At 40.6% G+C, this 72089-nt stretch overlaps 2 protein-coding genes and 1 pseudogene across 6 annotated transcripts; 1 reads left to right on the forward strand and 2 right to left on the reverse strand.

Annotated features, from left to right (window-relative positions):
* Nucleotides 1-35447: 35447 nt before the first annotated feature.
* LOC149202906 (alcohol dehydrogenase class-P-like) lies at nucleotides 35448-38274 on the reverse strand. The gene is made up of 7 exons (XM_089403292.1): nucleotides 38059-38274; nucleotides 37788-37863; nucleotides 37616-37677; nucleotides 37329-37424; nucleotides 37021-37182; nucleotides 36669-36831; nucleotides 35448-35656 (listed from the first exon to the last, which is right to left on the reverse strand). The coding sequence occupies exons 1-6, from the start codon at nucleotides 38257-38259 to the stop codon at nucleotides 36712-36714; spliced, it is 717 nt and encodes a 238-aa protein (XP_089259418.1). The 5' UTR covers nucleotides 38260-38274; the 3' UTR covers nucleotides 35448-35656; nucleotides 36669-36711.
* Nucleotides 38275-38660: 386 nt separating this feature from the next.
* LOC149202907 (thiol protease aleurain-like) lies at nucleotides 38661-40374 on the reverse strand. Of its 5 annotated transcripts, none has more exons than XR_016253584.1 (4): nucleotides 39998-40349; nucleotides 39644-39765; nucleotides 39304-39425; nucleotides 38751-38837 (listed from the first exon to the last, which is right to left on the reverse strand). XR_016253584.1 is itself a non-coding variant. In XM_089400071.1 (3 exons), the coding sequence occupies exons 1-3, from the start codon at nucleotides 40186-40188 to the stop codon at nucleotides 38833-38835; spliced, it is 318 nt and encodes a 105-aa protein (XP_089256197.1). In that variant the 5' UTR covers nucleotides 40189-40374; the 3' UTR covers nucleotides 38661-38832. The 5 variants fall into 5 exon arrangements, 3 of the variants coding, with proteins under 3 accessions (XP_089256197.1, XP_089256196.1, XP_089256195.1); XR_016253585.1 differs by lacking the exon at nucleotides 38751-38837 and adding an exon at nucleotides 38926-39195; XM_089400071.1 differs by lacking the exon at nucleotides 39644-39765 and having other exon boundaries at nucleotides 38661-38837; nucleotides 39998-40374.
* A 5101-nt stretch (nucleotides 40375-45475) lies between these two features.
* On the forward strand, nucleotides 45476-46969 carry LOC149202908 (acid phosphatase 1-like; annotated as a pseudogene).
* Nucleotides 46970-72089: the final 25120 nt, after the last annotated feature.

Raw genomic sequence — 72089 nt, forward strand, 5'->3', positions numbered from 1 at the left:
AAAAAGAGATAAAAGTATGCTCTGTGGTCAAAGTACAATTCACGATCATGCACGTCAAATTCTGTAAGTCAGTTGTAAATATGTCCAAAGCAACACTAAACGGATTAAACATACATGTTTCATTGGTAAAAATAGGTAAATACTAAAGTTTACTCATTTAATGCTCATAAAATAAACATAAAAGCAAGAATTTACCATGTTATTTTCACCATTTGATATTTACAATTCAATTTGGGCTCTGACTCTGTTTTTACCTCGATCTTCAGCAACTGATTGCGAGAGATTCTACGGATCATTTCTCGTTTCATCCAGACCAGGTAGGAGATCTACCCCTCCTCTTTCTTTTCATGTCATTCTTTTACTATTTCATGCAAGTTTTTAGGGTTTTTAGGGCCCCCGGGGTTTGAATATTTTACCCTGGGATTAGCGCAGGCTTCCATGTCAAAAACTGCACTAGGGAGCACCCAGATAGAAGGCTAGCTACACTACAGTGCACTGTCTCCTTGCCTAGGTTGCGTTGGGTGTGTTTCACCAATTTGGCCCAAAATTTCTCCAGTTTTTTTCATGAAAAGGATCCTAACTAAGGTGATGGTTTGATTTCAAGATTTCATCGAATCAGAATTTCTATTACTTGGTGAGAAAGAGAGCATGAAGAACAATACATGGTCTCCCTAAATAATCCGAGTACAGTTGAGGCCCTCAAAAACTGTGGGTTGCTCAAATACTTCAGGTTGTCCAGAATGAGGCAACAATCAAAACTATTGCAGTTCCTAGTTCATGCATGGGATCCAATAGATCAGGCTTTTCACATAAGGGACAAAGTGGTCCCTATTATGATCGATGATGTTTATTTTCTTACAGGGTTGTCGAGACATGGTGCCCCCATATCTCTTTCAGGTTCCTCCCGTGGAGGGGAATCAGTGAGGGACTATGTTCGACAATTTTGTCGGCTAGGTACACAGCCTAGAAAGGACGGAAAGATAATCATCAAATATATTCATGATTTTCCTTTGAGAACAATCCTTTTCACCATCGCAAAGTTGGTAGGCAGTGTGACACTCCATCTGGCAAACAGATCATACATGCAATATGCACTTGAGTGTCTTGAGCCAACTTTATTCAACTGGTGTGAGGTAGTACTTTCTTCACTGAAAGAGTAGTTGACAAAGGTAAAGAGCAGTAAGACCAAGAATTTTAGCTATGGATCACTCTTAATTGCTTTTACCTTAGATAGAATTCCATTGATGCAACCCCAACATGTAACACTAGGTGTAGCTAGTCCTAGAGATCCACAGATGCAGAGGTGGGTTGAATTAATGGATAGACATGTTGGTTAATCATCTTTTACATTTTCTACTGCATTCTTCAGTTGGCTCGATCGACAACACGTTGTCATCGAGGAGCATCCATACATAGGGATGGATTTTTGTGGAGATCCAGAGTTGAGTTTACTCGTAGGCGCTCAATGGGGAGCTATAAGCAAATTGTTTTTTGACCAAATGTTTTTTTATTTTTCAGTTTCTACATGTTTTTGTGTTTTTATGTTTCCAAGACTAAAATAAAAATTTTCTCATGCATTCAGATGTTGGTACTGTTCCACCTATGAGACTCCAACAAGAGGCAGGTGAACCAGCGCAGAGAAATGTTGGGAGAGCAGTTCTCCAAGATTTGGATTTGGCCGAGACACTGGCAGAGTTGTAGGATCATGTAGAGGGATTAAGCCTTGGTATTCTGGATGTCCATATCAAGAAGTTACCTATGAGGCTGCAACGCCATACTATTAGTGTTCATGGCCGTTGGATGCAGCTCTTGCGCATGATAGCTCAGGCTGTGACCTATTATCATGAGCATTACGAGGTCAACTTAGGATGATTTTTGCATGCATTTTGAGTTTTTAGGTCAGATGACCAAACATGTCTTGGACACAAATTTTGTAAAAACTTTTAAAACATCTATCTATTTTACTTTTATAGTTTTTATATATGGTTATATGCAATCCTATTCAGCTAATGATATGAATTGAAAATTTACTTTCACCTGTGTCGCAAATGCCTGTTTAACACATAGTTCACTAATGAATCAGTTAATGTGTTAAAGTTTATGGAAATATGTTTATATTGAATGTACTCAAAATTTCTTTCCAAAATACGAACTCTAAGGAACATACGAAGAATTGTTGGGTTTCAGATAGTATAAATGTTTTTTAGTTGTAGTACAACGAGTTGTGAGTCTAGCCTGATGATGATTCAGCGAATGCCAAGTGAAATGGCATCAGAGAGAAGTTCAATCAACGCGCTATACTCAACGATATTGTTCATCAAACAATCGATACAAATCCCTCGAAAACTCACTAACTCGCCACTTGGAGCGAAAATGGCCCATGCTGCAGAAGATAAGTTCTTAGTACTATGACTAGCACCATCGACCTAACCAACAAATGGTTCCAAAGATTCTGACATCTACAAAAAATGCAAATTAGATTACTTAACCACATAAAAACTCTAAAAGACACACTGACACACACACTCACGAAACTAAAGCATATATGCAGTGGTTTTACTACACTCAATTAAGCATAATAATATTTGAGGTACAACCCGTTTCGGGGCTGCAACAATGGAATTCCATCATAATCCACCAACTCGTAGGCACCTTTTGCCAAAACACGCTTGACAATATAAGGACCCATCCATAGTGGTTCAAATTTTCCTGCTCCAAGTTTATCAGCTTCTTGATCATAAAGCAAGACTAGGTCTCCTTCCGATAAAATGCGAGGCTTAACATTTCTGTCGTATTGTGCCTTGATTCGTTTCTTATGTGCTTTGTTAGCCAATGCAGCTTCACGATGGGTTTCATCTAGATGGATGAGTTCTAAGAAACGTACTTCTTCATCAAAAGTGTCAGGTAACAAGTCAATCGCGAGTTTGAGAGATGAAATTTCACATTGTATTGGCAAGATTGCCTCCAGACCATACACCAATTGAAAGGGTGTGAATCCAGTTAAATTCCTCACTGAGGTTTGATATACCCATAAAGCAGAGTATAGGATTAAATGTCAGTTTCATTTATGAACCCCTATCAATCTTTGAAGCATTCACTTCAGGACTTTGTTGATGGCCTCAACTTGTCCATTCGCTTGCAGATAATAAGGAGTAGAACTATCATGTGAAATTCCTAACTTGGCAGTTAACTCACTCATCATGTGATTGCAAAAATGCAACCCATGATCTGTAACTATATCTTGTGGTACACCAAATCGGGAAACCATGTGGTTGAAAAAGAAAAGTGTAGCCGTCTCGCCACCGTTGTTTAATGTTGGCATCACCTCGGCCCATTTTGTGAAATAGTCAATGACGACTATAATATACCCATGCCCCCCAGTCGAGGTGGGTTACATGTCATGAAGTCAATGCCCCATTTGGCGAATGGTCCAACAGCGACGACAAGATGCAATGGTGCAGGTGGTAATCTAGTTTTACGGTCATAAATCTGGCATGCATGACAGCTTCTGATGGAAATAATGCAATATTTGAATATGGAAGGCCAGAAGTAACCAGCACAGAGAATTCTCTGCGTGGTAGCATAACCAGATAAGTGTCCACCACAAGCACCTGAATGGAAATCATTCAAAACTTTCTTGGCTTCCTCATGAGTGAGGCACCTTCGTAAAATCGTATCAATACCACAATGATAAAGAGTGTCGCCAACGATCATATAATCTTTGGCTTGGTATCGGATACATCGTTGTTGCAAGCGAGAGGTATCAGGCCAGAAAGTTTGGGTCTGGAGATAAATCAGTATATCTCCATACCACGGGTCAGATGACAAAATCAAGAACAGACAGTCATCTAGAATTGATGGTTCTAATGTTGAATCAATGGTATGAGGGAAGGTCACAAAGAAGCTTGGTGAAAACAAGAGAGTTCTTTGATTTGGATTTAATGAATTCCAAATCAAATTCCTGCAAAATGATGATCCATTTTTAGTATTTTCCCCCCAGTAATTGACGTGACAAAATATATGTCATAGGGTTGCAATCTGAAATGGCAGTGGTCTTTCGAAGCAGGATATAGTGGTGAAATCTCTGTACAGCTTGAATTGTAGCTAGAGCTAGCTTTTCGACATAAGAGTACTTAACTTCTGTATCATTGAGACTATGGCTCAAATAATATATCGAATGTTCAATGCCATCTTCCTGTTGGACTAAAACCATTCTGATGGTTGTATCTGCAGTGCTAAGATACATGAAGTAGTCGTTTTGATAATTTGGGGAATACATTAATCAGGCTCTAATCAAGGTATCTTTAAGAGCATCAAAGGAAACTTGCACAACCTAATCCCAATGGAAGGGTATCCCCTTTTTCAATAAACAAGTAAATCCTTTAGCCATTTTAACATAATTGGGAATGAACCTCCTCAGAAAGTTAGCCTTCCCTTGGAGTCTTTGTAGCTAAAGTAGATTTGAAGGTGGAGGCAAGTCAAGAATTGCCTGAACCTTAAGTGGGTCAAGTCGAATTCCTTCCTTAGACACTATGAATCCAAGCAAATGACCAGAACTAACACAAAACACACATTTGTGTGGATTGAGTTGTATTTTGTAGTGTCAGCACTGTAAAAATATAGATATCAAATGCTGTGGGTGATCAATCCGCTTTCATGAATGAGCAGGTAAATCGTCAAGGTATGGTTGAACAATATGTTTGATGTCATGGAAGGCATAATTCATTGCCCTCTAAAATGTTTCCCCTGCATTCTTCAAACCAAAAGGGAGTTTCCTGTAAGTGAATGTGCCCCATGGACAAATAAAAGCAGTTTTAGATTGGTCCTCTGGGCAGATATTGATCTGATTATAGCCGAAAAAACCATCCATGAATGAGAATATTTCACATCCGGCACATTCATCAATAATCTAGTCGATAAAGGGAGTGGGATAATTGTCTTTTGGACAAGCCTGATTAACATCCTTATAATTGATGCACACTCGTATTGTCCCTTGTTTCTTCATGACAGGAACAATATTGGGAATCCAATCAGTAAGAGGAACAGGGTAAATGAAACCAGCATGCAAAAAATTTTCAACTTCTGTTTTAATGGCAGTAGCCTTCTTTGGATGAACTGGATGGAGACATTATCGCACTGGTTTGACATCAGGATACTTTTTGATTTCATGTTCAACTATACTAGAGTCAATAACTGGCATCTCCTCATATGACCATGCAAACATATCTCGGAATTCATGAAAGAGAGCACGATTAATATCAAGTTCTAATGGAGAACAAGATTTACCAACATGAATGTTTTCTACAATGTTAGGTTTGGTTGAAATATTGATAGAAATTGTTTCTTCGATATTTAGCAGGTTTCGCTCAGAATCTACTTTATCTATGAAAACAGAATTCGAAAGGAAATCAACAACTGAAGGGTGACTAAGTTCATTTGAAAAGTCTTTTATGTGATTTGGAAGATGGGAATGATGATGATAATCTTCCCATGGTTCTTCTCCCGTCATAATTGATTGGACCATTCCTTCATCCATAGAAAATATATGTGAAAAAGGAGTGGAGGAAGTACCATATTCTAATTAATGATCTAACCATACAATTGGTGAAGATGGATCTAGGTTCATCGCACAAGCCAAAAAGATTGATTGCTATGCAAGCTCAATAGGGCTTAACGACATTATTTCAATATTACTATCAACTTCAAAACTATTGGTAATCTCCCTTAAGTCAGATGAATTGGAAGATATCATGTTGCAAGTCTCAACTTTTGCCACTTCTGCCAAATTGGATGGTGACAGTAGTGAAAAAGTACCCATTAGGGAAGGATCCTTAAAGAGACCTACACCAATGTTTTGAAGAGATAGCGGGGGTCCGTGTACTAACGGAATGCTTCCAGTAGCCTGTGAACTAGAGGTGAAGAAGGCGAGTTGGTCAATAACTGTGATTCCACCCTTATGAGGGAATGAAATCGTATGAAAGTACGTAGAAACCACAGCAGCCATAACATAAACCCACGGTCTTCCTAGAAAGATGTTGTAGTCAAGGGGTCTATCAACAACCTCAACTTAAACAGTAATTCTTTTGCCTCCTAGTTAGATTTGTAGATTACCCAATATTCCACAAGGCGTATATGTGTGACCGTCAAAAGCTTTTAACGTTGTTGGTGAATGTGACAAAGGCGGTGAGCCAAGTGTTTTCCAACAATTCAAAGACATAATACAAGTAGATGCCCCCTTTTCAATAATGGTTCGATGAATAAGTTTATTCAAGGCATTCACTTGAATCAGGAATGCTAATTGCACTGGTAACTGTGGTGTATAACCTGCATGGTTAAAAACCACAAGATTGGAATAAGTTGGATCGATTCCGCTAATTGCCGACAACAAAGACTGCTTTTGGGAGGGACAATTTTGAAGCACCTCGAGTGTCAACATAGCAAAAGGTGACTAAGCCAAATCTTCTAATATGTTATAATTTTGTGTAGCTCGAGCTCGAGGATTAAATGTTGATTTATGTACAACTCCCTTAGGTGGTTTTATTGTTAACTCTAGTGCAATAGGTGGTGGAATAAGATTAGACGAAATCGAAGTCGAAGGGTTAGGTTGATCAGCCTAGTTATTCGATGATGACAGTTGATTTCCATAATATTTACTTTGTGTTGACACCAAAACTTCAATTTTAGGCTTAGAGGCGGATAGCATAAGCACTTGGGAAGTGGAAGCATGGTCTGTAGCAACTATATTTGTCTCTGGTTTTGGAAACGGATCAGTATATACCACGGATGTATTATAAGTCTTCAGAAGCTTTGAGACTTCAGAGTGGTGAGGAAAATCTCGCATAAAATGCTCATCCTTATAGATCAAACATGGATAACGAGGTTTCCTAGTCGAAGGAAAGGAATCAGATAATTTCTCTTGAGGGGAATTATTTTGTTTATTCTTGTTTTTCCCCTTCTTCTTGCTTTGTGGTTGCTTTCATCCTTACCTTTGCCAGATGACACGACATTGATTTCGGAAACAAGAGTGTTATCAGGTGCATTTGTAGTTTGATTGGAAATGGCAAGTGTTTGACCAAATGGTCTACCTGTTGTTTGAGTGCTCGAAGAACCAATCACACCGTCACCGACATGAGAGTCCTTGCTCGATGGTGGAGGAGGAACAGTGAAAGTTGGTCGGGGTGCATTTGGAATCTTTTCATAGAGTGTGCCAGACTGTGTATAAATCAAGTCCAAATATTGGGCATGAGAAATTACTGCTCTTCAATGACAACTCCACGTTTCGTCTCATCCTCAGTGATAGATAGCAGCAAGGATTTTATAAACCACTCAGCCAAAAGCTAATCAGGAACATAATTTTTAACCATTCGACAACGATGACGCCACTCATGAATATGATCAGAGATATGAGTAGCAGTAATCTGTTTAAAGTTGGTTAATAGTTCCGTTCTAGTCTCATATCATATGGGTAGCTAGAAGTGGGTTAAAAACATGGTAGCTAAGGTAGTGAAGTTATTAAAAGAAGCTCATGGTAACTCATTGTACCACTTCACAGCTGGACGAATAAGCATTCTCTATAAAAGTCATATTCTAACTGAATCATCATTCAAGGAGTTTGATGAACACCATAAATGAAAAATTCATGACATGGTTGAGCATGTCTTCTCCAGGGTTTCCATTGAATTTCGGAATATCGGCAGGTAATTTATGAGGAATCACTGGCCACCAAGGTGCATAAAGAATTGGGTCATTGGTGAGTCAGTTTAGATCTGGTAATTCAAGTGTCACAACGAAAGGCAACTGTCTATTGAGGTCAGGTTGAGCATATCTAGGGTAAGATGGGATTGCCTGGGCAATAGGCCTTTGCATACCAGCATAAGGCATCTGCTGCTGGTAACCTTGATAAGGGTAAGTTTGTTGAGAAAATCCAGCATAAGCTTGCTTACCAAGACCTAGATAAACTTGTTGCTGACCAAACCTAGTATGGAGTTGTTGAAAAAGTCCAAGTTGAGTTTGGTATGGTTGGAATTTCTACTGTTGATATTGGGGCTTCCAGGGCTGTTGAAGCAACTGTTGTTGTTGTTGATACAATGGTTGTTGATTTAATAGTTGTTTCCCACCAATGTAAGGTTTACTAGGTTGTGAATACACTAAACCAATGTAAGTCTGAGTCATTCCAGTAAAAGGTAAACTAGCCTAAAGTTGTTGGACTCCAGATGCAAGAGGTTGTTGTAAAACTGCCTGAGAAGATTGAATCTGTACACCTGAAACTTGGGGGTCTGAGGTTAAAGGACCAACTTGCACAGGTTGAGATACAATAATCTGAGCTTGTGATTGCGGTAAAGTTGTAACAACAGGTGTTGTAGGTATGGATGAGACAGATTACATAGGTTGTGATGGATACACAAGCCTAGGTTGAACGGGCATTGTTGGCTACCACTGACAGACAGTCATTCCAAGCTTACCTAAAGACGACAACATACTGACATATGGTTGCCCCCCAGAAAATGGAGGATAAGGAGAATATGCATATTGTTCTCCATATGGGGGTAGTCCAGTGTAAAGCGGATACATAGGATGTTAACAAGATGAACCAGCTTGATATGAACTTGATGGGTCCAGCTATTTGGTATCCGTTAATGGAGAACCAAATAAAAGTCCAGTAGAGGACATTGGTGAAGACCAAGGGATAGAAGCAACACCTGAGTGGGTTCCCGATAAAGATTGGTAACCCTATGGGACGAATGAAACACCATACAAGTGTGACTCAGGTGTCATAATAAACATCGAAGAGGTTGGGATAGAAGATTCTGCCGTAGCCGTAACAGATGGTACGGTGAGGGATGTTCACTCTGCCATAGCCAAATGTCAAAATAAATTTCCTAATGAATCAACGAGTGTCTGAAAGTAATAAAGATAAAAAGGAGTAGTAAAATGAGGAGTATAAGGATACAGATACAATCTAGTTCCAAAATGGAATGGAGTTCTAAGTGATTCTACCTCAGGTTCCTCTTCTATCAAAATCAAACCAGGTGGAATAATTTCACCATCAAGTCCGTAATAGATTTCTAGTATTTGTTCCTAAGATAAAGAGGAAGTCTCGACAGTTACAGATGTCTGAGGATGTACCGATCGATCTTCTTCTGATAAGGTAACAACTTCTAATTGTTCAACCTCAAGATCCAAATGTTCTGGTAAAAGAACAAGTTCAAGTTGGACTTCTTGAACAACTTCTGGTTCAAAAGTAACTTCTGATTGAACAGTGATAAGTTTAGGATTAACTTCTGGTTGAACAAATTTAGGTTCAGAAGTAATTTCTTGTTGAACAACTTCAGGTTGAGAATCAACTTGTTGTTGAACAACTTGGGTTACCATTTCACTAGATTCAGTTCTAGTTTCCTCAGGTAATTGTGGAGATTCCACTTCAGTAACAAATGTACCAGTAACTGTAGGAGTAACTAGGGTCACAGTACTTACCAGAATAGGTGTTTTTGGTAATTTAGATGAAGAACCAGATGTTTGTGAAGTACTGGATCCAGTCAAATGAGACCGCTTTGACCAGATGGGTGTAGCTTCGGGCGGTAAAGGCAGTTTACTCACTGCTCTCCGCAAACGATGGGGTAAGGGTTGATTTTCCTCCATGATTGCTGATTGATTTTATTACAAAAAATAAATAAACAAAAAGGGGTAAGCTAGGAAAAAAGGTTTACCAAGCAACTATGAACTGCAGAATACCTCCTGGCGAACCGAGAAGTACGGGCAGGCAATCTCCCCGAATGTTGTGTTCGGTGTATCACAGTGTACAAGGCGGCCGACTTGGTTACCTAAGGATGGATAGCAACCTAGCGTTGTCTTCCCATATATACCCGAAATTACATGGAAGCCCAATCTGTATTAGCGTTGTCTAATGTGAAACCTCACAGTGAGATAATTTCGTTATACTTTACGTACTGTAACACTGCCCTATATACCCGAAGGTACGTGGACGAGCTACGATATACTCACGTACGTGGAATGAGGTATCACACTCAAAATGTATCGCATACAAGTTAGCGACAACTGCTATGTTTTATGACGTTGGAACACATCTCTAGCCTAGAACCTCTAAATGTTTTGTGTTAGGTGACAATGCTCCATTAGGTTAATTGATGTTAATTTTAAGTTGATCTTGATTAAGAATTTGCCTTTCAAGGTTCACCACGTGATGTATTTTTCAATTCATAGAATGCAACTAATAAGATAAGCATTCTTTTCATTCAATTTTGACAATGAAAACCTTAGCTAGTAGGGATAGAGCAATCGGATTCTTGTAATCAAATAACAAACAACACATCTAATGCAATTTCCCTAAACTATTCCTATGAGCACACACAAACTCTTTTAATGCACAATGCAAGTTTTTCTTTTCAATTCCCTTAATGTTGTGATGAACAAAAGGAAACTAATGCACATACAATCAATCAATCTTTTTTCAAGAACGAAGACTTTACGACAGTTCCATTTCGAAAGAAATGAAGACTTTTACGACACTTTATTTTGAACAAAGATTAATTGGCTATAAACTAACTTTGACAATGACTTGATAGTGATAAATAAATCATTTAAGAAACACTAAACAATCAAGGCCAAAGTAGGGCTGGCAAAGGAAACACAAATTGATTTCAGAGAGAAAAACATCATTGATCATTCAACAAGCAGAAACGGAAGGAAATTTGGGAAAAATCAGGTCAAAGGTGGGATTTTTGTCCTGAGGAGGATTAGTGTAGCCTTGAGTGGGAAACAGTGCGCTTCAAAGCACTATCCTCAAGCCAGGGGTGCTCTGCAGTGCTCAGTCTGTTGACTAGACCTGCACTGGTGCTAGAGAAGCCATCCTAGGGGCTTGAAAGCATAATTTTTACCAAAAAACACTTCAAAAAAGGCTGAAACAAGATCAATGGAAGCAAGTAAAGTCTACTAGGGTGTACTAGGATGAAGGTAAACTACCTAGAATGATGATCGTTCCCCAATGGAGTTGCAATTATCTATGTGGAATTTTGCATCTACGGATAAATACAATTTCCCTAGGTGGGTAGCTACACCTAGAACAACAAATTTAAAGTGTTTAACCTTTTTCTATAGAAGATAAATAAGACAAGGGACCTACTTGTTATCTTTCACTTCCCTTTGTCTCCTTTGTTTGGCTCTCGTCGCCTCTTCTCGAACTTAATCCGCTCGACAAGTACCTGCAATCACAAACAGAGGACAAAAACCAATCAAATAAAGAGATCTATCTACTATAAGCAAATGGAATTGAAAGCATTTACACATATAATCATCATACATAAGGACAAGAATATGGGAACATGTGTAAACAACTTTATTAAGTAGAAGGAAGAATTACAACCATGAAGTCCGATCCATTGTCACTCTTCCAACTTGGGTTCCAACCAACATCACATCAAAAACACAACACTTTGGAAGCATAACAATAATTCCTTACAATCTCAAACCTCACACCAAAAGTATCTCCTTACAATTTCTCAAATTCCAGGCCCTGATCACTTATATGAGTGCTCAATTTATACGAAAATGATGGTGTTTTGGTCAAAAATGAGGGTATTGAATGGCCTTCCAAACTTAGAGTTAGTTTCCATGGAGGAAGGGATGAGAGGATAGGAGGTTACTTAACTCATTCCTATCCAATTTCGAGCTCATAGGAGATGATAAGTGTGGGAATCTTCTAGATGGATCCAGAAGATAAGAATATTCCCATAACCATATGATGATTTCGCTCAATCTCGCCCAGTGCAGGTCAAAGTGAGCGTAAATGCTTTGGAAAGCACCCTGACATGGGCCTACCTGCACTGAAGTGCACTTACTGTTATACAGCAAATTGACCTCCTCATCAACTCAGAAGGGAAAGGCATGATAGCTGAAACAAAGACCAAGATCACATGCCTTGTTTCCACGCTAAAGCTTCTCTGCAAGCCTAAGGGTGCATTAGTGACCCAACTAACTCAAGTTACTAGTTCGGGAACAGCGTTAGTGGATCCTAGTGAATTTCTAAGGGTCAAAGAAACGAATTGACTCATAAATATCTAGATATTTGTTCCTAGATTTACTCAAAGAAAAGCAGGGAAACATCCAAATTTGACCTATTTGGAGTATTTCTAATCCTAATGAAGGAGGCAAATGGGAAAGAGCTGAAAAACATGGAAAGTTCATTGCTTTTTCCCTAGGTAACTCAAGGAGGAACTTGGCAACCCTAACTCAATTGCTACATATGCAAAGCTAGGGCTATGGTGATAGAGGTCAGAGCATTTGAAAGGATAGCATACTTGACTGTTGAGCATTGTCTCAAATCATAAGAAGTTGGCAAGAAGGGGGAGAAAGAGAGAAGCTAGAGAGGTAAGGGAAGGCTGATACAACAGATGGTTGTAATCACTCTTCCAACATTAATATAGAACTACAGTTGTACTGTCTACTCCGTGGTATTGGTACTATCATTCATTCAGTTGTTTGTCCAATACCTTTTAGCATGAGTAGATTAGTTATGTGTAACTAGATGTTATTTTATGTATTCATGTATTAGTTATCAGAGTTGTATGTTGTGATTATGCTTGTCTCTTCTATGTGTAGGACTTGATTTGGAGCCGACTCAGGGGATTTCCACCTAGTTGCATTACGCTCTCCAGCAAATCTACACAGAGGCTTGAGGTAATCTACTTCTCCTACTTTGATAGTTATTTAATGTTTATGAACATGCATGTAACTTTTTGATGGTTGCAGATAATCTTACAGTCAATCCTGGGAAGACCTTTGAGGGTATCTTCATTCTCCATACATTGTGCATTTTATCCTATATCAGAATTGGCGACTCCGCTCGGGACTATACATCTAGTTCCCAGTTTACCCAGACAAATCTCAGTTTTCTCCTCCTTCTAAGAGCTCCCTATACTTCTGCATTCCCTTTCTGACCCACCAAAAATCTTGTTGCATCTTTCCTACATGTATTCATCTCTAAATTTGATCTAGAAAGCCCTATTTTTGACTGATTTCCCACACTAACGCAGGTTAGCAGACTACACAGAGCTTTATAAAGCACTGTGTCTACTTATAGGGAGCGTTAGTGGACCTATTAACTCTCTGTGGCCACTGTCACAGAGCATTAGTCTCCCAATAACTTGATTTCCAGCAGTGTCTGTAAGCCAAAAGGGATAGGAAGCCTTCTTATGGATTGAAAGAAGATCTGTTACTGCATTTTGCTAGCAAAATAGGTGTCCTAAAAGTTTTTTTTAGGAAAAAAGTTTTGTTTTTCTTTCTTAAAAGAATTTTTCTGAAAGAAAGATCCACATTTTTTTATTCATTCTTTTGTTTAGCTGGTTAAAAGCTGCTCTATTTTGGTTTCAAGTAGTTGTTAAGAAACATTGGAAAGAATTCCTTTGGTTATGCATGTGTTAAATGACTAGGATGCATAGAAAGAATATGAATATGTGAAAGACTCTCACCTGTAGAATACAACTTGTTTTCATTGAATTGAAAAAAATTTAAAGCATTGTCTCGTGCATGATTTATTGAGTCAGAGTCTCGCCACATTTCATACATCAACTCCCCTACCAAAGACAATAAAAAAGTACACATAAAATTTACCTAAAATCAATTAGTAACTTTTTATTGAGCAAACGAACATTAGTTTAGGCTAGGATCTTGGGATAGGCAATGTGAGTAAACTGCCCAAGATCAAAAACCAAACTAGTGTCATTAAAAGAGATAAAATTCCTTCTGCACTCATACTACCAGGACCACTCCAGTAAAAGCAGAGCTAAATACGAGACAACATCGGACTATAAGTGAAGGTAGCCTGCCTTCTCTTACAACTCCTTTGGGTATTCTATGTATTGGGGATCCCTTCAGGGATTTCGGAGCTAAGTCGGGGACTCAAGTATCCTGCCCACACAGTGTGTTGTCTACGACTATGTCCCCCTTGGTGGTGTCTATGATCTGAGGTATCCTTAGTGGCCAAGATTTTAGGGACTTACACAAGGTGACTAGGGCGGGCTGCCCTGGTACCTAACACAGACGGACCTACTCTGTCTTCAGTTTTTGGGAGGGTGCTCATCTTCACGAGAGTACTTGGCCCCTCAATCTAAGGTTCGGGCAAAGCTCAAGAGTAACCGTAACTGTACATTTGGCCAGCCCTCTCTGATATTTGTTGTGATACTAGGTTTCATCTCCGGTGATCGGTGCTTATTAGACAGGGTCATTTCCCTCTATTTGCTGATTGATCAACTTAGAGTATTTTTTATATTTTTTAGGTACCTGAGTGCTATCATTTGAGACTTTAATGAATATCACAATAAAATTTATTGATAAAAATTAATGGTCACCGTGGCTACATCCGGCCCTTGTTGTCACTCTAGACGATTGCTAGGACTTCCTCCACTCATTGTGGAAGATCCACCGAGCTCCAGTGAACTAGATTCCCCATCTTCAAGGGATCAGTCTCCCAGATCTCACACGAGATCTGTTTGGACAACTGACGATTCAAGTTTGCGAAGGATTTCTTTACCAAAGGATTCCTTCCTCCCTTTAACCCTCCGCTCACGAATCCGTTGGAACCAGTCTTGGCTCCCATGGTACCTGTACTTCCTGCTTCGATAGTTGGAACATTTCCATCTATCCCGTCGACGACTAACGGGTCGTGGGACTTTAGGGACACTTTTGGTCCTCCACCACTTCCCCAGTCGACAGTCACCACAACACCATTAATGGCAAACCCCGCTATCCCATTTTTCCTAGGTACAACCACTCACATGACACCCTCTACAAGTGGAACCCAGCTGATGTCGGGTTCCACCCCTTTAGTGTCAAACTACATACCTTCGACAAGTGCTACATACAACACTCCCTATAACTCTCAATATGGCACTACGGGTGCAGTTCCCATCCACCAACAATATGGTCGGCCACCATTGTACAATTCAATCCCCCAGATTCAAATATCTGGGGGCATTCCCAATATGCACATGCTGGTAGGGAACATAACAGTTCCCCCTCCATTCTCAGGCATGCATGGTCAGTCACTAATTGACATGAGCATTCCTTATGTCAATCAAGGACAAATGGTTAGTTCTATGATGGGCGGGAATCCTCAAGGAGGTCCCAACCAATCCATGGGGGCACCCTACTCACAAATTCAAATGATTCAAGGGGGCACCGCTTATCCTGGGGGCAATTCTATACCCCATTATCAAAATCCCCATGGAAATCCACACTACAACGCCATACCTCAAGGCAACTACTATACCACGCAACCCATGTATAATATTGGGACTCAAACGATGGGAGGAGCACAAGGCTCCTCAAGTCATATGTCATCGCCATGGTCCGAGTCGGGGGCACCAAACTCTCTGCCTTTTTTGGCAACGTTGGATATACCCGACTTGTACAAACGACCCCATCTATCATAACTTAAAATGGCCGCCGATCCCGCATAAGATACCAATATGTAGAAATTTTGAATAATTTAACACATATTCACAGAGATTATCCTGATTATACACTTATAAGCGGAACATGCATAATACATAACCTCCTCTATGTTGATCATCAATTTACAGAAGCAGAAACATTCACAGGCACACATAGAAGCATCAATCAAACTCATTAACACAGTATGTATCCCGGGGAAAGCATCTCGCTAAAAACCCCAACTATCTGTATATTAATGATTGAGTCATGTAACAATACACAGCATAATACTTCTCACAAGTATCTCCACCTGTTACACACAATACAGCTCAGATCTGATCTCCAAATCTATTCCATTGCTTGCCTGCCTCCACTGCTCAATACCTGCTCAAGAACTGATGAGAATGGCTTCCCAAACTCGTATTTCACCTGCAAAATAGTCACTCACACTTTGTTGGACGTGAGCACAAGCTATAATGTGGGCAAATACGTGAGCAAACTCATTGGCATACTCAATCCCTTTATTGTGCAAGATCTGGTGCACAACTATAGTCACAACTGATAGCAATCTGATTCTCTAACACCTGTCCCTGCTGAACTGAACATGCACTGACATGCAACTGAGTTAACTGATGTATTCATTAGTTGTATTATGAGTTAATAACTTGTGAATTAATTAATAACTAATTCACCCAACTCATCTCTAGTCTATTTGCCAGTTAGACTAAATACAACCAGTTTAACAAAGCTAAACTAAACACAACTCCATCAACTCCACCAAACTCAACTGATTGAGTTCTAACTGAAGTCATGCATGCAAATATTAGTCATCCCATAGGTAACCATGTATTTCCCTCTGGGATTGGCATGTACCACATCCGTAGCTCATCCTGAAGTGCTCCAAGAGAATAAGATTAAGTTTATAGTCCAAATATTATTGTGAGATAATAATATTTGACTTTTCTATTTTTTACTTTGATCACTCACACTGTGATCACTCACACTTTCATCAAAAATAGAAGTCCATCTATTTTTTTCCCAACTTGATCAATCATCCATAAACAGCAACCTGCAATCCATAGACATGATCCATATGTCTAAAAATAGACATAGTCTAAAAATAGACTTGCGCCAAAAATAGCCTGCGGGCCCACTTAGTGAAGGTGACTCTTTTCACTAAGCTCCATCATCTTGTTGCACTCTCAACAAGCATTTCTTGTTGCACACTTTTCAACACTCCCTCTCAACAAGAAAGGCTTCCTCTCAAACCCGATCCTGTAACTCTGGAATGTTCTCCATGCAACACATCTGGCCAGTCCACTTGCTCTGTCATCAAAGTCTCTGACTGCTATTGCCTCTGTCGACTGAAACTCTGCATCTCTGTGCTCTTCAGTATCTGACTGCTCTAGCCTCTATCACTTTGATCTCTGACTGCATCCGTGCTGCTGCTGGTTCTATCTCCCAGCATTGCATCCGCACTGCACCTCCCAACTGACCTCCCTGTTGGGATAGAAACACCCTCTGATGCTGAAGCTCTACCTGCTGCTGACAAGTGCTCCCTCTCTGACATCTGCGCTACTGCAACATCTCCATGCATCTCGCACCATTGCACACCTCTCTGTGCCACCTAGCACTATGCAAAACACTTGTGCCTCTCGCATTGTTACAGCCTGCTAGCTATGTGCTGTCTTGGGATTCCCTGCACTGTCGCTCTCTCTGCCGCTCCATCCGCATCTGTCTCTACCCAATCAGTCAGTTCCTGCTACTACACATCTGGGGCTCCCGTAGCAAGGTCTCATCCAAGAGGTTGGGTACCTCAAGGATCCTGCCCCTCCTCCTTGGGACGATCAATCCACATCACCCCACCTCCTACCTAGAGGTATGGCTGCATGCGATCCCTCAGCCCACCTGGCTTGAAGTTTCCCCCTACTGGAGGTCTCTGGATGAGTAGATGTCTCTACTCGATCTCCTCTTAGCTTCCCCTGTTGTGGCTCCTCCACAATCTCCTGAAGCTGCTGCACCAATCGTGGCTCCTCCACAATCGTCTGAGACTTCTTCTGGCTCTGCATGTTGAGAGGTAATATACGCTCCCTCTCAACCACCAAGTCTCCATCAGTTGCCTCGCTGCTCAAGGCTTTGCATGCATCTTGAACCTCAAGAGCATACAGGTTCTTGACCCGTGAACCAATCTGCTTCACCTGTCTAGTGATGATGTGTCTAAGGAAAACCTTTCCCTTACTAAAGACCACATCATAGCCTCTGTCTTCCAACATCGCGATCGACACCAAGTTTCTCTTCAGTCCTGGTACATACTTGACATCGGTCAAGGTAAGGTGAGCTCCATGCTCCCTCTGAAAAATAACCGTGCCTACACCTGAGACACTATACTTCTCATCATTACCCATCCCTATGAGTATCTAGAGATCTTTCTCCTCCAAAGTACTGAACAAACTTTTGTCACCGGTCATGTGGAAAGAAGCTCCACTGTCAAGAAACCAACCGCTTCCCACCATGGATGAAACCATGCATGTGAAGAGTGTGAAGTCCAACTCAAACTGTGAAGCAAGTGAGGCTGCCTCACCTTCAGATCCTTCCCCGGATCCCTTCTTGGACTTCTTCTTTGGGCAATTAGTAGCATAATGACCCAACTCATGACAACGAAAGCATCTCACCTTTGCCTTGTCAACCTTCTTCCCATCATTGGAAGAACTGGATTCAGAAAGAGAAACCTTCCCCTTCCCCTTCTTCGCCTTACTCGCTAAGGCACAGTTCTCCTCATCCTGCATGGATGAAGAACCGTCTCTGGTGCTCCGTCTAATCTCCTCCTGCACAAGATCCGACCAAATTCTCTCCCATCCTGGCAGTTTCTCCTTTCCATTCACCGAGTCCTGGTAGCTATGCCAACTCTTAGGAAGGTCAAGGAGTGCTAGACTCACCATCCTCATCCAACAGTCACCCCCACACTTCCCAGCTCATCCCGGCATTGGGTGAACTTCGTGAGATACTGGGGCATACTGTCTCCATTCTCACACTGAATGTTTCTGAGTTTTTATCTCTTGCTTTGGAATTAAATTCAAATTCCACCAGCTCAAAAACTCAACCACTTCTGCTCTAGAATTCGTGAGAACAAAGCATTTCTTGTACAGAGATTGACTGTCTGGGCATTCACCGGATATCTCACCTTCCAAAAGAAGGATGAATCCAGAGGCTACCTGGCCCGATTACAGACTCTGCCTGAAGAAATAAAATGTAAACACTTTCTGAATAATAGATCCGATGATCAATCCTCGCTTGATATCCTGTAAAAATCTCTTCTACAAATCAAGAAGCTTCGATACCATGTAGAAATTTTGAATAATTTAACACATATTCACAGAGATTATCCTGATTATACACTTATAAGCGGAACATGCATAATACATAACGTCCTCTACGTTGATCATCAATTTACAGAAGCAGAAACATTCACAGGCACACATAGAAGCATCAATCAAACTCATTAACACAGTATGTATCCCGGGGAAAGCATCTCGCTAAAAACCCCAACTATCTGTATATTAATGATTGAGTCATGTAACAATACACAGCATAATACTTCTCACAAGTATCTCCACCTGTTACACACAATACAGCTCAGATCTGATCTCCAAATCTATTCCACTGCTTGCCTGCCTCCACTGCTCAAGAACTGATGAGAATGGCTTCCCAAACTCGTATTTCACCTGCAAAATAGTCACTCACACTTTGTTGGACGTGAGCACAAGCTATAATGTGGGCAAATACGTGAGCAAACTCATTGGCATACTCAATCCCTTTATTGTGCAAGATCTGGTGCACAACTATAGTCACAACTGATAGCAATCTGATTCTCTAACACCTGTCCCTGCTGAACTGAACATGCACTGACATGCAACTGAGTTAACTGATGTATTCATTAGTTGTATTATGAGTTAATAACTTGTGAATTAATTAATAACTAATTCACCCAACTCATCTCTAGTCTATTTGCCAGTTAGACTAAATACAACCAGTTTAACAAAGCTAAATTGAACACAACTCCATCAACTCCACCAAACTCAACTGATTGAGTTCTAACTGAAGTCATGCATGCAAATATTAGTCATCCCATAGGTAACCACGTATTTCCCTCTGGGATCTGCATGTACCACATCCGTAGCTCATCCTGAAGTGCTCCAAGAGAATAAGATTAAGTTTATAGTCCAAATATTATTGTGAGATAATAATATTTGACTTTTCTATTTTTTACTTTGATCACTCACACTGTGATCACTCACACTTTCATCAAAAATAGAAGTCCATCTATTTTTTTCCCAACTTGATCAATCATCCATAAACAGCAACCTGCAATCCATAGACATGATCCATATGTCTAAAAATAGACATAGTCTAAAAATAGACTTGCGCCAAAAATAGCCTGCGGGCCCACTTAGTGAAGGCGACTCTTTTCACTAAGCTCCATCATCTTGTTGCACTCTCAACAAGCATTTCTTGTTGCACACTTTTCAATACAATAGACATCCCCAAGTTCGAACGAAAGCAAGGGAAGGATCCAGGCACCCATATCACCACCTACCATCTTTGGTGTGCTTCAAACTCCATGGTGGATGATAGTGTCCGGTTACATCTTTTTCCCCGCACCCTCACTGGCAACGTAGCTAAATGGTACATTGAGTTACCACGCGCGTCAATAAACACCTTTGACGCTTTAGCGTTAGAATTCCTAAAGCACTTCCAGCTACCCATCTGCTATGAGACTGGGACAGAGCTCGTCACTTCATTACGTCAGGATACCGCCACCCACATCCCCTATCATATACATGAATGGAGACGTAGGCGAAGGTTAGTCAAAGCTCCCCTCCCAAACTATCTCTTAGTAGATTGGTTTTGCAAGTCCTTACTCCTGCAAATCACTAAAGATGTTACTTAAGGTGGTGCGGCCACAGAAGACCAATCCATATGTCGTGCCCAGCACTTAGATCTAATATATTCACAGTCTGGCACTCTTTACGACATAATCCTCAATGCCCCTCGTAACACCAATGTTTCCGCTACTCGGCACCCCTGAGTGCACGCCGACAAGATTGTCGGCACAATCTCTGGGGCTGCTGTAAAACAACTCAATGGTCACATTGCCCAGATGACAGTGGACCCCTCTACCAAATCGACTGCTCTTCCTACTACCGCGATAAACTCTGTGCAGTATACACAAAAACCTGGTGGTAAGAACAAGAAGAATAAGAAAAAGATCACTCCTTCTGAGGAGCAGTCAACAAAACAGCCAAACCAAAACAAAAGGCCATTGTGCCTCCTGACAATGAAAAGAATAAACCCGCTAGATTTCCCTGCAAAATCTAAGCTAAAGACCACATGACCTATTGCTATTTGCATCTTCAAGAATGCACAGAATACATTGCCAAAAAGGATACTGGTAAGACCCCCGCTGTCCTTAAAAATCCTTTTCCCGCTCAGCAGCAGCAAAACCTTATTGCAAACCAACCCCAACCCCCACAAGGGGGCAACGATGGTTCACAACATCCTTCAGCTAGTGAAGGATCTTCTACCATTTACACCTTTGAAACGGTAGATCTACAAACAAGAGCCAAATCTTATGGAGCTCCTGTCACTCATGCAGAGGAACCTTCCTCAAGTCAAAACCCACCACTGCCCAATGATTTGCATATCGAAAGGCCAGTTTCTGACCTTGTAATTCACCCCCCCAAAGGGGCACTTCGACGCACAACGCATAATACATCTGCACGTGCCGCCCAAAACTACAGCATTGTAGAAGACTTGGCACAAGCGCCGTTGGCTATGTCAGCACTCGAAGTATTACAAACATGCCCAACACAAAAGAAAGCTTTTCTTTCGGCTATTGGTGGTATCGACCCACAGGATTCCATGCTTGCTATTTTCGACATGGAAAAGTGTAAACCTCCCCTTTCTCACCAGCTTGCATTTCAAGTGCAAATCTTCTCGAAAGGTAAAAGTATGCATCGAACTGTCATTGATGAGGTGCTTCTACCTACGTCATGGTGGCTTCATGTTGGCTCACCTTGGGTTCTCTAACCCTATCCCCGCCGTCGAATTCCCTTAAACCTTTCGATGGCCACACTTTCATCCCAAAAGGTTGCCTAGCTAGCTACCCCATCACTTTGTATGGGAATATGGTAACAGTGGACATCGAAGTCGTAGATAAAAATCTCGACTATAATCTCTTGCTAGGTCGCAGTTGGACATATGCCATGACGGCCATCGTATCTACTGTCTTTCGCATCATCCTATTTCCATTGAATGGAAAGGTAGTTACAGTAGATTAGCTATCTTTCTGCACCCCTGATTATTCCCCATTACCAAGCAGCTCCATACCCCTAGTAGGTGGTGTACCTGACTCTTACGTCAGTCTTGGTACCAGTCTATTAAAGGCTTCTTCCCTCATGGGTTTTTTCCTCTTCAGCCGCCCAAGGATTCACAGATGATCAACATGCTTTCATCTATTCCTCATGAACAGACCGATCCATGGATCTTACCAGCTCCTTCAGACCTTGACACATATAGAGAACAAATGTCACTGTCACTAGCTAAATTGGCCTACCAAGCCATTCAATCTGCACCCACATCTCCGGTCACGTTGGTTCCGACCAACGGTACGACTGCCCCTTCCATAAACACTCATTCTTTCGATCTTCTCAATCAAGTCCTACCTACAAACAAAGCTATTTGAGAAATCATGAGTTTAGAAGAGCGATCTTGGGAAGATTAGCGTCATCATGTTTCGATATCTGATTTGGACACAATGCCTCTTCAAATCCTGTCCCTTGACATACCAGAAATCGTTTCCTCACCCTATACAACCATCCAAACTTTGGAGGCAGAAGGAAACATGGGCAATATTTCAAAGACATTTCTCATCAATATTTCTGTCAAGACAGGCATCGTGGAAAACATCCATATTGGAGCCGATTGCAATCCTGAGGAAATTGGAAGATTCACTGCCTACTTAAGGAATTTCGTAATGTATTCGCATGGTCTTATGAGGAAATGGCTGGCATAGATCTATCTATTGTCGAACATGAGATCAAGATTTACAACAATGCAAAACATGTCCGTCAAAGACTTCGACTGGTCCATCCCCACAAAACAATAGCCATAAAAAACAATGTAGAAAAATTGTTACATTCTAGTTTTGTCTATCATGTTCCTTTAACGGAATGGGTTTCCAATCTGGTTCCTGTCGATAAAAAACAAGGAACCATCCGTGTGTGTGTCGACTATTGAGACTTGAACGCTGTGTGTCCTAAGGATAATTATCTAACACTGTTCATCGACCAATTTGTCGACGACTGCGCCGGTTATGAATCATTTTCATTCCTGGATGGATTCTCAGGTTACAACCAGACTGCTATAAAACCCAAAAACCAGCATAAAACCACCTTCGTCTGCCCATGGGACATCTTTACCTATCGACAAATCCCATTCAGTTTAAAGAATGTTGGAGCAACTTTTCAAAGAGCCATGGACCACGCATTTCATGATATCAGGCATATCTTTCAAGCTTACTTGGATGACCTTCCAACCCATTCCAAGCATCGAACGCAACACCTAAACCATTTAAGAGCAATCTTTCTAAGGTGCTAGTTTCATAACATATACTTGAATCTGCATAAATGTGGTTTCTTCATCGAGTCTGGATGCTTACTTGGATTCATTGTCTCCAAGTACAGGATTAAGGTTGATCCTGATAAGGTAAAGGAAAGTACTCATTCGCCCAAACCACAATCAGGATTGGGAAGGAGTTCACTCGTGGAGCCGAGCAATGGGCTCTATATGAAAAAGTATTATGCCTAGTATTGCACTAGGCGTGTGCTTTGTAATTTTGTGTACTCATAAGTTTTGCTTCCCTTTTTGGTGTGATTGGAATTTTTTGATATTTATTGGAGTACTTGTCTCATACATTCTTCTCGCAATGCAGATGTCTTCATTACCCTTAGCATACATAGGATATGCGGATGGTGCTAGTCGTCACACACGGCACATTGCATCAGCTGCTTGGGTCATCTACACACCCGAGTCAGAATTATTTTGTTCCATAGGAATTGTTGGGCCTCACAATGGTCCCTATTTTCACTCCATTATTCACCAATATCTTCACATTTTACCTTCATGTCACCTCCATTCCACCTCCATATCATTCCATTTACCTCATTATTGGGTTATAACTATGCTTTTCCAAAGTTTATTAATTCTTAACATTTTTAAGTGAATTTATGGCTAAACTTTAGAAAATAATATGCTTATACTTATACCTAACAATTAGAATGAGTTTGTTGACATGTGTAGGTACAAAGGAAGCTTCCAGGGCATATTTATGTGGCCTTGAATGATCAAATTCGAATTTGATAAGATAAGCCTCATGGAAAAGATCATGGAGAAAATCATGGACCTCATGGAGGAGATCATGGAAGATAGGGTTATGTGTCTAGATGGTTGAGAAATGTATGGAACTAAAAGAGAGATTAGTGGATCATCATTATGAGTTTGTTATCTCATCCTATTGTATAAATAGGAGTACCTCCTCCATTCCAAAGGGAGGACTCTTAGAGCATGTATCCAAACTGATGATGGAATAGAATAAAGCTTCATTTTACATATACTTTCATTATGTAGTTTTAGATATGAGTTTTACATATATTTCCATTATGTAGTTTTAGATTTAATTTTCCTTAATGTAGTATATGGAATAATTTGTCTTGTTCTTAAGAGAATTGAGCTCACTCTAAAAGGATGAGAGAAACATTTTATTTCATATTAGATCTTATTTCATTTAATTGCTTAGATGTTTGATGTTTGAGGATTTGTTTGAGATTGATGAATGAGTTTTAAATTAGAATCTTATCAGCATATGGGAGGATAACCAAGGGTCTAAGTTAGGCTCTCTCTCCATTTGATTTGCATGATAATTGAAATTCATTCTCTTGCTTTTATGTTTCAAGTATCATATGAGGAGATACCAAGAGTCTAAGTTAGACTCTCTCTCCATTGATTTATATGGTAATTGAAATTCATTCTTTTATGCTTTTATGCTTCAAGTCATTTCATTTCTTCTGCTTATGAATGAATCTTAGTTTAGTTTGGATTAGTACATGAGAGGACAATCAAGAGACTAAGTTAGTCTCTCTCTCTACTTGAATCTGAACAATAATTAAGTTCATTCTCTTGTCTTCATTTCAAGTTTTTTTAGTTTTATGTAATCAATGATTTCTCTATGATACTGTAGGGAAGGACAACCAGGACCTCCTTAGTTAGGAGCCTCTTCCCTTGCATATTATATTGAATCATAAATAATTTAGCTAGACATAGAGTTAGTTGCCTACTCTTGCATATATTTTGCTGGCACCATCACAAGCTTACGAGTTTCCCTGGTTGATAATTTAATGTAGCAATTTAAGCCCAATAAATTGCCCAACAGGAATCTTTCTTGGTACCGCCACCAACAATATTGCCGAGTACATGTCCATAATTTCACTTCTCACAGAAGCGTCATCAAGGGACATCTCCAATCTAGTGGTCAGGTTAGACTCCCAGCTAGTCGTTATGCAATTGACAAATCATTATCACGTTCGTAATCCAACCTTGTTACGTCATTATCTAAGGGTACGACTCCTGGAACGTCAATTTGAAATAATCACATATGAACACATTCCTCGAAAATTTAATGCGGTTGCTGATTCATTAGCTAACTATGTATTAGATTGGCATCTCTCTCATTCTTTATAGAAGCATGCATGAAAAGTAAAAGTTTATTAAGTTAAAAAAAATTATAAAAACATTTAAAACACATTTACGCCATCAGAATACCAAAATATCTGTATATATATATATATATATAGAGAGAGAGAGAGAGAGAGATCAAAATCCAGTCTTTTACATCGAAATATTCCAAATTTGAATGTTTTAAGTACAAAATGGCTAAAAAGCCCAGCTAAAAACACTCATTGGCTACGCCAAAACACCTGCTACAAAGAACCTATTGCTCCTAAAATGCTAAAACTGCTCTAGTTATCCTCCGAAGAGGAACCAGAAACCGCTCAGGTACACTGACTGTGTGCCGCTGCATATGAGCGGGAATCTCCCTCATAGGAAGGGGGGGACACCCATGGTCAAGCCCTCTAGGTTTCTCAGAACCTCGCGAAGACTATCGACATCACCCCCTCCAGCAGGTAGTTGGCCTCCTCGTCGCATATGGCGGGGTTTGCCTGCAGGTCATAATGGCACCACATCTGTGTTAAGCATAAAAACTTCATGTCAGTACTTATTTCGCCTATAAAAACATTACATAAACATTCAAAAGCCAAAAAATACTTAAAGTACTGTCAAAATTCATTCTCACCTTGAGGACCCCAGTTGGTCCCGGGCGGTAGCATCAAGTCTGGGTCGCCAGTAAAGTCCATACCCTCATACGCATAGTCATTTATCATCACAATTTGGCCATGAAGCCATTGGAAGAAATCTTCCTCGAAGAAATGTCGAATTGGTCCTCCTCCTGTGCGAGGATCGAGTGATGACCAAGCAACCCTGCCTCGGCTCCCTCGGATCAAGGGGACCTAAGCTCATCCTTAGGCGCATAACAGACACCCTCTCAAGAAAGAATGAAACTATGACAGTGCCATACCCAAAACTATGTTGGGTACGAGTCTTGTATGCCGTTAACTTTGCCTTCAATAGGCGAACATCTGTGGCTAGACACAGTCAACTGCAAGAAACAGTTGGGCCTTTTTCATAACGCGGGGACTCTTTGACCCCGCCAACCACACAATCAACCATAAAATTGCCCTCATAGACCTGGACCTTATCCTCTCTATGGGGACTCTGTTGCTGACTAGTCCGCTCTCTGGGATGCAGTAGGATTGCACTTGCTCTAGGGTAGACCATGGATCTGGCCTACCACCGGTGAGGTTTTCCTGTTCCCCATGACATGACAAACTAGTTAAAAAGTATATTTCATCACGGTCAATAACCAACCCCTGATCTCCAATCCTGAACACTTGCTCGTGTTCATCCCAGCGCTGTCTAATCCATCTCAATAAATCCTCCTGCCCTTTCATTAGCTCCAACTTTGGATACTTTAGTAAACTGCAGTGGCGCAATGCAAGTATGCATGCTGGATCGTTTCGCATCAGCAATTCCTAGCTATCATGGGACCTTTTTGTCCATAGGCTAGTCATTGTGCCCTGAAATCTGCACAAAATAACCCTAAAAACAGTCAAAATGGGGCAAAATAGCTTCAGGAATCCTTGCATGAGGTTTTTAACTGTGCCCTTTAACTCTAACGCTACCCCCAGTGATACACAGGGAGGATTAACGCCCTCCAGTAGCTCGTACAGAGCGTTTAACGCTCCCTACAGGCCATTTGGAGGGCATTTGTGCGCAAACAGGGCTTTAGGGCACCTCAGATCTGAAAAATTCCACCACTGAAACTATCAAGAAAGGCTAAGAAATGCATAGAGCAAGGTTTTAGCCACTATATAGGACTGATGGCACGTCGAATGGTCGCCCGGATCTCCTGCAATGGTCTGTGGAAAATCTACTCCTCTTTAGCTCCAAAATGCCTTCACAAGCTCAAATAGTAAAAAAGGTGAATGTGAAAGCTCAAAACGTTTCCTTATATTTATTTTTGGAGACATGATTTTTTTTTAAATCATTAAAGATGAAGTAGTCCATTCTCCATGATTTTTTATCATGCATGAACCCATATGATAGGAATTGCTGCCTTTTATACTTTTTCCGCCTTTTTGATGAAAGTACCTTTAGGAATGAAAAGCAGTAAAAGATGCATGCAATTCTCAAAAGAGCGTCGTTCTTTATGGGATATTTTCTTGCTCTAAAAAATCGAAAAATCCCCGAGTTTGTCATCGTTGGGCTCGTAAAACATATACGACGATGGTCTGAGCAACTCTTTTTCGCTCTTTTTCTAGCTCATTAAACTGAAAAAGACCATTAGAGCATTCTTTTTAGGCACTTTTTTCTCACTCATTAAACTAAAAAAATTTCGAGTTTGTCATTGTTGGGCTCGTAAAACATATACGACGATGGTCTGAGCAAGTCTTTTTCGCTCTTTTTCTAGCTCATTAAACTGAAAAAGACCATTAGAGCATTCTTTTTAGGCACTTTTTTCTCACTTATTACACTGAAAAATTCCCGAATTTTGTCTTTAGGCTCATTAAATACTTATAACAATGACCCAAGCTTTCTTTTAGGTACTTTTCTCGCTCGTTAAACTGAAAAATTCCAAGTTTTTGTCACTGGGCTCGTTAAAAGTCTACGACAACAACAAGAGCACTTTTATTTTTGGGACCATTTCTTGCTCTTAAATAGAAAAATCCTCGAGTTTTTCCCCTCCTTCAGGCTCGTTAAATCTACGAAGGAGGAATGATCAGTTCTTTTAACTCTTTTTCCTATCTCACTAAACTGAAAAAGGTACCTTGAGTTTTCTTCATTTGACTCGTTAAAATTTGATGAAGGTATTGAGTTTGTCGTCGGGTGACTCATTAAAAATTCACGAAGAAAAATGAGTTTAGTCCGTCTCCTCGTACTCGTAACAAAATGAGGTCGACATCCATTGAACATAGGTTTCTCTTTATCCGAATTCAATGGATTAACTTATGGAAAAGTAATCGATCCGGGTATACTATTAACCTTTTGTCGCACCCGGTTAACAACTATGACAAAGGGACCACCATGGAGTTGCTCTTTATGATCTTTTCAGACACTCTAAATATGAAAAGACCACCGATTTGTCAAGTCTGGACTCATTAAACTACACAGACAAGATATAGATTTGCTCTTTTTATGATCCTTTTCAGACTCTCAAAACATGAAAAGATCGACAAGTTTGCCTGTCTAGACTCATTAAACTAATTAGATAGGGCAAAGAGTCGTTCTTTTTGCTGTCCTTTTTAGACTCTTAAAATATGAAAAGATCGACGAGTTTACCCGTCTGGACTCACTAAAATAATCAGATGGAAAGTAGACAATACCACTGCATTCAGTATTAGAAAGCATGGTTTGGCAGCAGTCGTATCCTTGAACATGGCACTCCCTTAGATAAACCTTCCTTGTGACAGCCTCTCAATATGAATCCTACCATCCTATGAGTCTTAGCCTATATACCCCGATGTTCTTGCATCTTTGTATCCTAACACTCTTTGGTGTTCATGAGTCTAGTGCTACATGGTTAAAACTGTTGTCATGCCTTCTATTGTTCAAGGGTTAACCTTTTGTTTCCTCCATCAACCCATCAAACATATCCTTTCATCATGCCCTCTGTTGTTTAGACCCAATGCTCAAAGATTCCTCAAAAAACAAATCATTCTTGTCTCGTTTCGTGTCGATTGATGTAGGACACATTATTGCCTACCTTTCGACAAGTATCTTCCTATCGACTTCAACACTCTATCTAGGAAGACAACCCAGAAACACATTCAGTGCCTTGGTACTTGCAGACATTAGTGGCAAGTTGCCTTGTGTTTGATCAGGGGTTCTCCTTATTGGCTCCTAGTTAAGCGATTCTACGGGTGTTCGACGAAAAAAAACATCTTTCACACTCGTTAGATTGTATTGTGCATCTTGGAGACCATCACCATTATTGGTGGCCTTCCTCGCATCTGTTAACGGTCTCCATTATTGACTGGTAATCAGATGATTTGTTTGACATCAATGCATATATTCACATGTATCGATCTATGTTGTTCAGTGAAGCGAAAATCAAGACCATGGGAAGAGGCTTGCATCACTCAGCCTTGTTTCCTCTCCCAAGTTGCGTATATTGTTTTGTGGAGACACCTTATCAAGATGATTCTATTATGACATCAGATCCGCATTGTGCTTATCGGCGCCTAGCATCATTATATCTCTTTGGAGAAGATCACTCTGAAATAGCTACTGAGCATGGGAATGCCTGACTCAGGACATGATTTTAGAAGTTTTATATATATGTGTTGTATCAGGTTTCCTGTACCACCCGAAGCTCTGATCCTCTCTCTCTCTCTTTTTGAAGGAAAATTATAGTTAAGTAAAGTATTTCGGCCATCATTGTAGCCTCTGATCTCATACTTTAGGGGGCATCTGTTATATAGCAAATTGACCTCCTCATCAACTCAGAGGGGAAAGACATGATAGCTGAAGCAAAGACCAAGATCACATGCCTTGTTTCCACACTAACGCTGGCTATGCACTGACAACCTGCTTTATAAAGCTTCTCTGCAAGCCTAAGGGTGTGTTAGTGACCCAACTAACTCAAGTTACTAGTTCGGGAACAACGTTAGTGGATCCTAGTGAAGTTCTAAGGGTCAAAGGAACGAATTGACTCATAAATATCTAGATATTTGTTCCTAGATTTACTCAAGAAAAGCAGGGAAACATCTAGATTCGACCTATTTGGAGGATTTCTAATCCTAATGAAGGAGGAAAATGGGAAAGAGCTGAAAAGCATGGCAAGTTCATTGCTTTTTCCCTAGGGAACTCAAGGAGGAACTTGGCAACCCTAACTCAATTGCTACATATGCAAAGCTAGGGCTATGGTGATAGAGGTCGGAGCATTTGAAAGGATAGCATACTTGACTATTGAGCATTGTCTCAAATCATAAGAAGTTGGAAATAAGGGAGAGAGAGAGAGAAGCTGGAGGGGTAAGGGAAGGCTGATACAACAGATAGTTGTAATCACTCTTCCAACATTAATATATAACTGCAGTTGTACCATCTACTCTGTGGTGTTGATACTATCATTCAGTTGTTTGTCCAATACCTTTTAGCATGAGTAGCTTAGTTATGTGTAACTAGATGTTCATTTATGTATTCATGTATTAGTTATTAGAGTTGTATGTTGTGATTATGCTTGTCTCTTTTATGTGCAGGACTTGATCTGGATCCGGCTCAGGGGATTTCCACCTAACTGCACTGCGCTCTCCAGCAAATCTACACAGAGGCTTGAGGTAATCTACTTCTCCTACTTTGATAGTTAGTTAATGTTTATTAACATGCATATAACTTTTTGATGGTTGCAAATAATCTTACAATTTGCCGAAGGTCCAGGGAAGACCTTTAAGGGTATCTTCATTCTCCATACACCGTGCATTTTATCTTATAGCACTTACCCCTGACCAAGGCAGCGATGGTCCCTCAAGGAGGCATTTATGGAGGGCTTCAAGCCAAGAAAGTCTCAGGGAAGGAGGCATTCAAAGTGATGACTTGTCTAGGGCATGTAGCAACTGGATTAGGTTTTGATGAGCCCCAGTAGCACTGATCTGAATGATGGGAGTGATGTGCCCAAATGGATCTGTAATAGGTATTGGTGAGCTCTCCTCATGAATATTGCATCACATGTGTACATGTATGGACTCCCAAACACGACTTCACATACATCAAGGGGAACCACATCCAGATCTACTTCATCAATAAAATCAGCACTTGTAGAAAATCTAATTTTGCATTGTTTTGTTACCTTCAGCTTTGAATCCTTATCTACCTATCCCAGTGGATATGGGTTTGGATTATCACAAACTTCTAGCCCCAACATCTTGACCAAATCTGCTGCAATGAGATTCACCTATGATCCTGAGTCAAACATAGCGTCAATCTTTGTCTTCTTAACCTGTATCTTTGTATGGAAGAGTTTGGTCATTTATTTCTCTTCCTATTGTTGAAGGCTACTTAGATTCACCTCCTTCTGCACTGATGTACAAACGATCTTCTCATCCACGTCTAAGTTTCTTTCAACTTGGTTGCTCAAATCAGTGGCCGTGAGATTCTTCTTCTTATTATCTTTCTTCTTGTTCTTTGAGTTTAGCTTTGGATGCAACTTCCAACACTTCTCCTCTGTATGGCCATCAATGTTGCAGTGGTTGCTAGGATCTTTGCACTGGTGTGTTGTGGTTGTCATATTTTTATCTTTTCCCACTTTTTGCTTCTTCTTCCCCTCCTTAGAAGCTTCATGTTTCTCCTTTTGCTTCGATCCACTTGATTGTGCTCTTTCCAAGTAGTGTGCCTATACACAAGCCTCATCCACCAATTTGGGCTTGAACAACATCACTTGCTCACACAAATGGTGGTGCAGACCCACCAAATACTTGAGCAGTACATTTGGGTTCTTTGGAGAGATACCTAGCATTATAGCCATCTTTCTTAATTTTGTGGTGTACTCCTAAATGCTTTGGCCCGACCATTGCCTTAAGTAATGCCACTAGATCCATTGGTCCTCCATGTACCCAATGGGATAAAAATGTGACTTAGTGAGGGTTTTGAAATCCTCCCACTTAGTCACTGGAAGTTCTCCCTCCAACCTTAGGTTTTATGCGTGGCTCTCCCACCAAGTCAGTGCATGGACCTCTATTTCAATCGTGCGAATGAGATCTTTTTCCCTTCCTCGATCTGATGAACGTTGAAATAAACTTCCAGTTGCTACAACTAGTGGTTCAACTTCAGAGTGTCGATCTCGCCATGGTATGACTTGATATCAACTTTTGATTCCATTTTGAACAGGGATTGATTTAGGGCACTCGAAATGGGTTGATCTTTTCCGATTTCTTTGGTTCTTTGTGTCCCCCCAATCTATTGATCCTTGTTCTGATTTTTCTCTGCATTTGAACCCCCATCTTCTCCAAATAACACCAGATTATTGCTTAGGGCTGCCATGAGGAGGTTTACATTATGATTTATATCCGCGACTTGTTGTTCAAGCCACAAAAACCTCACCTTTGTAGGATCACGAGGTTCTTTTACAGATTCGTCACCCATGATTAGGGTTTTACGATTTTCGACCCTGTTGATCTATATCCCTACAATATCCACAAAATAACCAGACAAAATCACTCTGATACCAAATGATCTATAAACTTCCATGGATATTCCACTGGATAGTTCGTTACAACATATCTGATAATATTATATTAAAAGTCTGAGATTCTACATTATTACAGTTTTATTTAATTTCTAAATCTGTAGATTTTACTATAATTAGTGCATGCATGCAAATGGAAATTATGCAGAAAAATAGAGAATGATAAAATAATGTCACACACATATAAGACACAAGATATTCTCTCTAGGAAACCCTTTCGGGAGAAAACCCAGTTGGAAGATGAGGTCGCTTCACTGTCTTTCTCTATTTAGAAATATGGCTACACGTACAAAGAAGTAATGCTTGTGGCCTGTGGGCTGCTACAGTACACATATCCTCTATGTGATCACTACCTCCTATCTCTCCTTGATTCAGGGCCGGGTGTGAAGAAGGACCCTTCCAAGACCTTTTACTTTCGTGATGTGTTAAAATTGATTTTTTAAAAGAACATTATCAAATACAGCTACAGACTGTAAGGAAGAGGAACATAAAAATCATCAGCACATGAAAACAAAAGTTGTTGATAACGGAGTTCATCCAGGAGGGACTACGTCTCTGGGCCTCGGTGTCAAGATGGTGTAGGCCGCTGCATTATGTGTTGTCAATAAGGTGATATACACAGAGATGGTGTCTCGATCATACAAGGAAGAATGCTCTCACTCAGGAGTGGCTCTAAGAGATGTTCCACAACTAGAACTCTCAATCAAAAAGACTCCTATCAGTATGACACAAAAACAAGCATGGTGCGCATCCCACCAACATGGCACAAAAGGGATGTCAAAGCAAAACTCATGCAGAATGACAACAAGAGTATCCCAACAACATACAACAAGGGATATCAAAGCATAACATAAAGAGTTATGATAGAAAGTACATCCAATAGAAAGATTCTGCATCAAATCAAGCAAGGAATCATGACAACATGTAATAAACAAGATCCTGCATCAACATCAATCATGGATCTGTACAACATAATGCAGAAAGAAGAAGTACATGAACACATCATATACCTCACCACTAAGGGCCATCTGAAGCAAAGGCTGTCAAAGTGTTGAAGCTTGTTGAAACATTGATCTCACAGCATCGATCGCAAGAAGAAGACTGTTTGCACATGAAGATGGACATCTGCACTAGCACTTAGAAAAGTGACTGAAAGAATAAATGAGAGAAAGACAAATCTGAATACACCATCAGATTTGTGGCATCGAGTAGTGCTGAAACGACTATCCAAAATCTAAATTCTGAGAATTTGAAAATTCAGAGCTCAAGGAATCTTTTAGATTCCCTCGGGATTCCTCAAAGATTTTGTTTTAGGGATGAGCTGAAAATCCACTGCTCAGATGTCAAATCTGATTTCACCATTAGGATCCCTGTGGAAAACCATGAAAAACAAGTATAAACTTGACCATATTCTGACAAAGTGAAATTTTACCTCGGGAAAATTTCATGGCTCATGGTTCTCCGGCCTGTGTTCGCTGAAATCATGGTTTTGCGTGCATTCTGGAATTGACTGGAAGATGCAGAACTTAGATTGAAAAACGGATAGCACCATCGTGTTTGTGGCAATGAGAGGTGTAAAATCCATATAAAATTTGTCAATTTCTGAGAAGTTGAAAATTTTACCCTTCTGCAAAATTCATGGTTCCTACATTAAAAAATTATTAAACTACCTCGATTTGCGTCCCCGCTCCTGTCTCGAAATTCGTGTTGTCCTTCTCCTCCCAGCACTGTGAGACACTGAATTCTTAAATAACTTGATTGGTAGAATTACCAAAAAATTGGTTTGACATAGTTGGTAAATGGTTAATTTTTTGTGGAAGAAGTTAGACTATCAAATCTTGCCCCTCCCCAAATATCAAAATTCTACATTATAAACCTCCCGATATTTTTTTTTAACCAAAAATTTTTAACCTGCATATATATATAGCTTTTGGTTATTATAAACCAACTTTAACCTTTGCATTAAACGGTTGCCGCGTATTCATTTATGGTTTGTATTTGTTTTGGTTTGGTCGCACGTGGTTTAAGCGTACACCGCATTAAATGGGAGTTGTGCGTATTTGGGGCCGGCCACGTGGGCCAGCGGTTCGACCCCGGAAACTCCTATTTCATAGACCATAGAAAAGTAAATGCTGCCTGACATGCCAGGCATTTAGCTCTCGCCCTCTCTCTCCAGGCTGCTATCTCGATTCGTGTGCTGTCACTCAGAGGGCGAAAGCTAAATACCTGACATGTCAGACAACATTTACTTTTCTATGGTCTATGAAATAAGAGTTTCTTGGTTCGACCCCTGCCGGTCCCTTAATCCTGTGCTGCTATCAGCGCTGTCGGCGTACTTTTTAATGGAGGTGGCGGTCATCGCATTTAACGATGCGTTTAAGGTATGGTGGTTGGAGGCCTATTAATAGCAAACCATTTATAACCATTTTCATGTTAAAAATCCACGACCATATCAATCCGTTGACTTCAATAACCATTTTTTTGATATATATTAACTTTTTATTTTTTTTGTTAATATATAAACTAGCAATTGTCCCAAAAGGTACAAAGAGAGGCCGATAGGATTATTAATTTGGAATTGTAAAATTTAGTAGCAAATATTGCAGAGGGAAATCCCATGATATTACAGAATGAAATCCCATCCTATTACAAGTAAAACTGAGAAATTTCATATACCACAATACAAGTAAAACTGAAACCAATCTTGTAGAGTGAAATCCCATCATATTACAAAATGAAATCTCATTATATAGGATTTATTAGGGTCATTACAGAGAAAATTAACATAAGTGGAGAGCTTATTCAGAAGGTATGACATGGACTCTGTAGAGTGAATCCCCTAATCTTGTAGAGTGAATCCCATCATATTACAGAATGAAATAGAAGTCTAAAGGATTTATCAGAGACATTACAAAGAACGTTATCACAGTGGAGAGCTGCTTCACAAGGCAGGACATGGATTCTGCTTATTCACCACAGAAACTCTTGTTGTTGAAGATGAGAAGCAGCACAAAAGTAAGTCATTCCACAACTACTACAAACTTACAACAATATTAACATTCTGCAAATATTCTCATCTATGAGGAGCTTTGGGGGCCTATAGATTACAAGAGAATAGCAGAAATTCTTCACTAAACATGTTAGTAGCGTACTGATCATCTTGGCGGTTGGAGACAGAACTGGTGTTGAAGCTCTCTTTCCTCACAAACCCAGCAGGGGCTTTCTTGTCATAATTCTGAGTACAAAATTTGACTGTCATTTTCTGCATCTTTCTATTTATATACATTGTTTGAACTCCTGTACAAAATTTCCCACAGAAGAGAAACAAAAGATATTACAATCATATTGTAAGAGAAACAAAAGATATTACAATCATATTGTAAGAGAAATGATCTGGCTACTAACAAATGAAAACCAACATGAAATGATGATTCAAGCACTACAAAGCTAAATCCTAGTTTTCAAAATACATTCTGTATTAACTACATGTGGGCATCAGACTGTCCTTGTACAGTGACTTAAGCTATTTGGCTAGCAAGAAATGAAAAGAATTCAAAACAAAGATGTTATTACTAATCAAGTTTGACACAAGAATAGATATGCATATTAAGGGACACAGCCACCTTTAAAGGAAAAGAAACAAATAATACTAAGATCCCCAGATATATATATAACAATAGTGTGGAGTTATTTCAACGAGGCTTGTCAAGGTAATCCCAGCTATTGTGGATCATGAGGCATTACTTTAAGAGACAATTACGAGATCAGTTTCAAAGCAGAGCTGTAGGAGATGGATCAAACAACAGAGCAAAACTTTATGCTTTTTGGTAGATTCTGAAAATAGCAATAGAGAAAGGTTTAAATTGTCTACAGGTGATAAGAGATTCCAAACACATTGCAGAGAGGTCAAATGGAAATTTCAATCAGGAAAATTTGCAGCTGGCCCATCATTGGACGGAATCAGAGAAGCAAGGAAAAATTCCATGTCATTATCTTTTCAGCATGTCTGTAAGGGATAAATATGAAGGCTGATATATTGTTCAAGTAAGCACTGAGGATGCAGAACAGATGGATGGAGATGATTGAATACCCCATCTGGACCTTCTCATTCAATCTATTTCTAATCAAGCTATTATAGTAATGACCTTTTGGATGGTTGTTTTGGAAGCAATGTCAAAACTTAAACATCATACTTACCCTAAAATTATTATAATTGTTTACATGCTTTCCGGGACTTTAATTGCATACCATAGTTACACATAAAAGCCACAACATTAATCACATAACAGTTTGAAATAGTTCAGCATGCCTTCATAACATTGGAGATATTCCAACTGTGTTCATATTTGTCACTAATCCTGGATGACTTTAATTACAGTTCTCAGACCCTCTCCTTTAAGCATGTGATCAAATGCCTTGTTGATGTCAGCAAAAGAAACCTTGTCTGTAACAAATTTATCCAATTCAAGCTCCTGCAAATTTAACAATCAAGGAAGGAAAGATTAAAACCGTAATTATAACTCTAATTAGATATGATAAGCATAGATTGCTCCCGTCATGGTACGGACAAAAAAAAAAAAAAAACTGGGAAATATGACCACACAGTATTATCTACAATTATGGTTTGAATAAGCTGTTACAACTATGTTATGAAGTCTTACCCCATTCAAATACATCTCTACAAGGCCTGGCAAATCAGTACGAGGCTTATAATTTCCAAAGAAGGTTCCTTTCAACGTTTTCTCGCTCAGAAAGTTTACAAGATTCGTTTTAAAGATTGTGTCTGAACGATGGACCCCTGTTAAAACGGCTACACCCCAACCCTGCAAAAACAGAACTCTGATATCAAACATATGCATTGCCTGCATTTTCTTAATTAAATCGAAGCAATCAGTTTAAACTTTAAAGCTACAACTTAGAATTGAAATGATTGATGTATCTTAAACCAAAGGAAACCAAGAGCTAGTACATCATGGCAGCATTCCAAAGCTTGAACCATGGCCTCAATACTCCCTGTGCATTCGACGCTGCAGTCCACCCCTCCATCAGTTTTTTCCGCAATTACCTGTAAACATTTTTTATAAGTGTTTGGAAATTAAGAGTCTACACTGCTTTGAATGGATGGTGAATGAGTGCACTCCATGCGAAAACTTAAAATCTCCCCCACCTAAGTACTAAAGTACCACACTAGTCAAAAGCAACCAATACTCTGATCTGGGAGAGAGTTTGATGATCATTTTGGGCAGCTCAACGTACCTGCTGAATAGGTTTTTCGTACTCTTTAGGGTTTATAAATTCCGTTACTCCAAATTGTTTTGCTGAGAAAGGAAAGATTACAAGAAAGGGTTAAAAAGGCAATTCTACAAGTCAACATATCAACATATGTACACAGATTTTCCAATAATGGAAGTGGGAAATATACAATTACCTCGTTCATATCTCTCATTATTGAAATCGATTCCAATTATTCGAGCAGCTCCTGCAATTCTTGCACCTTCACAAGCCTGCGTAGTTAAACTCGGGTCAGAAGGCTAACATATAATTAAACTCTACCCTCATCATATTGGTCCCAATGAAAATGCAGGTAGGGGAAGTGAACAGAATAGTCCCTAGAAAAAGGTTTGAGGACTTTAAAACTGCAACATATACTAATATGCATACAGTGGAACATAAAGAGGGCACTTGTTATTAGTACTTACAGCAAGCCCAACAGCCCCCAGGCCAAATACTGCTACTATCGAACCCTTCTTGGGTTTGCCTGCGTTCAAAGTAGCACCCATCCCTGATTCCACAACAGAGAAGAATTTTACACAACAATTCCAGTCAAAGAAACCATTATGAATGATTTTATAATTATTAACAGTACAGCGAGCAAAAGTCCTCGCAATTGACATGCCCATTTTGTAAAACACTATACATTGTCAACGAGTTCAATTATTTCATTTCTTCAGTCAAACTTAATATATTATCATCTCAAAATTACTTATAAAATCTTCTACAATTCAGGAAAGTAGTTTTTGCATAAATGGCAGGCTGCATCCAGACTTGGAGTCGCTCTGCATTGAGTAAATTATGTTTTGATAGGAGATCCAAGGGCAATATAGGCCTTGCGGGGCAGGGGGTGTTTAGAGATGAGCATGGTAACATTCCAGGGAGGTTAGACAAGTTTTGGAATAGAATACCTAACAGGTAATTGTTTATATCTTTAAAACTGTACAGGTGAGATGCTTCAGACTATAATTTTGTCTGATTTGAGATAACTGATGCGTTATTTGAAAATGTTAATCTTACATAAGAATCATCAGCACAAGGTTAAAGGATATCTTACTGGAACCATTTCTCTTTGCAGATTATGATTGTTGCCTTCATTGGAGCCACTGTATTCTTGAGGACTGAAATGCACCATAAAACCTCAAGTGATGCTAATCTGTACCTTGGAGCGCTCTTTTTCAGCCTACCCATTTTCGAGAGCACTAACCTGCAATTTAAACAGAACAGAGGAATTCTGAGAACCTGGGAACCTGGGAAACAGAGAGCTGTACCTGCATGAAAAAGGAAGGGCTGAGCTGAGTTTTAGGAAAGCAGGAATTAACCATTCATTTAGATACAACCAAAATTAGTTATCCAAGTGTCAGCTGGTCCATATAGGCAGCTGTGAGAATATACAGGCCCTTCTTCCCTGTCCAGTGGAACTGAGAAATGCCCCAAAAATATTCTTTTCTACTGCTCCTGACGCTTCAATTGATTAAGCGCCACGTAAAGCCCCTACTCTCCTAACGACCGGGGCTTTAAAAACCCCCATAGTCATTCCGCGTTTTTCTATGAATAATATCCTACTGCGACGGGATTCAGCAACGCCTATGTGATTAATTGTCGCCAATTTTAAGACTATTATCCAGATTTTCAGTACAGATGCAAACAACTGTAAAAGAGGGCGAAATTACCATTTATTGCCAAAGTATAAGGAAGCTTCATTCTGTTTCTTGACTCGATCAGCTCCACGTTCTTCACAAAAACATTGAATCTATGCACAAGCTGATGGACAGAATCGTACCTCTTGCCATATCTGCACAAGATTGAAAGAAAAGTATTACAAACTTTCACTGAATGCAATTTTTAACCGACCTCTTCAAAACCCCCATAGTCATTCCGCGTTTTTCTATGAATAATATCCTACTGCGACGGGATTCAGCAACGCCTATGTGATTAATTGTCGCCAATTTTAAGACTATTATCCAGATTTTCAGTACAGATGCAAACAACTGTAAAAGAGGGCGAAATTACCATTTATTGCCAAAGTATAAGGAAGCTTCATTCTGTTTCTTGACTCGATCAGCTCCACGTTCTTCACAAAAACATTGAATCTATGCACAAGCTGATGGACAGAATCGTACCTCTTGCCATATCTGCACAAGATTGAAAGAAAAGTATTACAAACTTTCACTGAATGCAATTTTTAACCGACCTCTTCAATACCCCCATACATAACTATCTATTCCCATTCATATTGCAACAGTACATGCTACAAGGCGGCCATGAATGCGATTCTAACACAAAGCTAGAAAACCCAATCAGACACAGATAAGATAAGAAGAGATCTCAGCTATCAGAACCATTTGAATAAATCACATCACAGACCTGACAGCGAACTCCGCAAACTGTAGAGACTTGGGATTGGTTCCCAAGATTTTAACGAAATTGGACTCCAGGTTCTGGATCTTGTCAGTGACCATATCAATATACCCCGTTTCTTCAAACGACCTGGCAGCAGATACAGATACGGCCAGCAAAAACAAAATGCTCAGAACAATGGCGAGGACGCGAGCCATGGCGGGCGAGACTGTTGAAACCTCTGAACAGAGCAAAGGCGAGATCAGTGGTGAAGAAAGAATGAGGTGGGGGTTGGTTGGAGAGCTGGTAGATCCCTCGTATCTGTTAATATAGCGAAGGGTTCATAGGGAATCTGGTCAAAGGCGGTGTAGAGATGTGAGGTCGGAGTCAGAGAAAGCAGGAAGTTCTCGGCGCGAATAAACAGAAATCACGACAGATGCTACCAAACGGACGGAAACCCTGAAGTTCTCGGCACTGAGAATAAACAGAAGCCCGCCGAATATGGATGCCAGGTGTCAACCTGAGATTGAAAAAGACGACGAAAGTCTGTTTCAATAGGAAGGCCTATCGGCCTAATGACTTTTGTTATTTTAGTTTTGTTTTTATATGAATTTGTTAAATTATTTTTATATATAGGTGTTTTAATAACTATATTAAAAATAATTTTTGTTGTATGATTTTTAATAATGATTTTTTTTGTTTCTTGTGCAGGTTTAGGAGGCCAATGATGGACTGCCATGTGTCAATGACTGATGGGCTACCATGTGGGTCCCACTCGCTCACTGGGATGCCATGTGGCACACTGTGGGCCCCACTTTCCACTGTCGTGTCAAACTTTGAAGAGCTCTATTTTTCACATACGAGCTCAGTTTGACAAACCGTTCACACCTCCACGATCAGGATGACAAGATCTATGATCTGGTCATGAGTTGAAGTCATTCTGATGACTTTGATTTTTGAGCATTCATAAGCCCTCTTTGTCCTGTGTGTCTCTCTGGAGCCACCTGGATGAATCCTCCCCACTAGGGAGCTTTTGGTCCTCCAAAAGCATGAACAATAATTTGTCACTTCTCTGTACCCTGTCTGCATCACAAGCGTCCTAAAAAGGTCTCGCTTCTATCTCTTTCACCTTTGTTCTTCGGAGCGACGAGCTGACACCTGCTACTTTTGCAACCTGTAGTACATTTTTTGCAAATGACATGATTTGAATGACATGACCAAACTAAAGACCCAAACGTCCCGACACTTGCCACGAGTTTATAACACATACTCGGTGGTCAAGTTTACAACAAGATGGACGTAATACCCCAGCTATGACAACAAGGCCAACCTATCATGGTTGCTTCAAAAAGTGATGGAAAACACATCATCACTGCAACACATGATTTACATTCATAAGGCCAAACATTATTGTTTTGACAAGTGATGGAAACATAACATCACTTTCAGAGTTTTAACATGCAACTCAAAATACGACTCAAAACATGATCAGACATCATTGTTGCTGACTAAGTGATGGAAAACACATCATCACTTTTACAATTTAAAATGCAACAAATGATTTACAAAAGCATGACCATGAAATGACAACATGTCTAGAAACCATTTTTCACTGATCAATGTGAATGGGTCACCTCCTTGAGGTGGTTTTGCTTGTTGAACAACTGCTCTTCCTGCTTCACGCACCGATGCTTTGTCTTTAAGGCGCTGCTCTGGATGGAGCTTCCAGCAAGTGGCTCTTTGATGGCCATTTCTATCACAATGACTGCAGTAGGATTTCTTCCTCCATATCTGCTTAACCTGTTTCTTTTCATGCTGTTGAGAGGGTCTTTCACGCCTCATGAGTGCTGCCATTCTTTTCCAACACTTAGAAAAGGTATGGTTAGGTAAACCACAAAAGGTGCATGTTTTCGGATGCCTTAATCTTTGTTTATCATTAACAACATGATCATAACCAAAATGAACATTCGAAGATCGAAAATGGTTATACCTTCCTTTGTTGTTTATGATGTCAGCATGGCAATGAGAGCTTGCCTCGACTCTCTCCCTGTGATGGAAACTGCCATGGGATGATGGGGATGTTTTCCTATCATTCTCTTTCCTCGATGATGTCTCGGACGACTCTGACACCTTTGAGCACTCTCCTTTAGTGTATCTCGATCCTGCAAATCGATGCTCATGCACAACCTCCAAAGGTTGAGTGATGCCTTGGTTATTAACACCAAGTTCTTTCTCCTTGTGCCTTGTCTTTGTAAGGAGCCTCATATTTGTCCCTATAACTGGGATCTCCACATCTCCAACAGACATCATGCTATGATAAGATGAAATCGAAATGAAATCAACATATTTTACCTTCTCTTTCGACTTGGAAAGAACTAATGAGGACTGCTCATCATTCGTCGTTGTTGGTACGCTAACTATCTTAGCGCATTCCCTAACTTCTTTCCTGACATACCCAAGTCCTGCTTGACGGGGTAATTCCTCTACTTTGATGGGGTTAACAATGCCTTGGCCATTAACGCCCAAGCCTTTTCCTTCATACCCCATTCTCTTCAATAGTTTGGAGCCAATTCCTGTGGTGTGATTTTCAAACACAACGAAATCATCATCAAGAAACATACATGAAGATGGAGAACTACTTTTTACCTCACATGAGTCACGTTGCAACTTTTCCAAGGCCTCGTCCTTTGCTTGCAGCTGTCGTAGAAAACTTTGTTTTTCCTCTTTCTCTTCATGTAGGCGCATCTTCAATTCATCATTCTCTGTTTGAAGATTATGTTTGTTTTGCTTCAATTCTTCCATGGCCTTCTCTGTGGCTTGCAACTAAAGCTGCAATCGCTCCTTTTCCTCTGTCTCTTTCTGTAGAGTTTCATACACGATTTCCACTCTCTTGGAAATGTTTACCATGGTCTTATACACTGCTCTTTCATTCTTTGTCGTTGCAGGTTCCATTGTTCACACTGCAATTCACATACACATAAAGACCGCTCTGATACCACTTGATCCATGTCCAGGTGTGAAGAAGGACCCTTCCAAGACCTTTTACTTTCGTGATGTGTTAAAATTGTTTTTTAAAAGAACATTATCAAATACAGTTGTACACTGTAAGGAAGAGGAACATAAAAATCATCAGCACAAGAAAACAAAAGCCATTGATAACGGAGTTCGTCCAGGAGGGACTACGTCTTTGGGCCCTGGTGTTAAGATGGTGTAGGCCGTTGCATTATGTGTTGTTAATAAGGTGATGTACACAAAGATGGTGTTTCGATCATATAAGGAAGAATGCCCTCACGCAGGAGTGGCTCTAAGAGATGTTCCACAACTAGAACTCTCAATCAAAAGACTCCTATCAGTATGACACAAAAACAAGCATGGTGCGCATCCCGCCAACATGGCACAAAAGGGATGTCAAAGCAAAACACATGCATGACGACAACAAGAGTATCCCAACAACATACAACAAGGGATCTCAAAGCATAACATAAAGAGTTATGACAGAAAGTACATCACATAGAAAGATTCTGCATCAAATCAAGCAAGGAATCATGACAACATGTAATAAACAAGATCCTGCATCAACATCAATCATGGATCTGTACAACATAATGCAGAAAGAAGAAGTACATGAACACATCATATACCTCACCACCAAGGGCCATCTGAAGCAAAGGCTATCAAAGTGTTGAAGCTTGCTGAAACATCGATCTCACAGCATCAATCGCAAGAAGAAGACTGTTCACACATGAAGATGGACATATGCACTAGCACTTAGAAAAGTGACTAAAAGAAGAAATTGGAGAAATACAAATCTGAATACACCATCAGATTTGTGGCATCAAGTAGTGCTGAAACGAACTGTCCAAAATCTGAATTCTGATAATTTGAAAATTCGGAGCTCAAGGAATCTTTTAGATTCCCTCAGAGTTCCTCAAAGATTTTGTTTCAGGGATGAGCTGAAAATCCACTGCTCAGATGTAAAATCTGATTTCACCATTAGGATCCCTGCAAAAAACCATGAAAAACAAGTATAAACTTGACCATATTCTGACAAAGTGAAATTTTACCTCCTTGGGAAAATTTCATGGCTCATGGTTCTGCGGCCTGTGTTCGTTAAAATCATGGTTCTGCGTGCATTCTGGAATTGACTGGAAGATGCAAAACTCATATTGAAAAAACAGATAGCGCCATCATGTTCGTGGCGACAAGAGCTGTAAAATCCATATAAAATTTGTTAATTTCTGAGAAGTTGAAAATTTTGCCCTCCTGCAAAATTCACAGTGCCTGCGTTAAAAAAATATTAAATTGCTTCGATTTGCATGTCCGTTCTTGTCTCGAAATTCGTGCAGTCCTTTTCCTCCCAGCGCTACAAACACTGAGTTCTTAAATAAATTGGTTGGTGGAGTTACCCAAGAATAGATTTGGCATAGTTTGTAAATGGTTAATTTATTGTGGAGGAGGTTAGGAGTTCAAATCTTGCCCCTACACAAATATCAAAACTTCTGTTTTACAAACCTCCTGATATTTTTTTTTAACCAAACATTTTTAGATCTATATATATATATATATATATATATATATATATATGCTTTTGGTTATTATAAACCAACTTTAACCTTTGCATTAAACGGTTGGCACGTATTCATTTATGGTTTGTAATTATTTTGGTTTGGTCGCATGTGGTTTAAGTGGGCAAGAGCTATTTCCAACTCTATTGCTCCATTAATGCCCTCTTAAGAGACTCTAAGGACAGTCTTGGGAGACGGGTTCTGACATCGGCTCCGTTCTCCAGCTAACAGATTCTGATTCCATAGTGATGGAGATATGCATGATGCCATCATCCATCTCGTTGTTTGTATTGATGCCCATTGAAACCAGCGGCATGTGTATCATGGCATGTCGTGTATCATATGCTATCTACCATCTGATATTAATTTCCACCAAATTTTGAATTGTATAAAGGGTGCTCCAGATTGGAATTTTGAATCTCAGAACCCGTGCTACCATATTTTGTTGAAATTGAAAGAAGCTTTGGTCAGTTATAGTTTCTTTGCTTAGCATGAGCTTCCAGACGAGTTCGGTGCTGATCGTGATTGCGGTGGTTCTGGCTATCGTTGCCTCTGCTGGTGAGAAAACTCATTTTAGCGTTGTCATTGGGATATTGGGATTATGGGTTTCCATTTTAGCATTGCCAGGATCTAATCCTCATCTTCCATGGCTTCTCTTCCGCTCATCCACCACCACACCCATGTGAATCTCATGTGCGCTCTGCAACCCAACACCACTGGCACCCTGGTCTTCAATGACTCACCCTCGCTCTTGGGCAACTGATATCCTAGTAATATCCACTCCCCCACAACCAAGAGTTATAGCGAGGTAATATCAGAGAAATCCACGGGACATGAGGAGACGTGGGAGGTGAAGCAAGAGACCCTGCAACAGGACTTCGAAGCCTGGAGGTTCAGTGTAGAAACAAACACTCTGCGCTCCTAGACCGTGATACCTGCTCAATACGTGGAATACATGAAAAAATATATGGTCGGAAGTGGCGTGGAATACGTGAAAAAATATATGGTCGGAAGTGGAAGCCAATATTTGAAAGACTCGCACATGGTAGCCCACGAATCCATAGCCTACGCTAACACTCTGAAACTCTCACGCGATGGGAAGGACGCCTGGGTTTTCGACGTGGACGAGACACTCCTTTCGAATCTCGCTTATTTCGCAGCCCATCAATTTGGGTAAGATTGGCTTATTTCGCAGCCCATCAATTGGGTAAGATGAATCTGATATATTTGATTTATGGATGGTTGGATATATTATTGGTAGGTTTGATTTTTGTAGTTTATCAGTTAAAATGAATTAGGTATGTTTGGTTTACTAATGGTTGGATATATTATCGGTATATTTAGCTTTAGACTAATTAGACATACTCTGTTGGATATATTTTCTGGTTAAATTTAAGATAGTTAAATATACCCTTAATATTACAATTATAATCCCTCGATTTAATCTTAGCCTTGGCCAAATTATTCTAACAAATTACAAATTCAACATACTTTTTTATGATTTTTACTTCCTCTTCACCTTTGGTTTGCAGAGGAGAGGGGATTGACGATGCTTCTTTTATAGCGTGGGCGGCTCTGGCAGTGGCCCCTCCATTGCCTGCCAGTTATAGATTATACACCCATCTGCTTGGATTAAGGTTTAAGATCTTCCTATTGACAGACAGGTATGACTACGAGGAATGCAACTCAGAGGAATCTTGCCCGAGCTGGTTATCATTCATGGAAGGCGCTTTTATTGAGGTGATCACTAGGACCATCCATGTCTTTTTTGGGAAGTTTCGAGTCTTATTTTTGTTGTGCTCAGTAATGTTGTTCAAAGTATTTTGATTATAGATTTTAGGAATATTTTGAAATCTAAAATTTTTACTTTTAATTGAACTGAGTAATGTTGTTGAAATTATTTTGATTATAGATTTTGAGAATATTTTGGAATCAAACATATAATAACTAGATTAATTTGATTAACATGCATTTTGTGTACTGAAATTTTTAGATATTTTTAAAATCTGCGATTTAAATAAAAATGTCTGAATAATGCATGGAAAAGCATTGTGTGAATGAGGTCAATGGACAATTTGTGGTGCAGGGACCCGGAAGATTATGGGAAGAGCGCTGCGGTTTATAAGTGTGAGAAGAGATTGAAGATTGAGCAAGATGGGTTCAGAATCCGAGGGAACTCTGGTGATCAGTGGAGCGATTTGACTGGATGCTCTGTTGGGGAGAGGACATTCAAGCTGCCCAATCCCATGTGTTACGTGGACTGATCTTGATGCTTTGTTTTGTTTTGTTTGTTTTGAGGCGTGGAGAGGAGAGTGTTCATGTATCTTGTCTTTTGGAATGTCCACCATATTTTACCCGGAATGTTATTATTCAGATAACATGGTCTTTGATATGCGGTACTCTGTGCTGAAAGCCAATAATATTTTCTTTTATAGGAGTTACTTTGTCCTCAACTAAAAGAATTACTTTGTTCTCATATAAAATAATTTCTTTATTTATCTTCAAGGCATTGGATCCTCTGCAATTAAAGTGCCAACAACATGGATTTGTATTAAAAATTAAGTCGGTGATTAAATTATTCTTCCATAACAAAAGGTTTTGAATATATATATAGCCATTCTTTAAAGCATATATTTGTTCTTATATAAGAAAAGTTGGGGAATGTATAATAATTATTTAAAGGGACATCTATATTGTTGCACGAGAAAAGTATTTTTAAATGCATAACAATTATTTAGTTTTGGCTATATATAGGCATTCTTTATAGCATATATTTGTTGTTATATAAGAAAATTTTGGGAATGTATAAGCATTCTTTAAAAAGGCATCTTTATAGTTGTACAAAAAAATATTTTTAAATGCATGACAATTATTTAGTTTTGGCTGTGATATAAGATGACATTTTGAATCTATAACATTTTTTTTTTTTTTTTTCTGTATTAAGACTAACCTACATACCCAGGGGAGATTTGAACTGGTGACCTATCGCAAGGAGTGCCTTAACAGCGCACCCATTCACCGTCAATCCAAACCCCCGTGGGCGAATCTATAACATTTTGAAGCATGTATATGATTAATATTTCCAATAAGGTTATTTTGTTTTATTTATTAGAAAATGTGTTATTATGTAATAATGTTTGTATATTTATTTTTAAATTTGATTGAATTTATAATTTTAGAAGGTGTTTTTAAAAAATTTATCTATAAAATAAATAAATAAATAAATTATATAAATTTTATTAAAAAAATAGAAATTATATTGTAATTTAATAAATAAATAAATAAATGTTTGTTTTGGATAGTTTAATTGGTAATGGTGGTGGAAATAAAGTCTCACCAATCGGAAGTCTTGGGTTCAAATCTTGGAAATAAAGTCTCACGAATCGGAAGTCTTGGGTTCAAATCTTGTGCTATCTCTCGTAGTGAGAAGTTGGACATGATGACATGATGAACATGTAGTCCTACCAAATTTAAATAAAAGAAAATAAATAAATAAATCTTTTTAGATTGTGTAAAGTTGGACACGATGAAGATGTAGTCCTACCAAACTTACAAAAAAGAAAATAAATAAATAAATATTTTTAGATTGTGTATAAGATCAATGGTATTTTTTTAATTTATGAGGAAAATGTATACACTTGTATGGTTTTACAAATGCTCTTTTAGTATTTACAATATTTAATAAGTGTAACATGTAGGTAATAAGTGTAATTTACATTTAATATTTAAATACAAATAGTCATTTTTCTTAGTAAAAATAATATGCAGATAATAAATGCAATTTGCCTTCTATTTTTGAAAAGAAATGACAAATTTTTTTTTGGGAAAAAAACTATTATATATATGTTATAATGACATTTATAATATTAAAGAGAAATTCATCAATTTTAATTAAAAAAATATAAACAAATTCATAACATCATTGATTTAATTAAATTTACACATAAAGAGATAGGAGCAATATAATTGAGTTAAAAACATAACTATAAGGATTGAATCATAAAATTCCCACATAAAATACCAGAATATTCTTAATATACCAAATTATTTTGCAAAGAGAAAGAGTGAGTTATTAAGGATGAACAAAGGATACACAAAGATGTGTTAAGCCATTATCAAGACATGTAGGGTAAAGTGAGATTACAAAGCAATTTTGGTTTGGGAACATTAAGGTTAGAGAGGGACATGATTAAATCGCTAAAGTGGATATTTATGAAACAAACAATTAAGGTGTACCATCAAATTGATGGGATAGGAGGCCTATATACAATGTACAACGATTGTGACATGGAGAGTAAAAATCAAGAAGACACATGGGCATTGTGGTAGCTGAACCAAAGTGCAACCATGTAATGGTGCAAGATAATTTAAGCATGGACGAAGAAGAAGAGGAACTCACATAATGTGTTGGATGATGAAAAGGAAAGATGAGATGTGATAACTAAGATCAATATATAAGAGCAAGTAATTACCTTGACATGATTTAATCATATCCCGTACTTTTATCCAATGTGACATGACATGATGAAGAGCAATAAGCATAAGTGATGACAAAGTTAAGAATGCACATAACAATCTATCTTAAGGAGACAATGACAAATAGAGTAGGGTTGGTTTGGTCCATGTCAAGAAATCAACATAAGTTCTCTAGGTGGTGGTTTCCAACTTAATGAGGATGGATTTAAATAATTAAGATGCCAATTACCAATTATTAAAATTAGGTTGCAAATGAAAACATAATGGTTTGGTCCATGTCAAGAAATCAACATAGGTTCTCTAGGTGGTGGTTTCCAACTCAATGAGGATAGATTTAAATAATTAAGATGCCAATTACCAATTATTAAAATTAGGTTGCAAATGAAAACACAAGATATTCAATGGCCAAAGATTTGAGCCATAGAAGCTCAAAATGGAAGATTTGTTGGTGAACATGGATCAATGGATTGTTATGGAAATGGGTTTTGCACCAATGGAATGTTAAGCTCAAAGTAGAGAGAGAAGATTTATGGATTTTGATCAACAGGTGTGAGAATGATAAGAGGCATGGATAGGTGAAAGGAGGTGTACAAGAAAAACCATGCCAAGCCTCTTGGCCCAAGACTATATTTATGTCAAGGATGCATGCAAAATGTTTGACATAATGCATTAATTCCTATATAAGCCCCATGTTAACCATAATTAAACCCCTTATGAAGCCCTATATATTAAGTGATTTCATTCTTATTGTTATATTGTTATGTAGGTTATAGCCTCTCATGATCCCATTTTATTATAATTGTACCTTTTGTCTCCAATATATACTAAGGAGACATAGCCTTAGGATCATCAAATCTCGTCTTGTACATTGTATTCAATATAGAAGGAGGTTTCTCCCTTGAACAAGATTGTAACTATTGATTTCTTATCATTTTTAAGGTTTAAGTTTCATAACATTTAATATCAAAGTTCATCATCCTAGGGTTTTGTTAGTGCCTAGATTGACCTTAGGCTGAAGGAAGGCAGGTCTAGGGTAACATCAAACCACACTTAACTTGGTAGCTAGCCCTACCAGGTCGGGAGAGGGCTCTCTCCTTGTCAATCTCAATTAGAATATGGAAACTAGGGCTTGAGATGACTGAAATGAAATGTTGATTTTAGGCTAGGTATATTAGGTCAGATGATTTTGATTGATTTTGATAGTTGGTTGCTAGATTAAATGAAGAAGGCAGCTTTGGGTCCAGGAAATCAACTTAGATTTGCAGGATATTCTGTGGGGCGAGGTAGGTAGGTGTTTTGGCACTTTGAATTGAGTGTGATGGTAAGTCTAAGACCAGTGAGGAGTTGGGGAGGGCATGCAAAGTTCATGAGTCCTCCTCAAACAACAAAAAACACTAAAAACTAAATGTCTCATCAAGGCAAAGCATTGAATATCAATGGATTCCACCTATTTATCTTGATTCATTTAGTTATGAAGAAAGAAATAGATGATGGCATGTATACACATAAGAGAAACTAAATAACAAAGGAAGAAACAATGCCAAGACACATTACCACAAGAATCCCACAAAATGCTGCAAAACCCTGGTTCATTTCCTTGCCAAATTGCAGAAGTGATTTACAATGAAGCTCAAAGCATCCACAAGAGTCCAACCTTTACAAATGACTAAGAAAGTACATAATATAGGCATCAAACCACCTATGCTAGCCATCAGGGGTCGAATCCATGAGTCAAGGAGCTGTTTCAACAACATCTAAACTAGGAACTATTAGCTCTGCTACATTCTTCAACATTTGGAGGACCAAATACTAGCTTGGCCGTGTGATTATGCTAAAAGGGAGCTCGCAGCAGTCTGTTTCCTTCTTCCCCTTCATTTTCCTTATACTCTCTTGACTCCCGCTGTCCCTGTTTTCCTCCAAAATCCTTTATAAACCCATATCCCCTCAAGTCCCCGGGCGCAAAGTTTAAACCCATATAACCCACGCTCACACTTCTATACACCTCCATAAGCCTTCACCATAACCTGTCATCGTCAGTTGATCACAACCGTTGATCGCTCCACCCGGATCCAACGGTCCCTTACCGCGTAACTTGCCCGTTTGTTCTCCGCCATCCGATCACCTACCACCTAGATCCGACGGCATCCGCTTCCCCCGCTACCATAACCTAACCACTCGTTAACTCGCGGGGAAAGTGGTGTTCTGCCAGTCACATCCGCCATGTGTTGAGCGATGATTGTGATCGCGCGCCCGTTGTACGAATATCGCCATCCTCCGAAAGCGGTGCGGGGAATACCGCTTACCACTTAGCCCTGCTCTCCCTGCCCGATAAACTCCGTGCAGCTTCCACCCCCGATCACCGTTGGATCTGACCATATGAGATCCAATGGCCCTCATCCATCCCGATCTCATGTCTCCTGATAGCTTCTACAAACCAATCTCCACCGTTCAATTATGCAATCCGACAGTCAGCCTCGTTCCTCTATTCAGTTCATCCGCCCGCCAAGAAGTCCAAGCTCCTTAATTTCTCTGTGCATCTGAAGGACGAGCATAACCAGTCCCAGTACTGTTTGTATCAAATCTTCAACCACTGCATTCAACAAACAGAGTGGCCGAGAAGAAAAGGACATGCCTCGAGCAGTTACAAGCATTTATCAGTCATGGAATGTCTTCTATACTACACTCCACCTGTTTGAGAAGGACAACAGAATACCAGAGAATGTCAAATTCATTCATTGAAGCAGTAGGTCGTAGCAGAGGCCCATTTCAGAGAGTTAAGGTGGTTGGTGGTCCATTATGACCCCTCCACGCATAGAGTAGCAGAGCATTTTTGTAAAGAAACTCTATATATACCCAGAAAATAGATGTAATCAGGGTTGATGGTTGCTGTTTTGATGTAATGTTCAAATTCTGGAGACTTTAACTACTGTGATACTTGCAGCGTCTGGTCTTCATTTTCAGCTAATACAAGCTTCTTTTTCTGTTAATTTCTCACTTTCCACTTCTATTTTGTTCTAAGTTGTGCCTGTCATGCATTTGTTCATGTGCTCTTGATATTTAGCATTTAGAGGGGCTGTCATCCCACCTCTGTGTTGAAGCCTAGTATGTATCATTGAATGTGTTATACAGGTTTCTGTTTACTTAGTGCCAGAGAGCTGTCATCCTGTCTGTGCATTAGGAAATAGATTTGCAGACCTCTTTACTGGTTGTAGTCGGCCATCACATGGTCTTGTGCATCTGTTGATGTGGTCAGTATTCTCCATGTTCACCTAATCCTCAAACTGTGAGTAATTGGTGGTCTAAAGCCTTGTAGTCTAGGGGTGTTCACCCATGTCTGGAGTTAAGCATGGTAGAAGTGGTTATCTGGCTTGGACAATCATCATTCCTTCCGTTCATCCATTTCCAATATTTTGTTGAGTTTGTAATGTTCCAGAGCACCTCTGAGATACAACCTAGGAGAGTTTCTTAGGGTGATAACATTAATTGGCGTCGTTGCCAGGGAGAGGAGATTGAATCTCAACTTCCCTGGGAGATGACACAGTTCCAGATTTTGATGATAGACAAAGTCTGGGCACATTCCTGGTTGTAATCATCTATCTGGCGACTCCACTAGAGGAAGACCAACCTTTGGTGACTCCACATTGCAGTCTTGGCTCAGTTTGTGAGGTATGCTCGGAGAAATCCTCAGAAATCGCCAGCTGACCTAGTGCCTGATCCTAAGAAGATCGTTAAGCAGAAGAAAGCATCGTAGAAAGGAGCATCAGGACTAGGTAAGCCTTAGAAATCCCATGTATCTCTGCTAGTGAAAGTCACCTTCAGAGATTCATAAAGCTCCTTAGTCATTCATTTCCCTTTCAGATTTCAGTCCAAAGAAAGCCTCCCATACAGTCCATCATATTCCTCTGTTTCTGTCATCCATTACATTGCTTCATACCACTCAGTCTACCAGTATCCTTACACCTAACTCCAGTCATGGCAGGCCAACAAGCCCTCACAAAGATAGAAAGAATCGTAGCTGCTAGGTATGGACCCTTGGTCTTGCCTGTTCCTTTAAATGCCATGCCTACAGGAGATTATCAGGAATATATGCCTAAGTTTACTGGTACAGAAGGAGTAACAGCTGAAGAGCATCTAGAGTCTTTTTATTGTTATGCTGATAACCTAGATATCTATGAAGAGGATGTGTGGATGAGGGTTTTTGTCCAAAGCCTAGATGGGGAAGCTAGAAAATGGTTCAAAGAATTACCCCCTAGGTCTATTGCAGACATTGAGGCTTTAGATGATGTGTTTCTAAAGCATTGGGGGGATAAGAGAGATCTACTCTATTATCATACTAAAGTTTCCAGATTAGAAGTTGATCAGTACTCTGAGGTAGCAGGAGCTCCTTATACCTTTACTCTTTCAATTTCAAATCCATATAGAGGAGCAAAGGAACAGTTGCAAATTTTGCAGAAAAGAAAAAATGCAAACGAAGATCAAAGGGTGAAAACCCTTTTTTAGAGTATAGTCATGGAGGAAGAGCAGTCTGAAGAAGAGGAGGAGGTTCATGGTTTGGGAGATAAGGGTTGTGCTCCTTTTTTAACCAGAGATGCCTATGAAGAAGCATTATCCAGAGGCACTACTCGTGAGTTTGTTGTACCTGCAGAACAACAAGCTCATCAGTAGAAGCAACCAGTAGCATATCCTACCATCCTCGAAGAACCTGAGCTTGAAGCCAACCCATCCTCACATGACTATGCAGATCTTCAAATTGACCAACCTGCTGATATCCCCAGTCCAGTGATCAAAAAGGGAGGAGAAAGCTCCCCATCATCTTATGCTTCTCTGTCTGTTCAAGTGACAATCCCTCTTAGTTGCCTCCTGGGCTCTGAGGCAGGCCATGATTCAATGCCCAAGGCTGATATTGATCATCTCAGTCTTGATATTCTGATGCTTGCTCAGGTGGCCTCCACACAGATTGAAAAGGCAGCTTGTCAGATGACAGAGGAAGAGGGTGCACAGTCTTGGGACTCCTCCTTGGATGTGGACTGTTCTAAGAAAGATGAAGGAGCAGATGAGGTCTCTGTGTCCCCCACACAAGAATACATTGGTTCACCATTCATACTAATTGTGCAGGCCATAGATGACACAAACAAGTACACAGCTACCATTGTTATTCATCAGGTGTACAAAGGCTCCCATGATGAACATCCAAGGATGAGAGCACACAGAGAGGGAATGAAATTTGAATCATCTATACCTGATAAGGCCAAATTCCTAAAACTTTTCAAGGTAGATGATCAAATAAATCCAGTTTTGCAGCTCTTTGATAAACCGATCGAGAGGAAGGGAAATAGTTTTGATGGTCCTGCAAATGGCCAGTTTTTGAATGTTTATGTTGTTTAAGGTTCTCAGGCCTTAATGATTGTAAGAATTTTCTTTTATAGGTTTTAGCGTAGACTTAATTAGACTCAATGTCCAATGGAATACTAGGCAATGTTTTTAAGCTTGTTTTGTATGAAGGCATTGGTCTGCAGTTCTTGAGACCTCACAGGGAGGATCTCATCCCTAGAAGGAGCCAGTGTTAGCTCTGCTACATGCTTTAGCATTTGGAGGACCAAATACTAGCTTGGCCATGTGATTATGCTAAAAGGGAGCTCGCAGCAGTCTGTTTCCTTCTTCCCCTTCATTTTCCTTATACTCTCTTGACTCCCGCTGTCCCTGTTTTCCTCCAAAATCCTTTATAAACCCATATCCCCTCGGGTCCCCAAGTGCAAAGTTTAAACCCATATAACCCATGCTCACACTTCTATACACCTCCATAAGCCTTCACCGTAACCCGTCATCGTCGATTGATCACAACCGTTGATAGCTCCACCCGGATCCAACGGTCCCTTACCACGTAACTTGCCCGTTTGTTCTCTGCCATCTAATCACCTACCACCCAGATCCGACGACATCCACTTCCCCCGCTGCCATAACCTAACCATTCGTTAACTCGCGGGGAAAGTGGTTTTCCATCGGTCACATCCGCCACGTGTCGAGCGATGATTGTGATCGCGCGCCCGTTGTACGAATACCACCATCCTCTGAAAGCGGTGCAGGGAATACCGCTTACCGCTTAGCCCTACTCTCCCCGCCCGATAGATTCTGTGCAGCTTCTGGTGGGCCCCAGTATTGCAGCAATAATGCTACAACTCCTAGAACTCCCTTCTTTACTTTTATCAACCCGGTAGTTCGTAACAAACTTGGAAGCGATGGTGCTATATGCACAAGTACTAGCTCTTGTCGCAGCTGTCACTTGGTCAGCTGGCACAAGTCCGCTAGGAGCTTAAGCCAACTTCTATGAGCTCTTAGAAGAAGCTTTTTAATTGATGGATGAAAGTTAATCTCGAAGGAAGCTAATCTATTTGTGAAAAGAGATTGAAGAACTGAAGGAAAGCGCAAACCCTAGCAGACCCTAATTTTACCAGCTAGCTCTACTGATGCAAGAAAGAGGATGCAAGCTACTGGGAGAGATGCCATTGACCTCTAAGAAGATGAAATGCATGTGTCTAAGCTACTTTTATAGTCAAATCTGAAAGAACCATCTTTTTGTATTTTTGAGTAAGTTGGCAGAATTATTATGCATGCGATTTAACTGTTTTTTACTGTGCAGAGGTGGATTGGCGAGAGGAAATGCTTGGAGGAGGTCGGGAAGATTCAGAGAGGGCCTAAGGGGTCCCTAACACCTTTCCAGAGAGTTTCACAGAGTTTGGCTACCAAGAAACCTCATTTGTGAGCTTCTACAGGAATTCCGCAGGGGTTCTACAGGATGTTCAAGAATTTCTACAGGATGTTCAGAAATTTCTACAGGATGTTTAAAAATTGGATTTTGGAGGATGGGTGAGTGAAGGAAGATGCATGAAGGGATATGGAGGTAGGATAGGGGTCTGAAGTGGCCTAGGGACTGGTGGATGGAGTGGTGAGAAGGTGTAGATGGCTAAATTGGCTCAAAGAAGGCCGAAACAATGATTACTCAAAGAGGTAGGGTTACGTGGGCAAGAGGACAGATGTGAGACGAGGAATCTAGCTAGGAGGTGGAGCAGATGGCTCTGATGAAGCTTAGGTGGATGAAAGAGTGGTAGAGATGCCCTGCACCGTATACATTCAACTGAATCAACAAAGTCTTGCAAGTAATCAAAGTCCTAGCTAATCTGATCTAACTGACAATACAGTGAATGAACAGCAGCTTTATTTGAAAGAGAACCATGTATATCAACTATGCAATGAAACATTTCAGAGATCTGAACACATAACCAACTTCTGCAAATGAAAACAGTACACTAAGGATTGCATGGTAAAGCAAACTAGTGTTTTTGTTTGGGACAACACGGTTACTTCAATTCCAGCCCCTGATCCAATAAGGAAGAGGTGAAACCAACAGTATTTGTTGACCCTTTTTTGGAGCCTTTTTCCTGTTATTATCCTACCAATCTATTCTAAAAATCTGAAGCATTCTATTCATAAACAGTGACCTGGTTAATCCACACAACTTAATCTGCCTAACAGAAATACGTTTGCAAATGCACAAAAGGAAAACAACGATGCTTAAAGGAAAGATAACAGTACATAAAGGAGGCCCTAGGCTCTCAGGTTGGGCCCAACCCTGAGAGCTACGACTCCTATAGAAAACTTAGAGTTGATATGAAATAGGACTGCTTATAATTATCAAAATATAGTCATCAGTGAAGAGTTATGCCAAAATGGCTACAAGAAAACGAGCTAAAGCTGACAGCACTGTAGTGCAAAAATATGCAATGGTTTCAAAAGTCCCTTACGAAGGTTGAGGCCTTCTCATTTATACACCACGAGGGCCCTAGCAGGCCTCCTAAATCTGGGGGACTTGGCTGTCCAACTGTCAATAGACAGTCCCTTTTCCAAAATCTGCTTGGCTGCCTTCAAGATCCGGTTTTGGTGGCCTGTGAGCTCGGAGTTTGAGGGTGAAGATCCTGAGGAAGGGCTACTTAATGTCATAGACAACCCCCCTACGAATCCTCACCTCAAGCTTGGATGTCTTCTAGCCCATGATTACTCGGTTTTGCTCCAACATGTGTCAAAAAAACCTGAAATAAGCACGTGTTAGCCACCTAGGAAGAGTGACCACCCACAAATGACATAAACATACTAAAAAATATTGCATAAGCTATGAAAAATGGAGGATTGAATAAGGACTGAACAAGGATAATTAGGCAAAATGAGCCCAATAAGTTACCCAATTTGGGGCTCATCATCATCCCCCTGCTAAAAGGGTTGCTCATCCTCGAGCAACTAGTCCAGCTCCTCGTCCTTAATTGCTTTGATTGCCTCCCTCACATCCCAAGCTTCTGAAGTAGTGTCCTCTTCACTGTCATGGAATCTGGCCTTCCTTTCCACCTCTTCCCACTGCTTATGTTTTTCTTCTTCTGTGCCTCCTTCTAACAATCCCAAAAGTAAAGGGGGACTTAACTTGAGGCCTATCTAGCTGGCTTGGAGGTTCTGCATAGACTTTTTGTAGAGAGGCACTCGTGCCAAGGCCTCCCTCATTCTAGTTGGAGTGTGGTATTCCCTGATTTTGAGGCTGTGGGACAATGTGTTCCACCTACGGGTGCAAGCATGAACACAATTGTCCCCCAATAGTCACTCCATATCCTCAAAGTGTGCTATGGCCTGAGCCTGCCGATCCATGTACTCTAACAGAGTCTGAGAGTTGGTTGCTAGGTGCTGGTGGGCGGATATCAATGTTGTGGGGTCCCCTGGCTCTGCTCTAATCAGCAGTGGTTCTCGTAATTCTCGGTCCATGACATTTCTGACCTCTGCTGCTCTCTTTTCTTCGTGGTTTAGCCATGAGGTCATTGCCATCAGCTGCATGTCCCATACTGTTGTGTTGGGGTCCCATGAGGTTATATTTGGAAGGGCCAAATTATGAAGGTAGAACTCTGATAGCTTGGCCTTGTCTTCCGATGAACTGCTGTTACATAAATCCTTGAACTGCTGGGGGTTTTGGATTTGGGAGATACCCCTCTGTGCCAACGTGTTGATTTGGAATTGCAGCCACTGATCCCTGAGGTATAGGCCATAGGATTTGGCTGGCTGCCTACATTGCAGAGCTTCCGTTGCCCAACTGGCCATGCAGGCCAGTTGTGCCTCCTTTTCTTGCACCTGCTGTTTTAGAGATTGTATCTCTAGGCCTGCTTGCAATTCCCTTTCCTGTAGTTGCCAGTTTAGTGCCTCAAGTTCAGCTTGCATTCCTTCTCTTCCCTGAGGCTCTTCTGTGGTGTCCTTGGCTACTGTGTCCTCTTCTTTCCTCTGTCCTTGTAGCTGTAGCTGCTGTTTGAGCTGCTCATTTTCTTCCTGTAGCCTGACCCACTGGATGCTCTCCACATGTCGCACCATAGCCAATTCTCTTCTGGCCTCTTTGAGCTGCTCCTCCAGAGGACCTATGTCTGCTACTCCCTTGGACTTAGCGATTTTCATCCAAGTGTGGGTCCTCACCCTCTCTTCCTCTAGTGCGAGGAAGAGTGGCACTGTGAATTTTTGAGGAATGATCTTTCCGGCCTCCAAGAAGTTATAATAGGAGCCCAAGTTGGGCTGGGGGTTAGGTTCCATAATGTGCTCAACCACTTCTTCCTTCTGGGGTGATTTGGCTGCCCCACCCTCCATTTCTTCGGTCTCCTTCAGTCTAGCCAATGTTTCCTGTAGAATAGTTTCAGCATCCTGTAGAGAGGTTTTTGTGTCCAACCTTTCCATTCTCTCCCTCCAGGTGGACGTCTTCAGGCTTCCCTGCTCATAAGTGATGGATGCCTTGGAGGGGGACCTCTCCTTTGGTGTGGTAGGGTATCTATAATGGTGATTGGCTCTTTTGATGGAGGCTAGGGTCTGCCAATCTTAATCCTCACACTCCTCCTTGCCTTAAAATACAGGGGAGTCTCCCTCTTTCGCTTTTCCTTCTGCTTGGGAGAGGTGCTTAGGGTGGCCAGCACAACTGCTGCCTCCCTAGCTAGAATCTCGGTCGATTTCTCCTTTTGCTGCCCTTTTTTCAGACTTCCTGTAGAAATGCCTGTAGAGGCTGGTTTCTGGCTTCCTGTAGAAGCAGTTTTTAGACTTCCTGTAGAAATGGCCTTCTGGCTTCCTGTAGAACCAGTTGGTAAAGTTTTAGCCTGCTTGGCTGAGGGTGATTTTTCCTTTAGCTTGGCTGAGGCTGCCTGAGGGGTGTCTTCACTGGCTTGGACTTTCTCGGTCCTTTCTGCCCTGCTCTGCAGTCTTTTCTCCCTGGGTGTTTGTGTCATTTTAGCACCCACTATTTTGGCCTCAGCAACTTGGCCTTTTTCTCATGGCTCTTTCTGTTCTTTCTTTGGTGGTTTTCCCGGGGTTTCTTGACCTTTAGCTTTCTTTTCTGCCTCAGTGTGCTCCTTCTCCTCGCTACTGGAGGAAGTGAGCTCCTCAGCAAAAATTCGAATGTCATCATCCTTAGACATATTTCGAAAAATTTCCCAGGAGAGAGGGACAGTGTAAGTATGGAGTGCATCTTCCACGAGGAGCTTAATAAGCCCATGATGGGCCAGCTGGTCTGGTGTCCCTTCCCTCAGCTTTGTGGCACACTCAATCAAGGATTGCAGGAGGAAGTAGGGGATGCTCAATTTTTGTTCTAAGGGCAGATCCATTTGGTGCCTGAGTTCTGTTAGCAAACGGAAATGATAACCATATACGATGCTGAATCGCCCCTCATAGGTAATATACTTCATAATTTGGAGGCTGACTTCACTACAAAATGGCTGTAGGCTGGTTCTTTGGACCCCATTCTTGTCCTCTGAAAATTGTTCCTTTAGTAAGAAGAACTCATTTTTAGCCTTTTGACCCAATTTTCTCTCCTCCTTATCCCAGGGTACCCCCATCGGTAGGTCAGTGACTCTGCTAATGAGCTGTGGGGTGAGTCTTGGGGTCAATCCTCTGAAGTTGACAGTGGCTAGTGTCTTCGATTTCAGCTTTAGGGACCTTAGGAATTCTTCTGTAATTTCATCATCGTGACCTTGAAGTTTGTCACAGAATGTCATCCAATGTGCACGGGAAAATAAGTCTACCACCTCAGGCGTTTCTCGAAGTTTCTTGGAGTCCGAGGGTTCCTTTCGGATAAACCCTCCTGACATGGTGAAAAAGAATATGTTTTTGCTTGTGCTTTGAGTAGAAAGGGAATTCTAGGTGTGTCTCCTTTTCAGAGCGTTAAAACTGATATTTGCAGGCCTCTTCATATCAATTCCTCTGTTCTGAAACCTGACTGCTTGTGTACAAAAGAACGACTCGGGATTTCTCTAAATAGAGTGCAAGGCTATGTTTCCAACATACACACAATAATATAACATTCACAGTTTTTCCACCGGTTAGCCTTGACAGTGTCTTACTTCTCTACAGGAGGGATTCAACTTAGGACTTCATGGAGAAAATCTTGGACACAAACCACGAAGACAATTTCATGCAACGATAAGTAAACTGCTTTTGGATTCGCAGATAGACTTGCTTTTAAAAAAATTTCTACCCCAGCACGACAAATTCACCACCTTTTGAACTATTTTGCATGGGAAAGGTATGTTCAGGCTTACCTTTCTGAGAATTGCCACCCTCGACGTGAACAGTCCAAGCTTCTTCGTAATGCCAGGCTTCCTGTAGCGCACCCTCCTGTAGAAAGCTTTCCCTGCTTCTGGAGGATGTTACGGTGGTTCTGGACGAGTCTGAGCTACGGAAGGACGTTGGAACAGACCGAGAAGCTCGGGCTAACAACTTGCAGAGGAGGAGGACGCGTACTCGGCTGCAAAAACGGTTGCAAGTGCGAATGACAGCAGTTTACCGTGAGTTATTCGACCGGCCAATTTGAAATGCTGCGGAATTCATGGCGCGGGGGTGAGCTGTCCAGGCCGATCCATTGGCCGACGTCACAGCCATCATTCCTCGGTGTGTCTCTGACCGCCGAATCCTTCCCTCTGCATTCACCGCCGCCATTTCTGTCATACTGCCGATTCTCCCCGACTGGACACTTCCCACATGTCAACTGCCCGTCTTTTTGGCATAACCAAGCCCATTTGGATCCTACGAGGCCATCTGACTGGCTGTGGGTGGCCAGTTGAATGGCCACCACCCTTGTTCAATCCGCCCATTCTCACAGTCATGCAAATTTTAGAGTATAGTTCATGTAATTCGACGAATAAGGTTAGGCACTTACCTGTGCGACCGTGGACATTTTTTCAGGCTTCAGGACGAGGAATGCTGGATTTGCTTGCTGCTGCTTCGTGCACGGGTGCTGGAGCTCCTCTTCCATTGGCTGATGCTGGTTCCAAGACCTTGAGACCCGACTCTCTGGTGGTGAATGCTGCATGCACCGGCTTCGTTTGATGTGAGCTGCTGGTGTCTCCATGGTATGTGCTCCAGCCAGATCAGCTGCTACAGGAGTCTTGTAGGACATCCTATAGCCATTTCTCCTCCTGGGGTGCATGATAAAACAAACAAAGTTGCGTTCACGGATGAAGGGTCCTGAGGGTGCCTTGACAGGTAAAGTGTGCGGGCCTCTGCACGCTTTATTTTTCACTTGAAAAAAACAATTTTTTATCTGAGAAAACAGGATTCTGGTATGATTGTGCAGGTATATTCAACCAGATGGTGGCAATGGTGGTGAAAGGGGATGAAACAAGTGGAGGATGGAAGAAAAGAGTGGTTGCATGCCTCCTCAACAGGCTTCAAGCTTCAAATCCCTCTCCATAATCGATTTTGGCCTGCCCAAAGGCTCTACAGGATGTTTCCTGCAGAAATACAGAACTTCCTGTAGAAAGTCCTGTAGCTTCCTGTAGAAGGTGGAACCATGACTAGATTGTGTCCGAACCCTGGAAAAAATGAGTGTTCATGGAGGGAGTGGATGTGAGGATGCCTGGTAACTTGGTAGGGACCCTTGTCCTTGTGTTGGGAGGCCTCCTTCTTGCATTGTGTTCCTGCAACCTGCAACAATTTCCAGGGATTAAACTTGTTTTTTCTCTCTGTTTCTTCCTTCTTTTTCTTTCTCTTTTTCCTTTTTCTCTCTTTTTTTTTTTAAAGAGACAGTAGGGGCGCCTCAATGAGGTTTTCACCCCTACTATTTGCCTTGGGCGCCTCAAAGAGGTTTTCGTCCAAGGGTCTTTTTATTCAATTTCTTTTTCAGAGAGACAGCAGGGGCGCCTCAATGAGGTTTTCACCCCTACCATCTGCCTTGGGCACCTCGAAGAGGTTTTCACCCAAGGATTTTTTATTGTAATTTTTTTTTATGATGATGCTGAGGGTGTGGCCAAAAGAGAGGCAGAACCCTTCTCTATTACCAGCACTGATTTTTCCATAGTTTCAATGAACTCTTGCCTTGAAAGGGGTTTCCTGTAGATCTTTAGTCGATGCCCATTGACGAGCATGGGGATGGCTTCTTCATCAATGGTCCAGATAAGGACGGAACCATTTTCGTTACATTTCTCCACTGTATATGGTCCTAACCATCTTGTCCTTAGCTTCCCTTTGAAATCCTTGTATCTTGAGTCATACAACAACGCCCAATCTCCCGGCTGGAATTGCTTCTCATTAAGGTGTCGGTCATGCCATATCTTCCTCTGGAGTTGAACTACTTCTGAGTGGAGGAGGGCCTGCATTCTTTGTTCGTCTAACCCATTCAGCTGCAATAATCTCTCACGTTGAGCATGGCTGAGATCTAGGTCCAGCTGAGCTGCCACCCTCAATGTATTGTACTCGAACTCTATGGACAACAAAGCTTTCTTCCCGTAGACCAGCTCATAAGGTGTGAAACCAGTTGTGGTCTTCCAAGTGGTGTTGTAGGCCTAGGTGGCCTCAACCAGGCAATCTGCACAATCCTTTTTGCTGCTGCTCACAACCTTGGTCAAGATCCCTTCCTGTTAGCCTCCTGTTGCAACAGGTGTTCATCTTTCATGATTGACAATTGAAAGTGCCAAATATGTCATACTTTGCATGCTGCAATGCTCCATATTTCCAAAAGAGGCCAAAGAAGAGGCCATGAAAGTGTGCCAGTCTAAATGCCACTGTTGTATTCCAATTTTGATGAGTTATTCCTTTTTGAAGAATTTTCTGTTAAGGGAAGGCCAACCAGCTTAATCTTGGCTTCCCTAGGTTTCAATTTCTTGTTCTAGAATGTAGAGAATGAAAATATGTCCAAACAGTTTAATCTTGGCAGATTTGTAGGTAGGTAGAAAAACAAAAGAGCCTAACTGCTTAATCTGGGCCCTTGGAAGAAATAAGTGTAGATTTAGATAGGAGGACAGCAAAAAGAAAAAAGGATAATCAGGGTTTGCAAGTCCAAGTGCACCCATGCAAAAAGAAGAAAAAATGTTAGGTAAGTAGGCTGGGTAAGTAGTTTTGTGGTTGCAGAATCAAGTTAGGTGATCCATTTCATGCTTTTTAATGCTATAACTATTCATATCACAGGTATAAGGCAATTCCCCTTTGGAAGAGCTCAAGCAAGGCATGTCTAATTCCCCTTTCTTCTAAATCCCCAAACCACTCACTAAAATCCCCTTGAGGACCTTGGGATCTGCCCAACCGGTCCTGTTATTACTTCATTTTTGTAAAATACCAAGTCAAGCTTTGACTTTCTTCAGTGAAAAGAAGCCACATTTCTGGTGTAAAATCATGTCTCCACAGTCCATTCACTTCCTATGTCTAAGTTTCAGCTCACAAACTTAGCCTCTCCCCTACACTTCACCTCACAAAATTCATACTAACTCCTAACTCTACTATCTAGCTCCCTAGATCATCTCCTTATCCCCTATTACACAAAAAACTATATAAAAAAACCCCAAAAATATTACATATCCCCCCCTATAGCACTATAGCTATGTACATACAGTTCTGGGATATAATAGTCCACCTGTGACTATTACGAACCCATCCGTGTCATAACCCTGGGATTGGTCTCAACCTCTGGTTAGGCTAATAACCTATATCCACCCCTTTACCCATAAAACCTCATATTCCTACCCCTCCACAGTCATTTTCCCAAAGTTAATGTTTAAATGTTTTATTAAACATTAAATTATCGTTTCCCCCGCTTAAAACTAACCCATAAAACCCACATTTCCAAAGTTTTTGGACCCCCCCCCCCCCCGTCGCACATTTTTGATTAAATAAAATGAGCGGGTCCCATCCCTAACCTCCCACTACCTCACCTACCTCGCTAGTCGTCCGATGGCCAGCGCCCGAGATCAACGGTGGGTGGGTGTTTTCATATGTCGATCCGCCAGAGGTTAACGTCCGGGGGATGGGCAGTTTCCCCGTCGTACCCCCGCCACGTGTCAGCCTCCCAGTGTGTTCGGAGGCCCCTCCCCCAATACCGCCTGTGCCGAAAGGTGGTGCGGGGAAAACCGGATACCGCCTTCCGCCCTCCTACGTCAGCACCACGTCATCATGACGTCATCATCCTGCGTCGACCTCCTGCCACCGTGTCCTTGCCACATCATTGCCACGTCGCTGCCATCGTACTGCCACGTCATCACCCCTACCGTACCGCCACGTCACCCGGCTGTACTGCTGACATCACCCTGCTGACGTCACCCTACCACGTCACTGCCGTACTGGGACCCACCGTTGACGTCATGCTGACGTCATCATCAAAAAGGGCGCGAAGCGCGAAATCTGTAGCAACGAATGCCCAGAATGAAAAACCGAGGCAGTTTTTGATGCGCGATTAGTGCGCATCTCTAAGGGAAATAGGCCAAAATGGAAGCCCTCTCATGTCGCGGCTGCCAGCAGGGCCCGAAATTCGCAAAATCGCAGGAATTTCTTCACATAGGTTTGGAAAAGGGGCAAAGATAGTTCTAAAGGCAAACAGAGGGCCGAGCAACAGCCATAAAATGTCGATGGGACAGTTTAAAGCAATCAAAAGACAAAAGGAGCCCAGGTTCAGTGAAAGTGTATCAGAGGAAGCGCCGAAGATTATCAGTTAGAATTTTTGGTGGAAATCCGTATTTCCAAAGCAGGCAGACATTGAAGGCCCCCAAGCAAAGTCAAAGAAAGCGGTGAAGCTATTTCAAAACTCTCAAATCATAGTTAATGCACCTCAAAACCACTCAAGAGCAGGGGATCAAAACCCAAAGCACAGTTATGACTAAATGATCAGCACAGAGCCATAAAGACAACACATTAACTCTTTTTGATACAGCTGCCCCCAGCGCAGCTCGAAGATATTTTCTTGCATTTATTTCAGGCATATGTTAGGTTAAAGACACTTATTACATCAGATCTGTCTCAGATCTGATTCTTGTAGATATTTTGCTTATAAAACCACCCTAATTTACTGTTTAGAGGGTTGGTTGGTTGATTTGCTCCACTAGAGACTCGCTCTGTATACTTGATGTTTTCATTAATCAAAGACTGCTGAAAAGCTTGGAGGATGGACTGTCTGCTGTGTTATTAATGTTTTGAAGAATGAATATGGAATTCTTGTGCTGCAACACGACTCAATAAGTGATTTCTACCTCTGTTTTCCATTGATATATGCTCATATCATACATATGTCGCCATCTAAATAGCAGATAAAAAGATTAGCTTAGAACTTGCTTGATTGCACTCTATGCTCAATTTCTGTTGTTTCTTTATGTTTTCCTCTGAATTGGTAATGAATATGAATTCCCTTTGGCTCATATTTCTCCTAATTCACCCATGTTTGACAGTTATCTAGGGATTCTTTACTGCTCCTAGATAGAGCTCATTCACCTTCCCTCTGTTAAGCTGAATAAGAGATTCTTAATTGCCTCTCATTCCTTAGCCTTCAATCCATCTCCATTTAGCTTGAAAGTTGTTTCATGTGTATCTATCTTGCTCCATATTCCTCTTGTGACCAAGAAAACACACCAGCAGTCCTACTCCTTGACTCCATGCCCAATGGTTTGAAACTTTCATACTATACCTACCTCTCTACTTGGAAGCTTCATCCTTCCCACCAAAACTTAAAAAAAACCCCTTGAACTCAATAACTAGCCTAAAATCATCATCAACAAAGCTAAATCATAAAGAGAGAGCCCTCTCTGATTGCAGGTAGGCTAGGACCTGCAGTCCAAAGATTGGTTAGTGGTTACCTCGGCCGTATTCCCTTGGGAGTCAAAGGGAACAACCTGAGTGATAACATAATGGCGACTCCACTGGGGAAACCAATGAATTTTCTAATTGCTGTATATTCCTTAAAACTACAGATGAAGCCTGAATGTCAGCCAGGGAGCCTTTGAAACTGTTCTTGCTTTGCATTTACAGGAGTAAATAAAAGCTGCTTTAGTCAATCTTCATGTTAGTTTTAAGCTATAGATAGCTATTCCAAAATTTGATCAGTCCCTTGCTAATTCTAAAAACATTCACAGAAAATACTAAAACAAGTTCAGAATCTGGCTCCCAAAAGGAACTCACGTTATACAAGGTCAAATCCAGACCCAAATCCCCCAGCTATTTTTGAAAATCCCAAGGAACCTCAGGAAGCTAGAGCGAAGAGAAGATTTTGCTGATTCTAGTCCTGAAACAGTCCAGCCAAGCTGTGTTCCAACGCCTGTCAAAGTTTTATTTCGTTCAACCCCTACTTCCCCTTGTTCATCATCCACCTCTCAAAGCACTCCTTCCACACCTTCATTCACTGCACATACTCCCATTACCGTTGTTCTAGTTGTTCCATTAATCCCTGTTGTTCCACTTATCCCTGCTGTTCCACTTATCCCTGTGAATATGGCGAATAGATATGCTCCATTACAGTTGCCTGCTAATCCAGGGGCTATGCCTCAGGATTACCAAACTAAAATCACATATTTCAATGGTACTGGTTCTTGCACAGCCCTTCAGTATACCAAGAAAATGCAAGACTATTTTGAGAACTACGAGATTGATGATGATAGCGTGAGAATGAAGATTTTTGTCCAAAGTTTGGCAGGTGATGTCAGGACTTGGTTTAGAGCACTCACAACCAATTCCATAGCAGACCCAGAAGCCTTATACCAGTCATTTATCAACATATGGGAGAAAAAGAAAGACCCTTGCACATATTATCTGAATATGACACCATCAAAAGAGGCCCTCAAGAGTTTGTCTTGGACTATTGTGCAAGATTCAATAATGTTTATAATGCAATACCACAAAACTTAAGACCTCCACCTGATATTGCTTTGTATAAATTCCCTGATGGTTTTGATACTGACATGGCTTATCAGTTAAGGGAAAGAGCCCCTCAAACCCTTGTAGACATGCAAAATGTTGCTGTTAGCGTAGAGGCAAATCTAATTGCCAAAAGAAACAGATCTAGAACTGAGAGAAGAACCACCTTTAAGGAAGAACCCTCAGCCTTAGACCAAAAGCTGGATGTTATTATCAGTGGCATGCACAGGCTGGGAGACAGAGTAAAGAGTGTTGAGAGGAAATCATCATGGGAAGGACAACAACTTAATACCATAAGGAACCCAAATTTCTGGGAAACTCAGAACACAAATGCTGGTAGGTCTAGCCCAGACCATGATGTAAGGCCTCCTTTTCATGAAAATTATGCTAAAGCATCGACATCTAGTGAGCCCATAGAGGACACTCACATGAACTTGGTGGATTTGAAGGCCAAGCAACAAATTTTCCTAACCCAAGCAGACCAAGATGAGCATGACTTTAATCAATTTCAAACTAAGTCTGGTGAGTCTTTTGATTTTAAGCAAGGTTATGATTCAGCTGTTTATGAGGTCCACAAACAGTATAAGCTGAGGACAAGAACCATAGATGTGCCCGAAAAGGTTAAACCAAGTGATACCAAACAGCCTAAGAAGATCAAAGAAAAGGCTGCCCTCATAGAAACTGCTGATAAAACAGTTCCAAATCCAAAGGATGTCACCATAGAGGATGTCACAGACATGCAGCCCTCTAATGATCACCCTCTGCCACCTTCTTCCTCAAAAGAAGATTTGAACAGCTATCCTAAAAAACTTTCCAAATCAGAAATAGTTCAAGAAATCAATGAAGAACAAGAAAAAACCGCTGAAAGTGCAATTGAAAAGGGAAAATTTGCCAGTCACAATACTAAATCACAGTCAGAAAAACCTTTTGATTTAGAGGCAGAAATAGGTAAACTGAAGATATCCATCCCTTTATCTGAACTTGCCAAACATGATATCTATAGGCAGCAAATCAAAAGATCACTGCAAATGCCAGAAAATAGGGATGATGTGAATGTATTAGATGATCAACCTGAGCTCCTTTTCGGTCCTGAAGTCAATGGTAAAACAGGACATGGAGTTGTGTTACCATTCTATGTCAGTTTGCACATTCATGATAAAGTATTGCATAATGCTATGTTTGACTCAGGTGCCTCACACAACCTTATGCCCAAAGCTGTAATGGAGAAGCTAAACCTTGATGTTACAAGACCCTACAAAGACTTATTTTCCTTTGACTCAAGTCAGGTCAAGTGTTTAGGCTTAATCAAAGACTTATGTGTCTCCTTAGTCCAATACCCAAACAAGACAATCCTCATGGATGTGGTCGTTGCTGACATTCCACCAAAGTATGGCATGCTATTGTCAAGATCTTGGGGAGAAAAACTCCAAGGATCTCTCCAACTAGACCTCTCTTATGCCACTATATCTATCTTTGGGCAACCAAAGAGACTGTATAGAGAAACACTGATGAAATATGTGGTAACTAGTGAGGACAAGCCCCAAAATTTTCCTATTTATTCAATCCATTCTGATATGGATTCTTTTATTTTATTTAATGAGGAAACAAGTCCTCCCACTAATGATAAGCCGTTGGCTTTAGAACTGGACACGCACATCAATGAAGAATCGGTTGCCCATACTGATGAAACTGTCAAAACAATCAAGGCAACCAGCATACAACAAGAACCTCCCCAAATAGAAAATTCAAATCTGCCCACTGCAAGAATGACTGAAACTCTTGATACTAACCACAAGCAAGAAATCACATGGTATTTAGAGTTTGATGGCTCTGTCAACAAGTTAGGAGCAGGGGCAGGTGTATGGATTCACAATACACACAACAATCATGCAGAAGGCCATCCCTACAGACTAAACTTCAAATGCACCAACAACATGGCAGAGTATGAGGCTCTCCTTTTAGGCCTTAAACTGCTCAAAGCTCTAGGAGCTGTAAAAGTATCCATTCTAGGTGACTCAGATTTAGTCATACAGCAAATGAAAGGCAACTTTGTTACTAATGACAATAGAATGAGGGCCTATAGGACTGCTGCCACTAATATACTCAATGCATTCACTGAATCCAAGCTTGCCAAGATCTCAAGAGATCATAACATTCATGCACACAGCCTAGCCACTTTTGCTAGTACATGCAAGCTTCCCTTTGAGCCAAATCACCATTTCACTGCTGAGATAAAACATAGGCCTGCTATCCCAAATAATGTTAAAGATTGGCAAGTGTTCGAAAATGATGCCCAGATTAACAATTTCCTCACTCTTGAGCATGAGTTTTCAAATATTAACATTGACATGGATGCTATGACGAATGAACAATAGCAAACAAATGAAAATCAGCAGGCTGTAACAGCTATAACAGCCAAACAAATGTTAAATCCACCTGTTTTTGACAATACAAACATAGAAGAGCTGAAACAGATGCATTTGGAGGAAATAGCCAAAACAGAGGCCGAGATCGTTGATCTAAAAGATAACTTTCTCCCTGCTGGCCTCACTCCGTTAGAAGATATGTTTGATGCAAATGATGTTCCCAAAAAGCCAAAAATGCAGCCCTTAAACGCTGCTATAGAAGAACACAACATTGGGACAGCAGAGAAGGCCAAAATGGTCAAACTATCTCAATCTTTGCCACACGATCAAAAGCCCAAATATGTTGATTTGTTTAAATAATTCCAAGATGTATTTGCTTGGAGTTATGAGGACTTGAAGTCCTATGACACCTCAGTGATCCAACACACCATTCCCTTAAAACCAAATCAAAAGCCCTTCAAACAGAAACTAAGGAGAATCAATCCTGTGCTTCTCCCTTTGATTGAAAAGGAAGTGAAAAGAATGTTTGAAGCAGGTATCATAGCACCCATCAGATTTTCTGAATGGATATCCAATCTTGTTCCCACAAGAAAGAAAACAGGTGAGATTAGGCTATGTGTAGATCTAAGAAATTTAAACCAAGTCTCCCTAAAATACCACTACCCATTGCCAAAAATGGACCACATCCTACAAAGAGTAGTGGGGTCATCTAGAATCTCTTTGCTAGATGGCTTTTCAAGTTTTAATCAAATACTGGTTCACCCGGATGACCAAGACAAGACAGCCTTCACCACACCGTGGGGAACATTTAAATATGTGAAGATGCCTTTCAGACTTAAAAACGCTGGTGCTACCTTTCAAAGGGCAATGGATATTGCATTTTCCAAGGAAATACATGATTTCCTAGTTGTCTATCTTGATGACCTTACCCCTTTCTCCAAATTTGATCAAGAGCACCTCAAACACCTAAGGCAAATATTCATGACATGTAGGAAATATGGCATTTCCTTGAACCCCAAGAAGTCTCTCTTTGGCCTTAAAGAAGGTAAATTACTAGGCCATATCATCTCAAAAGATGGAATTAGAATTGATCCTGAAAGAATTCAAGCCATCCTTCAAATCCCATTTCCAAGAAACATAAAAGAGTTGCAAGCATTCCTTGGAAAGATCAATTTCCTAAGGAGATTTATCCCAAATCTAGCCGAGCTGATAAGACTGTTAAGAAACATGTTAAAAAAGGATGCCAAGATAAAATGGTCTCTTGAAACCAAGCAAGCCTTTGAGAGTATCAAATCTGCCTTAACCCAAGCTCCAGTCCTCACAAGTCCTCAATTTGATAGGGACTTCATCATATTCTCATTTGCATCTGAGCACACCATAGCTGTTGTCCTTTTGCAAAAGGATGATCAAGGAGTTGAAAAGCCAATTGCATTTTTCAGCTAAGCCTTAAGAGATGCCCCTTTGAAGTACCAAATCATGGAAAAGCAGGCCTATGCCCTTGTTAAAGCAATCAAAGATTTCCAAGTTTACATTTTATATTCACATGTGATTGCCTATGTCCCAAATGCTGTTGTAAAAGACATATTAACCCAAGAGGGGTTAGAGGGAAAAAGAGGCAAGTGGATTGCTAACATCCTTGAGTATGACATAGAAATAAAACCAACCAAGCTCATAAAGGGACAAGGTTTAGCCAAACTGATGTCCGAAACAAACTTCCAAGCCTTAGACATTAACCAACTGGACAATGAACAGGAGCTGGCGACTCCACAGATCAGTGAAACCTTTTTGCAATCCCCATGGTATGCTAATATATGCTTTGTATTGTTAAACCTGTTTGCTCCCCCAGGATTGTCCAGAACCAAGAAAAGATTTTTAAAGATGAAAGCTTCAAAGTTTTGTGTCATAGATGGTGCTTTATTTTGGAAAAATCATGAAGGCATACTGCTTAATTGTTTAACCATGAATGAAACTAACAATGTCATGAAAGAATTCCATGCAGGGGACTGTGGAGGACATCTATATTGGAAGTCCACTGCTGATAAAATTTTAAGGGTTGGTTTCTATTGGCCCTCTTTGTTTGCAGATGCAAAGAAGTTTGCTATCTCATGTCATAAATGCCAAATCTTTGAAGGCAAAAGAAAGTTGTTACCTTTGCCTCTTAAGCCCATCTCAACCAAGAAGCCTTTTCAACAATGGGGTCTTGACTTCATTGGAGAAATTCACCCCTCTTCCTCAGGCCAGCATAAGTCGATTCTAACAGTCACCGACTATTTCACTAAATGGATTGAAGCCATCCCATGTAGACAAGCCAATGACTCCATCATTATCCAATTCCTTGAGACCAACATCCTTTCTAGATTTGGATGCCCTGAGAAGATCATTACTGACAACGCTGCTGCCTTCAAATCCAAAAAGATGATCAATTTTTGGCATAAATTTCACATTACCTTGGGCCACTCCACAGCCTATTACCCTCAAGGTAATGGATTAGCCGAATCATCCAACAAAAGCCTCATCAACATCATAAAGAAAGTGCTAGAAAAAAACAAGAAG

This window comes from Pinus tabuliformis, chromosome 2_1 (assembly GCF_031772625.1).
Source record: "Pinus tabuliformis cultivar Carrire ecotype Pingquan chromosome 2_1, CPIR1, whole genome shotgun sequence".
Taxonomy (NCBI): domain Eukaryota; kingdom Viridiplantae; phylum Streptophyta; class Pinopsida; order Pinales; family Pinaceae; genus Pinus; species Pinus tabuliformis.

What these genes read in the sequence shown, in the direction of transcription:
- LOC149202906 (XM_089403292.1), bottom strand. Translation starts at nt 38,259, where the DNA reads ATGGGCATGTCAATTGCGAGGACTTTTGCTCGCTGTACTGTTAATAAT. An exon ending in TGGGGGCTGTTGGGCTTGCT is followed by an intron (nt 37,864 to 38,058) that starts GTAAGTACTAAT and finishes TTAACTACGCAG; the next exon opens with GCTTGTGAAGGTGCAAGAAT. An exon ending in CTTTGGAATGCTGCCATGAT is followed by an intron (nt 37,183 to 37,328) that starts GTACTAGCTCTT and finishes CTGTTTTTGCAG; the next exon opens with GGTTGGGGTGTAGCCGTTTT.
- LOC149202907 (XM_089400069.1), bottom strand. Translation starts at nt 40,188, where the DNA reads ATGGCTCGCGTCCTCGCCATTGTTCTGAGCATTTTGTTTTTGCTGGCC. An exon ending in TTTGCGGAGTTCGCTGTCAG is followed by an intron (nt 39,766 to 39,997) that starts GTCTGTGATGTG and finishes AATCTTGTGCAG; the next exon opens with ATATGGCAAGAGGTACGATT. An exon ending in TTATACTTTGGCAATAAATG is followed by an intron (nt 39,426 to 39,643) that starts GTAATTTCGCCC and finishes AATCTTGTGCAG; the next exon opens with ATATGGCAAGAGGTACGATT.